The sequence below is a fragment of the Calliphora vicina genome, chromosome 2 (assembly GCF_958450345.1).
Source record: "Calliphora vicina chromosome 2, idCalVici1.1, whole genome shotgun sequence".
NCBI classification, from domain to species: domain Eukaryota; kingdom Metazoa; phylum Arthropoda; class Insecta; order Diptera; family Calliphoridae; genus Calliphora; species Calliphora vicina.
In genome coordinates this window covers 101,184,798-101,253,334 of record NC_088781.1, presented here as the reverse complement: position 1 = coordinate 101,253,334, position 68,537 = coordinate 101,184,798, and the positions used below count along the sequence as shown (strand labels likewise).

At 29.2% G+C, this 68,537-nt stretch overlaps 1 protein-coding gene across 1 annotated transcript; it reads left to right on the top strand.

Annotated features, from left to right (window-relative positions):
- The first annotated feature begins 9,051 nt into the window (after positions 1–9,051).
- Positions 9,052–59,164, top strand: drl (derailed). The gene is made up of 4 exons (XM_065501527.1): positions 9,052–9,275; positions 54,922–56,317; positions 57,229–57,525; positions 58,973–59,164. The coding sequence occupies exons 1-4, from the start codon at positions 9,164–9,166 to the stop codon at positions 59,082–59,084; spliced, it is 1,917 nt and encodes a 638-aa protein (XP_065357599.1). The 5' UTR covers positions 9,052–9,163; the 3' UTR covers positions 59,085–59,164.
- The last annotated feature ends 9,373 nt before the right edge of the window (positions 59,165–68,537 follow it).

Below are 68,537 nucleotides of genomic sequence, written 5' to 3'. Positions count from 1 at the left end.
ACAGGGCAAAATAAGTTAGTAATCATATACCTATAGCTCTCGCCGTTCACGGTGATGGTCTGGCAAACGTCGTTCTTGAAGATATATGGAGCGATGACGTCGCCAGAACAAAATCCCCAACAAACAGTGACATTTGGATCTCATGTGAATTGATAACGTCCCAAATTCGAAAATTTTTTTGTTGACATCCAGAACGCACCCATTTTTATCTTTTTCAAATGTTGTACAACGCTATATATGTACGTCCATGGTGATTTGGCAAAACAAACTGAATAAATGGCAGCCAATTCAACAGATGTAGCTTAAAAAATATGGCAGCTATCAACTGTCAAAGTTCGGAAGTCTCTATTGGAAGACACTTTATTTGCAACCAAAAATAGATTTTTCATAAGAAAATGTCATTAGAATAAAGGAAATGTGCAAACAATTCCTTTTTGTGGGTTCCAATTAGAGTTTTTCGGACATTTTCCCTTTCCGGGAAGAAATTAAAAAATCGTTTCAATCCCGGGAATTTTTTAATTCAAAAAATTCCATGTGAAATTGAGAATTTTATATAGAAATTGAGAAAATTAAGAATTTCAAATTGAAATTGAGAAATTTCTAAATAAAATTAAATTATTTTAAGTTGAGAAAATTCCAAATGATATCGAGAATTTTAATTTTAAATTGAGAAAATTCAAAATGAAATTAAGAAAATTTTAGTTATGGCGGGCCTACGGAGGGTCCAAATTTATTTTTAAAATATCAGCTATATTGGCGATAAAATTCTAAATGAAATAAGTTAAGTTTTTTTTTCCAAAAAAGGCCATATATTTTTTTTTCTTTTGTAGGATCAAATTTTCATCGGGACTATATACAATTTTCATATGACCCGTAAGAGATCTTAATGCAAAAGCGTGTAAAGTAAAATTTGGCGCACTTATGCCCATAATTTCCACAAATAGATATCTATCAGTGCTAGATATTGATTTGAAATTAATGTCAAGTTACCTTTTAGGTAAATTTATCTGCTGGATATTTAACACCGTAGTTATCTAATTGTTGAAGTTACGGGCATTAAGGGGACGAATCCAAACTTGGCCAATTTAAAAAAAAAATTTAGGTTGGAGTAAAAAATTCTAAAAAGGCAAAGCACCGATCCTCGAAAAAGTTCCATATTTGTATAACCCTATATGTTCCTTAAATACTTTCCGTTTTGTAGCTATGCTTTAAAAGATTTGAGCTAGTTGGACATGATCCTGAATTCAAGTACAATATAAGAATTTTTTAAGTCGTTCATTAATTCGGGTTTTAAAATGAGTAACTAATTCTTTAGTAAATCACTAGAAGTGTATTATTTGGATGATCGGATAACGTTAACTGGTGGCGCAACGACGTTGAAGATTTTTTAAGTTTTTGTAAAAATGTTGCCATTAAATAATTTGCAATTTAATTTAAAAGAATCAAAAAATATGCGTAATTGTCGTTTTAATGAGATATAAAAGACAAAAATTGGTTAACAAATTTTAAAGTTATTAAAAATTCCCCAGGCCAAAATTAATATACATATTTTGAGAAATATTAAATTAAAAGCTACTTTTTACTTAAAATATATCCATATTTACTTGTATTTGAGTTTTTGTCTTCGTAGGACACCGGAAACCTATTCGCAGGTATGATCAAACAAATTTTAACAAACTTCAGAATTTTTTGATTATCTTAATGGGATTTATAGAGAATATAATAGGGAATAAAAATATGAAAACATTATGTCAATATCTCCTCTATTTTTTCAGAACCCTCTAACCGGCCAATTTTATTTCGAGGTAAAATAATATACCAGGTTATTGTTTGAATAAAAGAAATACGTTGAATAAAAACAACAAAAGACAAGTGCACGTACTTGTTTATCACAATAAGTAAATTGTTTGTCTCTTTACACATATTTACCCTTATAATGGGAAAAATAACCAAATAAAGCAGCATTACCGCCTAAAGGCAGCCTTGCCGGTTAGAGTGTTAAATTTTGGGATTTTCGGGAAAAACTAATTATTTGGCCATATTTGGGCGAATGAGCCCCAATTTCCTTACTATTATGAATTTTAAATAAAACAGAATATTATAGTACAGATAATTTTAAACATACTCTGAAAGCTTTACTAAAATCGGAAAACGTTAACCCTTAAATCGTGAAGGTCAAATATTTCAATATTTGGAATTTCTAATTGAAAGATAGCGAAACGTTATATATTTATAGGACAATTTTAATGAAACTTTAGAAAAATGTAAGATAAAGTCTAGTATTTACAAAATTTGTTTTGATTTTAAAAATTAAGATGAAAAAAGATGACATATAGAGGACACAAATTTTATAGATGACAGCCAGGTCAACTTATATTAGGTTAAGTGTAAATTACATCTAATACTGTAAAATATCAAAAGTAAGTACTATAAATTTCAACTCCAATAACCAGAACGCTTTCAATTTTTGTATTTTGTTGGTCAATTTCAAAAATTATGTAAGTTTGAGAGTTATTTACGTCTATGCTTATTTGGCCGAACCATATATTTGTATGTCGAAATGTTTTCAATGGATTTTTTTATGTTCGGGTGTCATAATTTTTCTGAAGGTTTTTGCGTAAGTAAAAATAATGGCGTCCTATTTTTTGGAAAATTTTCACTCCTTGTGGTGATTCAACGCACCTAAAGACGCTGATTTTGAGCACATTTTTCTGTAGAACAAAAACGGTTGAATATATTGCAAATCTGATTTCACCAGTCGATTCTACATCAAAAATTAATACAATTTATGTTTTTTGAATCCTTAAAAATAGTTCCAAAAACCCAAAATAGGGGGCGTAAATCTCATAAAAAAATAAAAAAAAACGAATTTTAAATTTTTTAAACATGCGCGATTAAAAGGCATTTTAAGCTTATCAAAACGGTACCAGTATTTTCTGGTACCGTTTAAAAGTTATATGGCTTTAAAAATGTTTTGTTAAGGCAAACTAATAAAACAATTTCTAAACTTTTTTTACCAATTATTATTTTCTAGTTAAATAAATAATTTTGAAGCCTCATAAAGGAAATATTGGTGCCGTTTTGATAAGTTTTCATCATGCATGTTCAAAAAAACTAAAATTCTTTTTTTTATTGCAATATATTTACGTAGTCTAGGGTGCATATTTTGTTCTTAATCTAATATATTGGACTCACACCAGAAGAGGAGAAACACCCCCATTTCATGATGGATCCACCGCCTTGTTTTACTTTTCTGTTTTTTAATAAGTCGACTTTTCGAACATTCGACATTTGGTAATTTATGAAAAGTCGACTTTTCGAACTTTCGACTTTTTAGTTAATCGACTTTTTTCGACTTTCCGACTATTTTCGAATTTTAACCATTTTTTTGTAAAAAATACATGGTTTCTACATTTATTGATGCGCCTTTTGTAATGTTTAGCAATAAAAATTAAATTTATCAAGGCTATAATAGTTAGAAGAATGTTGTAAGAATTTTGTGTAGAAAAAAGCTTTATTTTATAAACATTTATTTATTACTAGCTGACTCGACAGACGTTGACCTGTCCAAGCAACAACAGCATACATGTAAATCAATGTGCATATTTTGAGTTTTTATATAAGGGGCATTTCACGTCAAGTGAACCAACTTTTGAAATCGATGTCTTCCGATCGCGATGAAATTTGCACCAATGTTAGTTCTATTGGATAGTAATTCGGACACCATTTTTCAACAAGATCGGTCAAGAACTCTCTGAGTTATAGGAGGTCAAAATTTGACATTTTGGCCAAACAGGTGTTTTTTTTATACATATAACTTATTACCTATTGTTCTTAGCAAAATGTGTCCCAAATAGTTTAGATAGCTATTTATGCAATCTTTCGAAAAAAAAAATTAAAAAAATTTAATAAAATATTTTAGATTTTTTTTTTTTAATCAAAAATATTTTTGACTTTTTTTTTTTCAAAATGGGCCCTTTTTATTTTTTTTTTATTTTTTTTAAGAAAGCTTAGGTCTTTTCCTAAGCGACCTATATGGTCGCTTAGTGGGATGCGAGTGGGATATCTATCAAAAAAAATATTTTGTAACTCAAGATTTAAAATTTTTGAATTTTTTTGCAAAATCAAAAACTTTGTTGACTTTTTTTAAAAAAATGGACCCATTTTTTAATTTTTTTTTTTGCTCAGAAGAAAGCTTATGTGTTTTCCTTTAACACCCTTTTTGTCGCTTAGTGGGATGCGAGTGGGATATCTATAAAAAAAATGTTTTGTAACTCAAGACATACAATTTTTTATCGAGCTGCTTTTCTTGATTAAACGCTGCTTTTCTTGATTAAACGCTTATTGGCCAAGTTATTAGCGATTTTAGATATTGTGAGTTTTTATATAAAACATTGATTTTTGGCCAACGCAAATAGAAACACTCATCGTTTCTCGGATAGACCTAATGTGTCGTTGGAAAATAAATGGGGGAAACCTGGAACTGAAATTCCTTGTTTCCGCCGTTGAAATTTCTTTGACGATTGATTCTAAGTATAATATTTTGGCATTTCGGTGAATAGCAGTGATCGGGCAATTTTATCATTCCGGCACATATCAAAAAATCTGGTCAATGTTGTAGATGGCAGTCGATCAACCATTATCCAGATGCCATGTCACTACCTGTGGTCACATATTTAAAGCATTTGGTAAGTGGGTGTATTAGTGAGCTTATTATTGGGTGTAAAAGCTTTTGTGGACTATTGCGAACATTTAAAAAAAATAGCCAAATCGGTCCAGGCGTTCTGCGATTTTAGATATATCGAAAAAAAGTGGTCGTGGTAAATTTTTCTTACGAATTTTACTACGAACATTTAAAAACAAATTAGCCAAATAGCAGTTTTCCGATTTTAGATTTAGTGGTCGTGGTCAATTTTTCCTTTAGTAAAAACATAAATTGGATAACTACGAACATTTAAGCAAAAAATTAGCCAAATCGGTGTAGCCGTTTTCCAATTTTAGATAAATCGAAAAAAGTGGGCGTGGTCTATTTTTCGTTCCGTAAAAACCAAAGTCGGACTATGGCCAACATTTAAAAAAAAAATTGTCTATATCGGTCCGGCCGTTCTCAACTGATTCAATTACCAACGAACGACATTTGATTTTTATTTATATACATAGATTTACATATACATATTAGCATACACTACAAGTGCAAGTGTATCAATCAAATTGCAACAGTTTTGTATAATGTTGCAATTGTTCGACCTTTTTTTTACCCTATTGCATAGAAAATGGTTGAATCCATGAGCCGCAGATGCAATGAAGTTGTGAAAAATAAAGCTAGAGCAACAAAATATTAAAATAAAATAATTTTTAAACAAAATATAAAAAGATCTGCCTCTAAAAATTGAATCCTTATACGCGTTTCTATTATTTTTTCCAGTAAAAATATTGACTCTTTACATTGTTAGTCATATAATGTATTAAAATATAAATGAAAATATGAATGATTATGTTTTTTCTTATGGTGTATGTCTGATAACACAGTGCAACAGTGAACAAAAAACACACGATCATGACTATATAGGTTCGACTCTACTACCAAAGGGTAGTAAAACCCTATACTCAGTTTGTCCATTTTGCTGACCGATTTTTTTTATGGGCCCCCAAAGTTTCTGAAAATCAGTGGGGCCTCTAAAAAAGGTGTCATCAGTTTTTGGTTAACAGCTAATTCAGACTTTGTGATACGGCTTAACTTTATATGGCAATAATATAGCTAAGAGTCCGCCAAATAAATTTTTTTAAAACTTTTTTTCCAAAAATAGTTTTTTCGTGCACTTTTGTTGAAAAAATATAGGAAGAAAATTTTTTTTTTACTTTTTTTAGAATAACTTCCAGGGTCTCCTAATTTTTCACTAACAATATTTAGCAAAGTTGTAGCTATAGCAAAGCAAAACAACTCTTGAGAACATATCAATGCATTCTGAACCTGTCTAGTCACTCTAAATAGCACATAAAGATCACTTTGTACCTTAACAATTTTCGTTTTTACTATATTTTGATGCTAAAACTAAGATTTTTTGTTAAAATAGTATGATCAAGTCCACACTTCTATTATGTGCTGTATTATTTACTAGGCTGAGGTGTTCGGAATTGGGATCAGTGAGTGGACCCTCAACCTCACACATTTAAAAAAAATCGCCAAAAAGCCATTTAAAGCCATTTAGAAATTTAAAATATAGATAGTCCTTGAGAAGGTCTACAAAAATATGCTTTTATCTGTAGGTTATCTCTTTTAGTTCAAGAGATATTTAGGTTTATTTTTTTTTTTAAAATTTTGCTCGAAATGTCGAAATTTGTTTTTTATATATGACGTATATTTGCGATAAAATTCTAAAGAAAATAAAAAAAAAATCTGATAACAATTATTTCGTCCCTATAAAAAGTTACACGCATCCAAAGTTGAAGCATCTTTTTATATATTTCAACTTTGTATGCGTGTGTTTTTTAAGTCTTTTCCCAAAAAAGTCCCCATATTTTTTCTTTTATAAAAAACTAATTTTCTTCGTGGCTATATAAATTTTTTTATGATCTGGAAAGAGAACTTAATGCAAAAACGTATAAAGTAAAATTTGACTAATTTAAGCGGACATTGTATTGAAGGTTTGAGTAAAAAATTCTAAAAACGCAAATCACCGATCCTCAAAAACTCATCATATTTGTATAACCCTATATATTGTTTATATACATACTAAACGTTTTTACTATCATACTGTAAATAACGTCAAAGTGGGATATTTTCTAAAAAAAACTCAGTTTTTGGAACACATTTTCCCCGTTTTATGAATTTCGATGTTTGAAAACAAAGAATGGCAATATTAGTGATGCCATTGACTTAAGAACATTTAGATCTATATTACTTCCAAATTGTATTGTTATGTCTGTAACTGTTCAAATTTTACATTAATACAAAGTTTTTATTTTTCTTGATGGAAAATCACCATTTTATAATATAGTTAGTTTTTAAGGTAGAATACGTCAGAAAAAACACAAAATTAATTACATAATTTCACTAAAATGTCAATCTCCAAGTCATAAGGTTTCCACCGATATCAAAAACATATATAAAAAGCTTATATTTACTCTTCAGAAGCTCCACAAACCTTGCCCACTTTCAAAAATTTTAATGTTTTTTCATATCTTGCATCAAGCCGGTCTTGCGTGATCAAGATTGGATAAAGCGACGCGCCCGGATCATACCGATAATGATTTGCCCATTCTTCGTTATTCCAGCACAATAGAGAAGTAAACACTCGAACATAAATTTTTAACAACAAATTTTAGTTTTAGAGTCAAAAAATAGTAAAAAACTAAAATTTTTAAGCTACATAGTGATTTTTGACAGCTATTTAGAATGCCTAGATATGTTCGCATTGCATTGATATGTTAAAAAGGGTTATTCAGATTTACCGTAGCTACAACTTTGCAAACTATTGTTATTGAAAAATTAGGAGTCCTATTTTAAAAAAAAGAAAAAAAAATTTTAACAAAATTTATTTGGCGGACTCTTAGCTATATTATTGCCATATAAAGTTAAGCCGTATCACAAAGTCTGAATTAGCTGTTAACCAAAAACTGATGACACCTTTTTTAGAGGCCCCACTGATTTTCAGAAACTTTGGGGGCCCATAAAAAAAAAATCGGTCACCAAAATGGACAAACTGAGTATAGGGTTTTTACCCTTTGGTAGTAGAGTCGAACCTATACTGTCATGATCTTGTGTTTTTCCTAAAGTCTTCATTTGTTGCATAGTGTAATCAAAAAAGCTTATAAATTTTTTTTAACAAAACTAAACTTGACTAATATACTTACAAAGTTTGAAAAAAAGGATTCGTTTCTATTATTTTTTTCCAACACTGTACATAAATAGTGTAATATCAAAGGTTATTTTAACTTTTATACACCAAATTTCTCCTCTTTGCAACTGTTATATGAAATTATTTTCAGTTTGAAAACTTCTCCTTAAATCGTAAAGTGGGGAAAAGGAGAAATGTTGTTATTGCTCTTAACTTCCACAAATGATTTATAAATTATGGAATTTGTTATACTGAGGTCTATAGATTCCACATTTGCCCCTTACATAAAAGGGGAATAAAATTCTCTTTGGTATAACAGTAATTTATTTACCTTTTTCATGCATAATTTTCACCATAGATGGCGGTAACAGTACTAAAATTGTGTTATTTTCCTTGTAAACACCATCAACACCACTTTGTAATACAAACGGAAACTTTACAACAGAGAATCCAATTGAGAGAGTAATATTTACATGAAAAACCATTGTAATATAGAGAGGGGAGAGTAATTGGGTTTTAGAATGCATCTCCATGGCCACAATAAGAAAAATAAAGTAAAAATCCACACATACAATGTGCTGAGTGTGTGTTTGTGATTATTTTGTGGATATTTTCCTGTAGTGGCTGGTTGGCTCTGGCGCTATAGAGTTGTAGTGTGTTATTTTTTCTCGTTTTCTTCTTTTTCGGTTTTTGGTGGCTGGTTGACTGCTCTGCCTGCCTTTGGCTCAGATGCGATTTGTTTATTTATCCAGTTGACAGTTCTTGGAAACTCGTCACGGTGTGCACATTAAAAACTCGGATGCTCGCAGAGACGACAATTGATACAAATTAGTTTTCAAAAATATCGAAAATATTTTAGTCGAAAACAAAAAAAAAATTAAAACGAGAGAAATAAAAATTTTAAGAAAAAAAGTGAACAAAAACGAACGTATATTTAATGCAGTTGCAATAAACTACTCGTAGTAATACAACGACTTCAAAGTCATCATCATCATTGTCAATACCAATCATTAATGGGATTATTGATGATTTTTAAAGGATTAAAAAATTTTTAAATTTAAAAAAAAAATTATTTGAAAAATAAGGAATTGAATGGAAAAATTTTCAAAATTTCCTGTGAATGGATAACAATTAAACAAAAACGGATTACAGTGAATTTACAAAAATATTTCAAAAAAGTGCTATAAAATATACAATTTTTATTATGTGGAAATAGATATCATTTAAGTTTCTTATAAAATTCTATAAAAAAAATATTTCTAAAGAATTTGTTTAAAAAAGTTTTAATTTGTTTTCGAAAAAAAAGAATCTGAAAAACATCAACCATGTTTACCACAGCCTGCTTTACAATTGGATTACTATTCCTGGCTTTATGCTCACTTACCCAGAGTCACCTCAATGTATATCTTAATCTGCATGAGGTTATGCGTCTTATAGGTAAGTCTTCTTGCCACTATCATCTTTACAAGGGTTTATGAAGCAAGGATAACCAACTATTTTAAACTTTATTTTTTTCGTTTGGCAAAACTTGCAAAACTAAAAGTCATTTAATGAATTTTAGTTTTCCTATTGTTGAAAAGGATTAAATTTTCTTCTCAGACTTAAGGATTTCCTGTTATTTGAGTGGGAGGGAAGGTAAAAAGTGTGCAAAATATTTAGCATACTTTTAGGTTGCAATTGTTTTGTTGTTAAATTTTATTGTCAAATGATAATAATGAATATAAAATAAGTTTCTAAAGTTAGTAAAATGTTTTTGAATAGTTTTATATGTCAATATAAAGTTAAGCAGATGAACAATAAAAACAATTCATGATTTTAATGAAATTTAATTAAAATTTTGAATACAATTGTAAAAATGTTTTGGAAATTAGTTTCTTTTATAGCTTTTTAATAAGAAATTAATAAGAATTTTTAAATTGAATTTTAATTAAATCAAATTTAAAAAAAATTGAATTCTTTTAATTGGCTTTAACAATTATTTTTTTAAGCAGGTGGCTTCCGCTTTATTTTCAAAGATTTTAGTTGTTATTAAAATAAATTAAAAATTGTTTAAGATTTACTAAAGATTGTATTGTTTTTAATAGTCATAGCTGAGCATAAAGGATAAAATGTATTTTATTCAAGTTTGCTGTGAATTTTTAGAAAACAATCAAAAATATTTAAAATAATACTTTTTTTAATGCAGAATTTTTCTAAATTTAATAATTGAATAAAATGTATTTTATTCAAGTTTGCTGTGAATTTTTAGAAAACAATCAAATATATTTAAAATAATACTTTTTTTAATGCAGAATTTTTCTAAATTTAATAATTTAAAACTCAATTTAAAAAAATGTATTAATTTGCATTATAAACACATTTGTAACAGAAACTATTATACAATATTTAAATTATTAGATTTAAAGAGGACATAAATGCCTTTCAAATGAGACTTAAATCAGTAAAATCCGTTTTCAGAATAAAGAGATATGAATGATTCAAGTTGGGAACTGTGCTACCATTTGTTTTATTTAAAAGCATACTTTTAGGAGTTTATCATTAAAATACAAGAAAAATTGTTTAAAGTTTACTAAATATTCTGTAATTTGTAACAGTAATATAATAATTCGTAATATCGAAACAAATTCTGTATAAATTTTATTCACTTTCGAAGCAAATGTCGACTTTTAGAAAACAAAAAAAATATATTTAAATAATTGTGTTATTATATGAAGAGTACTAATGAATTTGTTTAAAAAAATATTCAAATACAAATAGTTAGAGAGATCGTGTTTGTAGAAAGTTATAATTTACATTTATATCTAATAGTTATTGTTATACTATTAGATATAAATGACACTTAATCAACTTTAAAATGCCTTTTAAATCAGTAAAATCCGTTTTCAAATTAAAGAGATATGAACGCTTAAAAGTTACGAACTGTATAGAAATTTTAAATTATTGGAATAAATTGAGAAATTTTCGAATAATAAAAAAAATAATAAGCACCAAAGCCATAAAAATTCAAGCACTAGAACACTTTGTTGGATTTTGACTAGAATGCAAATATAATTATGATTTAAACTTGAAATATATTTTAATAAATATTTTTCAAACAAAAAACATATGACTTGAATTTATGTTCTTTTTACTTGAGAATGCTATTGATATAAAGTGTAACATAACTACAATTCAATTGATTGAATATAATTCAAGGTTTGCTTTCAATTTAAATTCCAGTAAAAATGCAAAAGCGTAAATATTTTAAGATAGAAAGTAGTAAATTTTGATTTCAGTTCTTAATTTTTTTAGTTTCGAAATGTATTTTAATTCGTAACTTTATGCGTTTATATCTCTTTCATTTGAAAACGGATTTTACAGATTTATATTACATTTGAAAGGTCTTTATGTACACTTTATATCTAATAATTCAAAAATAATATTTTTATAAATAAAATTAATATATAAAACTTTATACTTATTCTATATCTTATTACCATAAATATTTAAAAAAATTGTTTCTATTTTGAATATTTTTTAGATCAATTTCTTTAGATTCTTTGCACAAAGCGAGTTTAAAGAAATATGAATTGCGTTTTGGATTTCGGATTACAATTTAGGTCCATAACAATTTTTCAATTCAATGTAACTTTTCTATAGAAAATTACACTCAAATCAAACTTGATTCTATATAAAAAGAAAAGTAACTTTAAACCAAGATAACTTTTCTAAATAAAAGTATACTCAAATAAATAGAACTTTTCTTTAAAAAAGTCAATACAAAATTTTTCTGGAAAAATTAAATAACATCAAACATTTTATATAGAAAAGCAGCTGCATAACATGGCAATTTTTGTACAGTAACCTTAATCAATACAAATTTTCAGTAGAAAAATTTCGTCAAATCAAGGCATATTTTCTAAAGGTAGGGTCACACATGGCAAGTATTTGCTCAGAAAAGCGTAACCACTTTTTTTAGCACAAATTTGTTTGACGTGTTTACTCTTACAATTGTTTTGTAAGATCAAACAGCATCAAATAAAATAAAACTAAATTTTTGGTTTTGAATCATCCAAAGTTAAATAACTTTTTGATATAAAAAATGAATTCAAATATATTTTATTTAGTGGTTACGTCTTTTTCGTCAAATATTTGTCATGTGTGACCCTAACTTAAGTCATCTTAAACAAGCTACTTTTCCTAAGAGTAATAATAGTCTTAGCTTAAGTCAACTTTTGGATATTGAAGTCCTTTCAAATTAAGGCAAGTTTTCAATCGTGAAATTGGTAAATCAAGGTAAATGTTCAAGGGAAAAATTAAATAAAAAACATTTCTATAGAAAAATTCCGTTATATAGGAAGCATCAAATCAAGGCAACTTTTCTGTAGAAAAATTTGCCTCAAATCGAGAAAATTACCCTCAAATCGAGCAATTTTTCCTTAAAAGGAAAAATTGTTCTCAAATAAAGGCAAAGCTTGTTTATAGAAAAGAAGCCTCAAATCTAAATAACTTCTCTAAAGAAAAGAAGCTTTAAATCAAGACAGCTTTCCAAAAGATATTAGCCTCCAATAAAGAAAATTTAAGGTGTAAAAAACAGTCTGCAATCAAGTCAGATTTTATGTACAAAAATCTCTTCGAATTAAGGGCATTTCTATTTAGAACAGTAGCCTAAAATCAAGGCAGATTTCTAAAAAAAATCATTGCGTCAAATCAATTAAATTGTTAATGGAAAAAATGCAACTTAAAAATTACCACCTCTACCTTCAGAAATGTCCTTTCAATTCTGCTGTTATTTAATTTTAAACAGTGTTAAATCTCTGAAAAAAGTATTTAAATTATTTATTGTATATAAATATTTAAGTGTAAAAAAATGGATTTTTAGAAAAAAATCATTGCGTCAAATCAATTAAATTGTTAATGGAAAAAAGCAACTTGAAAATTACCACCTCTACCTTCAGAAATGTCCTTTCAATTCTGCTGTTACATCATTTTAAACAGTGTTAGATCAAAATCTCTGAAAAAAGTATTTAAATTCTATATAAATATTTAAGTGTAATAATGGAAAAAAAAATAATCTGAAATGAAGTATTTATTATGATTGTAATCATTATAAAACCAGATGATAATAATCATGATAATGATTACCATGTTTATAATGGTCAATAATAATATTGTATGTTATTGGTTAGATGTTGTTATTATTGTTGTTAATGTTGTTGCTGGATTTGTTGTTATTTGTGCGTGATTTGCATTTAACATCAACCGCAAATTACACAAATACACAAACTTATGCATAAAGAGAATTGTGCAAATACACCCATACAGGCATATAAATTGTATCTAAATAAATAAATAATGTGATGATTGGTTTTGGTTATTATTTATTTTGTTTATTTAATAATAATAAATACTGTTTTTTTTTTTAAATAAGACAATAAGGCTCATGTGTTAACAAATGCAATGTATTTTAAATATAAATACAGCACTCGTAAATCTCAAGAGATAATACTAAAGTTAAAAAGATAAAAAATTATGTTGAACATACAAGTATTTTTTTATTTATTTATTTATACTTTATTTAAATATAAGGCAATTTCGGTATTTTGGTATTTAAATAAATAAAATGACATGCAAACTAAACTGAATTAAAAAAAAAAAATAAAAAAGGAAAGTAATACAAAAATATTCAGACATCTGCTGGTAAATACATGTTAAGAAATAATTTGTTTTGTTTAATGTTAAAACAAACCATAAGGTTTGTTTAACAAAAAATAGTTGATAACAGCCAAAATGACCTAAGTGTCATGATTATTGATTTCTGTTTTTTGATAAACATCGATAGTTCCCGATCATTCGCATCATCTCATTTGTAAGATAAGTATGTAGTTTACACACTGACATATAAAGGAACAGACAAATTTACTAAAATGGATACAGAATTGGCCTAACTCTTTGAGGTTTAGTGGTCACTTTTCTAACCACCTTTTCTATAGTCTTTAAAACATAATTTATTTGTAATATTTTGAAGTCACCGTTTATATTTGATCATATTTGAACTGCAAAGTTTTTAGCTTCAAATATCAAAGCCACTTTTCAAGTTAAAATTAGAATCAATTCAAGCATCTTTTCAAAGAATCAACAAATTCGTACAACTTTCCATAAGAAAATTGGTCAAATGATGGCAACACTTCGAAAGAAAATTTGCCTTCAAAATTAAGAAAAAGTCAAAACAAAATTTGTATGGAAACATTGGATACCATCAAATCTAGGAAACCAAGGCGAAAAATACTACTATGCAAAAACAATAGTCATTTTGTTAAAATGTAGAAGAAATGTCAAAATCAAGGTGAATTAACATATTGTTTTTGTTACTTATAATAACAAATGTAAACATAAACAAAGTTTGAGAGAATACCTACATTAAACCACGGCGAATTAAAAATCAGCTTGTTAATACGCCTTGTAGGAAACATTTTCTATAGAAAATATGCTGCATAACAGGGCAATTTTTTTATAGAAAGGTATTATTGAATCAAGGAACTTTTCTTTAGAACAGTAGCCTTAATCAAGCCAACTTTGCGGTAGAAACATTTCGTGAAATCAAGACAACTTTTCTATAGACAATTCGCCTCAATTCATGAAACTTTTCCTTAGAGCGGTATTCTAAGCTGAAGTCAACTTTTCGATATAGAAGTCGTATCAAACAAGTTACTTTTCCCTAGAGTAAAGGTCATAACTTAAGTCAACGTTTCAATATTGAAGTTGTTTCAAATCAAAGCAAATTTTAAATAATTAAATCAAGGTAAATTTTCAAGGGAAAAATTTCCATAAATTTTATTGTAGAAAAATTGTCTTAAATCCATGCAACTCCACTATAGAAAATTAGACTGAAATCGAGCAACTTTTCCTGAGACTTTTCAAGTCATATTTTCTATATAAAAGTGGTCTCAAATAAAGACAAATCAAGGCAACTTGTCTATAGAACAGTAGCCTAAAATCTAGACAACTTCTTTAGAGAAAAGAAGCTTCAAATCAAGACAGCTTTCCAAAAGAAAAACAGTCTTCTATATAGAAAATTTTAGGTATGAAAAACAGTCTGCAATCAAAAATCACTTCGCATTAAGGAAACTTCTATTTATGTAATGGCATCACGTGAGAACGGTTGGAGCGATTGGCTGATTTTTTTTATTCGATTCGAAATTTTCAGGAGATGGTTTGTACAAAAAAAAAATTAAAAAATTCTGGGTAAAACTCGGAATTTTTTTTTTTTGAGTCCAGTCAACTTTAATAAAAAAGCTCCCTAAAGTATGAAGTACAAATTTAGATATTTTATTTGCAAATAAATAAGAACAGGATGGAGTATGCGGGTTGGAGAAACTTGAGGAACTAACATTAGTAAATGCTACCGGCCGAAGCCGGTGCGGTCAACTATATATATACAAGCCTCTGAAATTAAATGTTTTGAAAACTGTTTTAAGAATCCTTCTGCAGAACTTTATTAAAAGAGGTCAAATGTCAATATAATTTCACTATTTAAATTATAATTAATTTTATTCATGAACATAAGAAACTCAGAAACTTCAAATAAAAAGTACTTTCTTTCAGTGCATTTAGCACTAATATTTATACCACAAAACAAATAGTACATATGCTAAATAAAATCATAAATCATGTACATTGTGCTCTCCCTCCCTGTCTTTAGGAATGTTATAAAATCTAAAAACCAAAAAAAAATAGATTATATTTATTTATGAAATTAGTTGAAGAGATAAACCTACAATTGCATTAAATAAACAAAATAAGTGATTGATCGATTGATGGGGGCCTGCCAAACAGCCTGAGTTATTTGATTTACTCGATTCTTAGCTGGCAGCGATAAAAGATCTACATACATATGAAATAATATATTAAATAAATTTGCTAGTGATAGAATTTCAAAGTTAACACATTCAGTGTTTATTTAGTAACTGGTGGCGCAACCCGAACTACTTACTACAATTGAAAACATTTAAATGTTATATTACACTAATGTTATTTTATCGCTGTTGAACATATTTTTATTTATGCTCGTGTGTCATATAGGAAAACTACCTGCTGCTGCTGATGGTTGGTTGGTGGTGCTACTTAAATTTTTTTTTGTTATAATGTTATCGGCGTTAACCCAAATCGCATTCTAAACACTTACCATTTATACTGAATATTTACTTAGTAGTTGGCTTTACAATTATGTAGTGACTTGCGGTTGCATCTAGAAAGCAACTAAATGTTATCTTATATTAATAATGATGGTTGTCAACATATGTTATTTAAAATTTATTATTTATTTACTTAGAAAACATATTTATGCTTAAAACTTTTTGATTTATTTATAGTACTGTTTACTTTTTTTACATTATTTACACTTTCCATAGCAATAGAAAAAAATGGTAGATAACCGGCTAAACGGTAGTGTCAGATTTATCAAAATTAACGTTTATCACAAATCTAATAAAGGTGGTAGGTAGGTAGCAGAGACTATAAGGTACTCTTCCTAAAATAAAATAAAGAATAAATTATAGAAATGTTGACTGCTTTCCTTTTGAAAATTTTTCTGTTTGACAGCAACTTTTTTCTAGATAAGTTGTCTGTTTGACAGCAACTTTTTCTCTAGAAAAGTTTTCTGTTTGACAGCAACTTTTTCTACAAGTAGATAACTAGTTGTCGATCTGACAGCAAATTTTTGTCTAGTAGAGTTGACTGACTGAAATCAACTTTTTTCTATAGAAAAGTTGACTGTCTGAAATCAACTTTTTTCTATAGAAAAGTTGACTGTCTGAAATCAAAATTTTTCTATAGAAAAGTTGACTGTCTGAAATCAACTTTTTTTCTATAGAAAAGTTGTCTGTTTGACATCAAATTTTTCCTAGAAAAGTTGTCTGTTTGACAGCAACTTTTTTCCTAGAAAAGTTGTCTGTTTGACAGCAACTTTTTTCCTAGAAAAGTTGTCTGTTTGACAGCAAAATTTTTCTATAGAAAAGTTGTCTGTCTGACAGCAACTTTTTTCTATAGAAAAGTTGTCTGTCTGACAGCAACTTTTTTCTATAGAAAAGTTGTCTGTCTGACAGCAACTTTTTTCTATGGAAAAGTTGTCTGTCTGACAGCAACTTTTTTCTATAGAAAAGTTGTCTGTCTGACAGCAACTTTTTTCTATGGAAAAGTTGTCTGTCTGACAGCAACTTTTTTCTATAGAAAAGTTGTCTGTCTGACAGCAACTTTTTTCTATAGAAAAGTTGTCTGTCTGACAGCAACTTTTTTCTATAGAAAAGTTGTCTGTCTGACAGCAACTTTTTTCTATAGAAAAGTTGTCTGTCTGACAGCAACTTTTTTCTATAGAAAAGTTGTCTGTCTGACAGCAACTTTTTTCTATAGAAAAGTTGTCTGTCTGACAGCAACTTTTTTCTATAGAAAAGTTGTCTGTCTGACAGCAACTTTTTTCTATAGAAAAGTTGTCTGTCTGACAGCAACTTTTTTCTATAGAAAAGTTGTCTGTCTGACAGCAACTTTTTTCTATAGAAAAGTTGTCTGTCTGACAGCAACTTTTTTCTATAGAAAAGTTGTCTGTCTGACAGCAACTTTTTTCTATAGAAAAGTTGTCTGTCTGACAGCAACTTTTTTCTATAGAAAAGTTGTCTGTCTGACAGCAACTTTTTTCTATAGAAAAGTTGTCTGTCTGACAGCAACTTTTTTCTATAGAAAAGTTGTATGTCTGACAGCAACTTTTTTCTATAGAAAAGTTGTCTGTCTGACAGCAACTTTTTTCTATAGAAAAGTTGTCTGTCTGACAGCAACTTTTTTCTATAGAAAAGTTGTCTGTCTGACAGCAACTTTTTTCTATAGAAAAGTTGTCTGTCTGACAGCAACTTTTTTCTATAGAAAAGTTGTCTGTCTGACAGCAACTTTTTTCTATAGAAAAGTTGTCTGTCTGACAGCAACTTTTTTCTATAGAAAAGTTGTCTGTCTGACAGCAACTTTTTTCTATAGAAAAGTTGTCTGTCTGACAGCAACTTTTTTCTATAGAAAAGTTGTCTGTCTGACAGCAACTTTTTTCTATAGAAAAGTTGTCTGTCTGACAGCAACTTTTTTCTATAGAAAAGTTGTCTGTCTGACAGCAACTTTTTTCTATAGAAAAGTTGTCTGTCTGACAGCAACTTTTTTCTATAGAAAAGTTGTCTGTCTGACAGCAACTTTTTTCTATAGAAAAGTTGTCTGTCTGACAGCAACTTTTTTCTATAGAAAAGTTGTCTGTCTGACAGCAACTTTTTTCTATAGAATAGTTGTCTGTCTGACAGCAACTTTTTTTTATAGAAAAGTTGTCTGTCTGGCAGCAACTTTTTTCTATAGAAAAGTTGTCTGTCTGGCAGCAACTTTTTTCTATAGAAAAGTTGTCTGTCTGGCAGCAACTTTTTTCTATAGAAAAGTTGTCTGTCTGACAGCAACTTTTTTCTATAGAAAAGTTGTCTGTCTGACAGCAACTTTTTTCTATAGAAAAGTTGTCTGTCTGACAGCAACTTTTTTCTATAGAAAAGTTGTCTGTCTGACAGCAACTTTTTTCTATAGAAAAGTTGTCTGTCTGACAGCAACTTTTTTCTATAGAAAAGTTGTCTATCTTTTTTTTTAGAAAAGTTGTCTATTTAACAGTAAATTCTACTGTTACAAATTCTATTTGAAATCTCCAACATCCTACAAAATAATTATAGGGTGAATGGTGTAATAAATACTAAATAAACAAAACGTTTACACTATAACTCTACCAAGTGTTTACTCATACACGATGGCAGAGTGCAGTGGTTGTAACAAACGTTATCAGAGTGGCGTCTTGTTGGTCTACTACTTAGTGGTTTCCAAAGCAAACAAATGCAATCCAATACCTCCTAAACACTAGCTCCATTGTAACCAAAACAATGATAACTATTGTTGTAATAAGCGCCAGTGCTAATTTATCTTTTTTTCATTCTTTATTTCTTACATATTTCCTATTAAAGGAATAATGAAACAATCTAAACATTATCGTTAATATGTCATCAGTTAGTTACTAATGTCTAAACATTTATAACAGTGATGAATATAACTAGATGTGAATGTGAATGTGAATATGAATAAGAGAGAGTGTGTGTGGCTAGTTTTCATTTCTTATGATTAAATGGTGATAAAAATCAAAAAATATTAGTTGTTTGAAAATGAAAGAAGGAAAAAAAACTATATTTATATGTTTATATCACACATATCTATCTATCTAACTAACATCATCATTATCATCGTCAACATCATTGCTGTCATGTGTTTAAATATTTATGTCACTCATTCATAATTTTCCTTATTTTTTTTTTATCAACCACTCAGTCACAGTTAAACCGTCAAAACAGTGACTCTTATTTTCCTTCATAGTTTTATTCATTCAATCATTACAGTCCCCTCATCGATCAATCATTTAGTCATTATGTTTGTGTGATGTCAGTTCTGTTTTTCAGTTTTTTCTCATTTCATTTATACGGTTTTATTTATCATTTAGTATCTATTGGACGTTTTATCATCAAGCCCATAATATATTTTGATATTTTTATGAGCCTACCACACAGACTGACTAAGTGACACACATTAATTTATGATGGATTAGGAATAATGTCAGTTTTCATTAAAATGCTTTACAATACTCATTTATTTATTATTTAGATATTTCAACAATTATTAGAAAATCCCATTTAATTACAATGAAATAATACTTGTAGTAAGTAGCACAATTTGGCGTCAACAGGTGTATGTAATGTGTGTCAAAATGATTCAAATTTAAAACTGGGGAAGTCCCTCAATAAATTGCGTCATACATAGTTTAAGAACAGAATTCCCAACAAAAATATACAATTGAAACAGAAAAGTTGCCTTTTTTTAAGGCAAGTTTCCTAGAGAAAAGTTGCTTTCCTTCTTTGCACAAAAGTTGCCTTCAATTGAAACAAGTTTTGTACAGAAAAGTTGCCTTTTTGTGCAAGTTATCTGTATGAATTTTGCTGTTTTTTGTTGGAAAATTGTGTTCATTTAGAGCAAGTTAATTAAAGTAATTTTTCCTTAAGTCAAGGCAGGTTTTATTATGGAAAAGTTGCCTACAACTTTCTGTAGGAAACTTTTGTGCCTTTAAGGTAATATTTGTGCAGCAAGATTTCTATATTAAGGTTCTTTTCAGATGGAAAGATATCAAATGAGGCAAGTTTTTATAGAATAACTATAAAAGTTGCCTTTCTTAAATTCAATATTATGTAGGCAAGTTGATTTCATTCAGTAATTAAAGTTCAGTTAATTTGAGGTGAGATTATTTCAATCACTAAAGTTGCCTTTATTAATTTCAGTTTTCTGTTGAAAATTATATTCATTTAGGGCAAGCTCATAGAAAAGTTGTCTTTATTTCAGAAATGTTCTAAATAGATATGTTGCCTTCATTTCTGATATGTTTTCTATTGAAAAGTTTTCTTCATTTAGTCCAAGTTTTCTATAGAAAAGTTATCTTCATTTAGGGTAAGTTTTACATAGAAAAGTTGCCTACATTTAGGGTAAGTTTTATACAGAAAAGTTGCATTCATTTAGGCCAAGTTTTCTATAGTAAATTTGTCTTCAATTAGGAAATGTTTTCTAATGAAAAGTTGACTTCAGTTAGGGTAAGTTTTGTATATTTAGGGTAAGTTTTGTATAGAAAAGATGCCTTCAGTTAGGGTAAGGTTTGTATAGAAAAGTTGCCTTCATTTAGGGTAAGTTTGGTATAGAAAAGTTACCTTCATTTAAGACAAGTTTTCTATAGAAAAGTTACCGTCATTTAAAACAAGTTTTCTATAGAAAAGTTGACTTCATTTCAGACAAGTTTTCTATAGAAAAGTTGCCTTCATTTCAGTCAAGTTTTCCATAGAAAAGTTGCCTTCATTTAAGACAAGTTTTCTATAGAAAAGTTGCCTTCAGTTAGGTTAAGTTTTGTATATAAAAGTTGCCTTCATTTAGGGTAAGTTTTGTATAGAAAAGTTGCCTTCATTTAGGGTAAGTTTTGTATAGAAAAGTTGCCTTCATTTAGCCCAAGTTTTCTATGGAAAAATTGCCTTCATTTAGGGTAAGTTTTCTACAGAAATGTTACCTTCATTTCAGACAACTTTTCTGTAGAAAAGTTTCAAATAAGTTTTCTATAGAAAAGTTTCAAATAAGTTTTCTATAGAAAAGTTTTAAATAAGTTTTCTATAGAAAAGTTGTCTTCATTTCAAATAAGATGGATTTAGAAAAGTTGACATCAGTAACAATTACACTGTGCTATTTGAAAAGAACTTTCACGCGAGGCACTCTATGGATTCAACTAATTCTAATTCTGCAATGAAATTACCTTTAAGAAAGGCTTACAAAGTTTTTTAATCTGAGCAGTCGTTTTAAAAATATAGATATTTTTTTGGAAAAAAAAAATTTATAAAAAATTCGAAATTTTTGTTTTTTAAAACAGCATACAAAATTGGAGATATTTCTAAAACGACTGCGCAGATTGAAAAAAATCGTAAGCCTTACTTAAAGGTAATTGCGGAATTTCGGTTATTTCAATTTATTCAATAAACTAAACCGTTTTTGATAACGCGAATATATGTTGTGCAACCTCCACCATTTTCGAAATAAAAGTATACTGTATTCAGCGTAATCCAATTATTTTAACCCGCCGTGTGACCCTCTTGACAGAAAAAAGTGTCAATAACGTACACAGTGTATTGTTTCTTTGTATGTCAAACTTTGGCATTGGCTACAAAATTTGTTTCCTTAATCCAAATTTCTTAATAAAATAAAATTTTTCAGAATATTTTTTACTATATTTATATGTTAAATTCTTAATATACCAAAATTTATTTAAATTTTAACCACATTTCAAATTTAATCAATATGTAAATTAAACTTTTAACATATGGGCGTATAAGTGTGTATATATGTATGGCTATGAATTTGTGTAGATGTGTAGGTTTACACAGATACAAACATATTGTTTTTCATATTCATATAGACAAACTGTCACTTAATCAAAATCCTATTTCCTTTTATACATTTAAATTAGATTTACTTTTCTCGATAATAAACTTTTGTACGAGGTTAAACTTTTTTTGTTGAAACTTATACATTTATACGTTCACACATACACTATATGTATGTATGTAGTCATGTGTGTGTGTGTGAAAATATTAAAAGGGAAAAGATGTCACTAGAAGTTTAAAACGTGATTGTTGTAATGATTTGAAAACTTTTAATTGAGATCTATAAGATACGAATATCATCGTTTATACGCACACAGTCATATTAAGTCACTTAAACAACACACACATATTTATATATTTGAAATTTACATATAAAGTTTATAAACATTTTGATTATAGTAAATCACGTAGTTATTTAACTCACACACCGAGTAATAAAACATCGCAACATATGACAGCTTAATATTTAGAAGAAAACTAAATTAACTTGTAACAGATTTTCTTTACTCTCTCTCATACTTAGTTAGGAGTTGAAATATTTCAATATATACTTCTATATGCATTTACAGGAGAGAGTAGAATAAAAACAGTGATTTATTTTGATGTGACAACTAAACTTGTTTTTAACTGAAGGATTTAGGAAGCGGATTTTTTAATTGGTGGTACAAAAAAAGTTTCGAGCCTATCCTTTGAATAATAGTTCAGTTCAAACAAATCATTGCTATTTTTCTAACCATATCTGTGCCCAGCGTTGCCATGATATGTTTTAACGTGTGTCAGGAGATGTGCCATGCTCCTCTCCTCTCTTCTCATATCCATATACATATTTTTCACTGTGTATTTAGTTGATCACATTGTGACAATCATACATTGTTTTTATATTAGACGTGTTAAAAATTTAAACGAACTCATACAAATAATCATACATATTAAAATAACAACAAAAAAATATATAAATAAAAATATTAGAATTTTGCTAGCAGGAAGGATATTTGCATACTTGGATTAGTAACAACAAAAGCATGTGCTTGAGCTTGTGCCAGTAAAAAAGAGAGGGAAGTTTAATAATAAAGTTAAAAAGCTTGTTTAACAATATTAAAGTTTTATGGTTTTCAAAAGCAGATAATAAAAAAAGGAAAAGCAACAGTTTATGAGTAATAAATTAAATAAGGATTAAACTAGTAAATCCTTAGATAAACGGAGATTAAAATTGTAGCTCTTTTTTTAAACAATATTAAAGTTGTATGGTTTTCAAAGCTTTAAAGACAAGCAAAAATTAAACAGTTTAAAACTATTAGTTCAAATGGCATTATGATGTTTAAAAATAATAAGCTGGCTTTAAAGTTGTTAAACCAGGCCCGAATGTTAAGCTGTATTAAAGAGAAGTTTAAATTTAATGCTGTTTAATTAAATATTAATTATAAAATTTATATAAATGTTTAAGAAAATAGTTTTCTTAAATATAACTCAACTTTTTTTCAGATTCTACTTAAACTAGTTTAAATATAGAAAACATTTCTCTGCGCAACTGAGCCTTTTAGCTTCACTATACATTTCAGTTTATAATGCTAAATTTCATTCACAATTTAACAATTTTCTCTTAGGGTTTTTTTTTTGGTTCTGTTTTGCTTTAATTTTATAGTGTGGTTTAGTTTGTCTGTCTGCGGTTAAAACTAAATATGCTCATGTGAACGCATGAATTTCTGTGTGTAAATTTTTGCTGCAGGCACATTTCATATTTATTATTATTATTATTATTTTGAATAACCAAATTATATGCAACACAAAAAATATTTATATATTTATAAATACAAAAGAAAAACTGTATTAAATAAAATATTGTATATTTGCTTAATTTTATGATGGTTTATGCTAAATAAATTATTAAACAGATGTCCATATTTACTTAAAATGTGATGTGTTGAAAAAATGTAACAAACAGTTGGTGATAGAAGTTAACAAATGCTTTTGATTATTAGAAATGTGGTGGCTTAAGGACTTGAAGGTGATTTCTTCTAAAGCAACTTTAAAGAGAAAAGTTGTCTTCATCTAAAGCAAATTTAAACCATCAAAAGCAACTTTTGTAAATAAAAGTTGCCTTCTTTTAAAGCATGAAAAGTTTACTTTCTCTAAAGCAACTTTTGTTTTAGAGAAAAGTTGTCTGTTTCTAAAGCAATTTTCCTAGCTATCTTCTTCTGAAGCAACATTTCCAGAGAAAATATGTCTTTTCTAGAGTATCTTTTCTATAGAAAAGTTGTCTTTTATAAAGAAACTTTTCTAGAGAAATCTTGTCTTTCTCTGCAGAATTGTTTCTACAGAAAATTCGTCTTTTTCTAAAGCAACTTTTATAGAGAAGTAGTCTTGCTCTAAAGCAACTTTTCTGTAGATAATTTATATTTCTCTAAAGCAACTTTTCTAGAGAGTAGTATTGTTCTAAAGCAACTTTTCTATAGAAAAGTTATTTTTTCTAAAGCAACTTTTCTACAGAAAATTTGTCTTTCTCTAAAGCAACTTTTTTGCAGAAAAGTAGTCATTTCTGAACAACTTTTCTACATAAAAAAGGTGGTTTAGAGAAACTTTTCTACAGAAAAGTTTTCTTTCTCTAAAACAACTTTTCTGCAGAAAAGTTGTCTGTCTCTAAAGCAACTTTTCTGCAGAAAAGTTGTCTTTTTTTTGAATAGAGTTTACTCATGAAAAGTTTTCTTTCCAAAGCAACTTTTCTAGAATGAAGTTGTGTTCTTCAAAAGTCAACTTTTCTATAACAATATGGGGTTTTTCTGACGCAACTTTAACTTATATTTTATATAGAAAATAATTTAATTTCTAATGCCGTTTTCTATAGAAAAGTTGCATTATTCTGCAAACAATTTTCTACAGAAAATATGTGTTTTTCTAAAGCCAAATTTCTATAGAAGTCTCTTTCTAGACCCATGGTAGGCGTTCATATTGTTCAGGTTACGATGAGTTTCGTCAAACAACCCGAATGTGAACAGAGCGTAAAAATACACACAATTCATTCAGTTTCTTGATGTTGTTGTGGATATTTTATTTTTTACCCAAAAGAGCACACAAATTAAATGCCTCTTTTTGCCTACCAATGTTCTAGACCAATTTTTCTATAGAAAATTGGTGTCATTTTGTAGCAACTCTTTAATAGAAAAGTTGCCTTGTTGTGAGGTAAATTTATTATAGAAAACGTAGCCATGTTTGGAGAAAAATTTTCTATAGACAAGTTGCTTATTGTGAAGGAAATTGCCTTATTATGAGGCAAATTTCTATAAAAACCTTGCCTTCTTGTGAGGCAAATTTTGTATAGAAAAGTTGCCCTATTGTGAGGTAAATTTTCTATAGAAAAGTTGCCTTATTGTGAGGAAAATTTTCAACAGAAAAGTTGTTTAATTTTGAGGTAAATTTTCTATAGAAAAGTTGCCTTATTGTGAGGCAAATTATCTACAGAAAAGTTGCCTTACTTTGAGGCATAATTTCTATAAAAAAAGTTGCCTTATTGTGAGACATAATTTCTATAAAAAAGTTGCCTTATTGTGAGGTAAATTTTCTAAAGAAAAGTTGCCTTATTTTGAGGCATAATTTCTATAGAAGTTACCTTAATTTGAGGTAAATTTTCTATAGAAAAGTTGCCTTATTGTAAGGCAAATTTTCTACAGAAAAGTTGCCTTACTTTGAGGCATAATTTCTATAAAAAAAGTTGCCTTATTTTGAGGTAAATTTTCTATAGAAAAGTAGCCTTATTCCTCAGAAAAGTTGCCTAATATTGATGCATATTTTATATAGAAAAGTTGCCTTATTGTGAGAAAAATTTTCTATAAAAACTTGCTTTATTTTGAGGCAAATATTCCATAGAAAAGTTGCCTTATTGTGAATGAAATTTTCTATAAAAAAGATGCCTTATTGTGACCAATAAGGCAAGTTTAAGGCAGAATATATTAATTAACTTTACAACTTGTTTATATTACTTATTATTTTTTTGACCAACTGTTGCTTTATTTAATACATAAATGGCAAATGCAAATAAATACTAAAATGTTTTCTATTTTATGTTATTACTGCTATTATTTTTCGAATACAATTTGCAATAATTGTATTTAAATAGCTTGTCTAATGAAAAACTATTCTATATTGTTCATAAAATATTACACAAAAAACTAATTAAATGTGATGGCAAATTATTTGTTACTGCTGCATGTGTTAAATATTTATTTGTTTTAGGAACATACAACATGTTAAATATGTTTTTTCTTGAATTTATTTTAAATTACATATTTAAAGAGATTTTATTTAAAATTTATTTCAAATTTATTTTATTACTTTTTGTTTCTTAAATACGAGTAGTACATTTGTCTATAATATAATTCATAATGTAAAAGAAATTTAAATAGGAAAAGAATATATTTATGTATGTACTATAGAAAGTAAAGTAATAATAACAATAATGTATAATGTACATTTTAGCCTCTGGTGACCCATTGTATGTGCCATTATCTTCTTGTGTATTTTTCTACTTTCTATCTGTTTGCTTCAATTTCTTCCCATTTCACTCTGTTCTGTCCGTGAGCAATGGCCATAAATCACATTGAGTGGACACAAGCAATTGAATTTAATTAAAATGAATTTATTTATGCCCGACCTATATTAAATTATATATTTATTTTCTTACTTATTATTGTTATTTATTAGAAATATAAAAAAGCTTTTAAAATAAATTAAAAATAAGAGAAAAAAAAAACACACAGAAATAAATAGAAATAATGATAATGTAATCATAGCATTTAGTTAAATATTAAGTGTGTAGAATAATATAATTATAATAAAATGATTGCATGTTAATTGATTGGTTTTGAAATAAATAGATTAATGTGGGAAATAATTGCCTAAATATAGTATTGATTAGTTTTATACATATTAGTAAGAAACTGGATATTGAAAATCAGTTCAAAATTATTTCTTGAATTAATATTTTCTCCAAACAATTTTGCATCAGTCTATTGTTTTAACTTATAAAGTCACCACCTCCACTTACTACCTACATATGTACAGATGTATCTGAAATCTTTCCAATTTAATTAGTATCTCACATCCATAACAACTAAATTTGCCTAAAAGCTCTAAACAAGAACAAAATGACTACAATTGCGAACAACTGTCATTTAAAAGTGACAAATAAAATGTGACAAGTTGTCACAAGATTTTAACTAGAATAGATTTTTTTTATTTCATTTAAACTCAATATTAGATTTACTCTCTATAAGCCATAAAACAAATATGTATAACATACAAGTTTGGTATGAAAAGAAATCTTGCATTATGTGTTTTTAAGTAAATTTGAGTAAGTATTTCTTATAATAAAATCCCCTTTTTAAAGTACTCTTTATGTACTTACTCGTATGTACATATGTATGTATGTAGTGTATATACATTATTTCTTTTTTTCTAACAATAAAGTGAGAAAAGTTGTCTACGGTCTGACAACTTTGACAACATTTTTGCCAATCTTACTCTGCTTAATCGAGCAGAATACCCAGTGTAAACACAAACAGAGAAATAACAGAGAATGTCAGTCAGTCACACATATGAATACAATACATATATGTATCTAAAGGGTGATTCAATTATAGTTTTTTTTTAAATTTTAAATAATTTTTATTATGACCCAAATGAACAATCCCTGGAAATAACCATAATTCTATTCAAATGCTGGCCGTAACTATGCTGCAGATGGTCTATTCGGATTTCGATTACTCTTTCTAGTATTGCTACCAGTATCTCGGAAATTACGCGAGTCATGTGGGCTTTCAAATCTTCAATCGTAGCTGGTTTGTCGGAGAAAACGTTTAGGTTCACATAACCCTAAAGAAACATAATACAGAGGTGTGTTATCACACGACAGAGGTGTGTGATAACACAAATCGATGATGTTCAAAGTGTACAAACAAGAATTCTCACAGAACGCTGATTTTCATAATACAGAATAATTTGGAGACGTGGAAACAATACTGAATAAAAATAAGTTGACACCAGTCACGCGTTAACTGTGAAAATAAACTCTAAATTAATCACCCTTTCTCTACACACATACATACATATGTATGTGAGTATGAGTACAAGTATACTGGCAGACTTAAAACGAGCACTAGATAAAATGAATATTGATACAAAAGTACGTAAATAAACAAATATATATAGGCGAAGTTAGACGTAAAAGTCCTTTCCAAATAAAATAGTTTGCTTTAGTAGTTTCAAAATACTAGTTTCTGGCGTGAGACAACTGTCAATTTACATGGACTCAACACACTCACAAGATCTACACTAGAACTTCTCATTTGAATGAGACTTTTTTTAACTCAAAAATATAGTAAAGGAACTGAAAGAAACAATATTTTCAAGGACACCATTTATGAATTCATCATAAACTGATGTATAATTGCAGTAAAAATCATTAAAATTGAACTAATACAAATTATTTAAAATGAAGTTTCTGTAAAATGTTTAAAAACCTACTTCAAGATTTATTTTCTCGTCTGCCCAACTTCTAGATGCAAAGGTTGCGACATCTTCATCATATATGTATAATTATAAATAATTACACTATGGCAAACATGTACAACTATATTTTTTCTCTGTGAATATTATTAGATGATTGTAATTGAGTTTTGGAAAAAAAAATTAAAAAAAAATTATGAAAACCTAATTTTCTAGGGTCCTACTCAAGGATCAAAAATCAGAAATATCGCTTTCCATTATTGACAACTTTGCTGAACATCGCTTTGCGATATTCGGACATTTAGATGGTCAAAATGCATGAAAATACAATTTTCTTTAACGATTCCTAGACCTGACCCTGCGAAACGCCTGGACTATACAACTTTTTTTTGACCGATATACCTTTTTCCGGTAAGTAGAACAGCCGCCGATTTGGGCTTTCTCGCAATGTGTTTTTAATTTTTTTTTAAATAACTTTTCATTCTGCCCTCTCAACTATGTATGTGTACAAATATCACAAAAATGTCTGCATTACACACACTCTTTAGAAAATACATACTTATTTGCACACAAATACTTACTAGAATGGTACAAAATGTATGCCCAGGTATCATTCAGGTTTGATTTGAAATCAAATCCTATCGCTTCTTCTCAGTACCTTACACAACGCACCGACCCTATGATGTCTATGTTGAGTTCAATTAGCTCTATAATGTCCTCAAGATATCTATTGTGGTATAAATTGTATACTTTTATATGTGACTAGTGACTAGTCCACTTCCAGTTCCAAAATCAATGGGATTTTGAACTATGTAAATTGACTACATAGGACTAGAGAAATGACTGTCCCTATGTAATCAAAGTACGGGTCAACTTAGCCAGTTATTTAGCTAATTGAAGTATCTAATTGTGGCCTATTTTGGCTAGTCCAAAGACTGGTCCATTACAAGACCCACATTATCCAACACGTTTGAAAAAGCTTCCCAAAAGCTTAAACAAAACCAGGAGCCTAATTAACGCATTCCTAAATTCCAAAATTTATAATAACAGCATTCTATAACGAGCGAGTATTTATTCGAAAGCTTAGAAGCATTCGAAATTTCTTTAAAGGATTTAAGGTTTCATAACCTCAAATACATTTGTGTTTGCTGGGTTATGTTTGTCAAAGAGTGTGTGTGATTGTATTTGTATAAATATACCTTTGTAGCAGTGACATTAAAGAGGAAAAATAAACATTTATTTAAAACAACAATTGCAAGCAGGAATGCAAACAAAATCCGGAAATGAACTCACACTGCTACTTGCTACTGGCCTGCGGTTGGTGGTGGGTGACTATGAGTTTCAGTGCTTTTATTTGAAACCTACCCAACATCAATGAACTTACGCACGTTTCCTTTTTATTATTTTTTTGTTGCAGTTTTTCTTTGAAAATTGTCAGGAAGAGATGACATTGTAAACATTATCCAGCATAGTTAACCTTTAAAAACTGCATTTCAATGTTTTTTTTAAGGGGTGGTTTTGTACTATATGATACCCCTGGCTTTATAGGAAAAATGCAACAGTATCTCTTTGGTTGGTTTCAGGCACAGGGATTAATAAATTTTTAATTACCCCCTGGTTTATACAAATTTTTTCCCAGGCATTTTTGTATGTAATGTATTTGTATTTAAGTGGCTGCTTTAAAAGATTTTTTTTTTTCATTTATTTTTTTAATGTTTTAATAAAAATGATTTATTATAATTTAAAAATAATTAATCAAATTTAATCTTCAATTTGTTTCAAAAAGTTTCCATTTAAAATTCCTATAAACCTCTTGACTTACATTAGAGCGTAACTGATTTTTGTTGTTGTCTGTGTTGCTGACATCAAGGCAAACTACAAAAAAAAGTTTTAAATTTAATAATTAAAATGCAATTACAAACATATTCGCATAAACTTCGTTTAAAGTGCAAAACTACTGCTGCTGCTACAACAAAATTTTCGTTTCCGCTTTTTTCACGCACACATTTCCACTTTTATGCCATAACACTCAAGTGGGTAAATTGAGCAGTAAATAAAGGAAATCAGTAGTGGAAAAGTTGATACGATCGGAATTCTTTTTGATAATATATCATACGCATTTGATACTTTGATTAAATTAACTGCAATTTTCTTTAGAAAATCTTGTGTTTAACAGTATTTTCTTTATAAAATCTTATGTATATCAGAACTTTCCATTGCAAATATTTTTTTTTATATTAACCGCAATTTTTTATAGAAAATCTTGTGTATAACACAATTTTCGATAAAAAATCTTGTGTATAACAGCATTTTCTATATAAAAATCGTATGTTTAACAGAATATTCCATAGAAAGTCATGTGTTTAACAGTATTTTCTATAGAAAATCTTGTGTATAACAGAATTTTCGATAGAAAATCTTGTGTAAACAGAATCTTCTATAGAAAATCTTGTGTATAACAGAATTTTCGATAGAAAATCTTGTGTATAACAGAATTTTCTGTAGAAAATCTGGCGTATAAAGAATTTTCTATAGAAAATCTTCTGTATAACAGAATGTTTGATAGAAAGTCTTGTGTATAACAGAATTTTCTATAGAAAATCTTCTGTATAACAGAATGTTTGATAGAAAGTCTTGTGTATAACAGAATTTTCTATAGAAAATCTTGTGCATAACAGTATTTTCTAGAGAAAATCTTGTGTATAACTGAATTTTCGATAGAAAATCTTGTGTATAACATCTTCTGTATAACAGAATGTTTGATAGAAAGTCTTGTGTATAACAGAATTTTCTATAGAAAATCTTGTGCATAACAGTATTTTCTAGAGAAAATCTTGTGTATAACTGAATTTTCGATAGAAAATCTTGTGTATAACAGAATTTTCTATAGAAAATCTGACGTATAAAGAATTTTCTATAGAAAATCTTGTGTATAACATAATCTTCTATAGAAAATCTTGTGTATAACAGAATCTTCTATAGAATACGTTGTGTATAACAGAATTTTCTATAGAAAATCTTGTGTATAACAGAATTATCTATAGAAAATCTTCTGTATAACAGAATGTTTGATAGAAAGTCTTGTGTATAACAGAATTTTCTATAGAAAATCGTGTGCATAACACAATCTTCTGTATAAAAGAATCTTTTATAGAATACGTTGTATATAACAGAATCTTCTATAGAAAATCTTGTGTATAACAGAATTTTCGATAGAAAATCTTGCGTATAACAGAATTTTCTATAGAAAATCTGGCGTATAAAGAATTTTCTATAGAAAATCTTGTATATAACATAATCTTCTATAGAAAATCATATGTATAACAGAATTTTCTATAGAAAATCTTGTGCATAACAGAATTTTCTATAGAAAATCGTGTGTATAACAGAATCTTCTATAGAAAACCTTGTGTATAACAGTATTTTCTAGAGAAAATCTTGTGTGTCACAGAATTTTCTAGACAAAATATTGTGTGTAACAGTAGATTTGCAGTACAGAACTACGCTATTATGAAAATAAGTACAAAATGTTAATTTTAGTACCCTAGGGGTGAAAAAAATGTACTTTTTGAATATTATTTTGATACCGAACAAAAATTTAAAATTGAAAAAAAAATTAAAAATTTTGTTGGAAAAAATTAACAAATTTATGAAAAATAAAAATATTTAAAAAAAAATTTAAAACTAAATTAAAAGTAAATGCTAAAAATTTTCTCTAAATTAAAAATTTCCAAATCTTGCCTGCAATAATTGTTATTTTATTAACATTTCAATTAACCTACACATTTAATTTTGAACAAACATTCACATTTATTGCCATGCAAATAAAAATATACAACTATGGCAACCAGAAACAAACTAGCAACATCCTTGTCGATTTTTTTTTTATTTATATACATACAACATATAAATAAATGTGCAACATGGGATACTTTACACATAAATACATGCATCATGAACACTAACACTCAAACTCAAACACACACTCAAAGTTATGGAGTTAAATTAAAAACAAAATAAAATAAAAACAGAAAAACTGTTACAAACAGCAGCAACAACATACAACAAAAACATGATGATGATGGCAGCAGCAATAGTGTTTTTAACAGCACAATAAAGCACATTTTTATGAAATTTAACTTGTAGTAGAGCATTAAAAACAACAACAAAAATAACTCCCCTCTTTTAAAATTGCACTGGGAGAATGAAAAAAAAACGACGAACTTAATTACAGCCATTAAACGTACACTAACCGAGAGACACACATACTACACACAAATTCAAATAAACTAAGAGCTTAAATGTAAACAAGTTACAAACATACGTACAAACAAACAAATAACTGAGTGCGAAACTTGTTGGTACATGAATCAATTTTTGGTGTGAAGATTCTCTTTCTCTACACCCCCTGCCAACCAACCACCCACACCAAAACGTTTATAAACTTTTACATGTACTCGCATATATACAGATTTTTAACACTCATGAGTGCATACACAGATGTGAGTGTTATTGCCATTGTTGCTGTTGCTGCTGCTGTTGTTTTTGTTGCATTATAAAACACTTTAACCAACTGATGATGCATTTTGTTTGTGATTAATTTAGAAGGCGGATGGTGGGTGTAACCATTAAATAAACACAGTATAAAATGCAGCAACAATACATACAGACATACTTACATACAGCCATACATACTGCAATAATAAAATTTAACAACATCATATATCGTTAAGTGACGCATATGTGTTTAAATGCATTTCCGTTTTTTTTTGCACCCCATACTAAAACACTTGAATATGGCAGGCAATACATATACAAACTTATATGTATGCACTCGTATGTATTAATGAGGAAACTCTCAAACACTTGAAATAAATTAACAAAGTTTTGTAGAGATTTTGTTTAAAGAATTAATTCATGTTTTTTTTCATTTTAATAAGTTTAGAATCAAATTTTTTTTAAGACCTGTTTCACGATGTCAAAAGAAAAATGATAACAATTAAGGCTATCAGCACAAAAGTGGTGTAAATTCAAACTATTTACTTAATGGTATATTAAACTTACACCACTTTTGCTATATTACTTTGTGCAAAAACGATTTTTTCAGTTCCATCTGCTTTTGAATACTAAAACGTAGTTTAACCAACTTTTGTGTTGATAGTTGGTAATGTAATGACTGTATGTCTCAATTTTGAATGGACATTTCTGGAATACGTTTTTTCTCTATAAACAAATTTGTGTAAAACATGACGACTTCAGCTTTCAGAATATTGTGGCTTATGTTGTCAAGTTCAAATATAGATGGCGAGGGTTTGGTTTGTGTTATCCAAAGTTGACCTCCTTTTTAATAGAATAAAATTTTAAATATTTCTTGACATGTATACAAACATTGATAATATAAAAATATAATCGTAATTTGTACATAATGTCTATTCATTTTACTATAGGATAGGAACTTTTCGTATAGAAATCAACTCTGAATTAGAGACAATTTTCCTATAGAAAAAAGCTCAGATTTGTTTTCTTATTCCTAGATTTTATATAAAAATTTCATAATCGAAATATAGGAAGTTAATGAATACTTTGAAATCTCTGTTCATATTTCCACTGAATACTCTGTAAATTACACTTTATATTTTTTAGTACCTATGTTTCAATTACATTAATGTTGATGATCACTGATTACAGATTTGTTTGTAATTGTTAAAATTATGCATGTATCATGTATGTAGATGTGGCGATATGGGAGTAAAATTGATCCCCTCATAAACGTTCAAGTATTAGTATTTTACGCCACACTAAGTGGTATGTGTGGCAATATTATCAATGGTAATAATTATACGTTTATGTTGCCACTAGAAAACAATTATTTGTACTTACGTTTAACACATGACACAACTACATACACCTACAATTTCATTTACCTAATAAATGAGTTTGTTCCACAACATACGTTGTATGTTGCATGCTGCAAAATATTCATTTCATATGTTCTTGATTAAACATTCATGGACAATATGTCGTCGTATGCTTTATAATAAACGACTTGCACGTGTCACATTCTACATATATTTTTTGTATGTGAGTTGTCCTCTATCTGTCTTTAATTTTACGTGTTGCAGAAGCCATTAGACTAAATAACCCCTGCACAACCCCCCAACTTCCCCACGTCTTCACAACTTTGTCTTTATGTTGTTGCACATTTGCTAGACTGGACTGGACTGGTTTGTCTGTCTTACTTTGTTTGGTTTTTTTTTCTCTCTTTCAGCTTTATTTGTGAGGCCTTCTATTCGATAGAATTTTCATTTATTTGTTTGTTAATATTCCGTAACGTTGTTGCAACATTCCACTTTAATAAGTGTCAATTTGATTTAAATTGCAATATTGTCTATCTTCATTTGATGCTGCTGCTGTTCTAGTAGTTGTTGTGAATTTATTTATGCAGATGTTAATTTGATTAGACATTTCAGTTGACAATACAGTTTTCGTTTTAGCAAATTGATATTGTAATGACATGTTGTGTTGTGTGTGCTGTCTTGGAGGCAAGTAAATTAAGGAATTTATATGTGCGGTCTTTTAGCAAAAAGTCTTTAAAAGGAAAGTTTATTAAACAAGTGAAATTGTGAACAGATTTGTTTAAAACTTGAGAATAAACGTAGAATAAACACATACAGCAAAAGGATAGAATGTAAATACAATGGTGACACTTTTCTTATAGAAAAGAACTCTGAATCAGAGACACTTTTCTTATAGAAAAAAACTCTGAATCAGAGGCACTTTTCTTATAGAAAAGAACTCTGAATCAGAGACAATTTTCTTATAGAAAAGATCTATCAATCAGAGACACTTTTCATATAGAAAAAACCTCTGAATCAGAGACACTTTCCTTATAGAAAAGAGCTCTGAATCAGCTTTGAATCAGAGACACTTTTCTTTTAGAAAAGAGAGAGAGAAGAGTTCTAATTAGGAAACTTTTCCATATTAAAGGGATCTCTGAATCAAAAACACTTTTGAAAAGAGCTCTGTATCTTAGAGTACAGAATTCTACAAACAAGATTACAGATCCATCGGTTTGAATTTATGATTTAGAAAATGTTTGACTAAAAAAATATTATAAAAACTGTTTTTAATAAATGGTTTTTGATGTTATTTTCCCTCTTCATCTCATTTTAACTGCGATTATGACTTAAACTAAAAAAATCTATAATAAATGTGTGGTCCATAACCAAAGTTCTTTGTTGCTAAAAATATGTACATACATAAAGAATAAATTCAATTGAAAATAGAAATTTTTATGAGCAGCACGTTCCAAAAAAAAATAAAAAAACACATTATTTTCTGTTTATTTAATAACAATGGGCAGTAAATAAAGAACAAACAAAAAAATGATAACTAAAAACCATAATGTCACCCGCATTATTAATAAACAAACATCATTTAACTACTAAAATGTTACAGCTTGAACTAAATTGCACTCAAGCCAACTTAGGGACACACACACCCATAGCTAGTACCTCTGACAGCTCAAAAAGTAAATAAATATGGGTTGCATTTAACACACACGCTTCAAACCCAAAAACCAGGAACCAAAGATTCCAAAAAACAGTTACAATTTACAGGAAATGAAATCCAGTAGAAATCAGGGGCATAAGCAGAAAATAAACAAATAGAAAAACCAACAAATGCAGTAAATAAAATAAAAATAAACAAACATTTTTAGGTAGAAAAACAAATAGAAAATAAACACAGTGCAATATGCAGCAGCAATATGAAACCATCTTCAATTGCATGTGTTCATCATCATCATCATTATGATGGAGTTCGCAAAGAATCATTTATATGACCCAAACAAACGACCACACTTTATACTTATAAATGTATGAATCTATGTAATATGCTTTTGTGCAACATACAATTGCATGTAGCAAGTTATTTGTACTAAGTACACTAGTGTAAATAATATGTAGTTATGTATGTGTATTCACACATTTATGCAACCCATGGTGACACATCTGCTATTATTTATCTAATTTCTTGTTATTGTATTTTGTCATTTGTTTGTTTTTTAGTACTATTTTCTACAAAAGAGTCTACACCATTTCAAAAAGTAATTTGAACCACAATTGATTTACATTGGTTTATTCTAGCGACCTCTGTCATTAAATTTAGCACGTGTATAAACAAAATTCTAAAAGCTACACTCATCCTGCATCAAATTCAGGAGTTTTGAATAGATCAGTAAGTTGTCTTGTTTGACCTGTATTCAAAAAATATTAAAATTGTTTCCAAATAAAAAATATTTTAATGTTTGACCCACCATAGCGACGCCTGTATTTACTTTTTCCATTATTAATATTCCAATAATATTCTGAATCAAAGCCACTTTTCCTATTCAAAAGAACACTGAATCCTAGCATATTTTCCTCTTAAGAAATTGTGATGAGTGGTTGTCTGAACTTACAAGTCTATGATAAAACCTGCAATCAACCGATGCCCTCAAAGTCTACATAACCCAGTACAAGGCAAGTTTTGTTTTCTAAAGACTTCTAAAAAATAAGTCAACAATTGTCATCATAGCATTTTCATACTACTTCTATAAGGTATTGTACTTTTGACATCTCGAAAATGATGGCTTACTGACATTTGTATAAATTAATGAGAATGTCAGGTTTTTTTAAAGAGGCAAGAGTAAATGTTAAGAAAACAAAGGTCAAATTTCCCAATAAAAAAACTCCTTCTGGTAATCTTGGAAATAGTGTAGTTTAAAATAGAAATACAATTTTACAAAAAACTATTGTAACTGTAAATATACTCTTTAGTTTCGATAGTGACAATGTATTCCTTTTAGATGGTATTTTTAACAAATTTCTAGTTACCTTGTTGGCTCTCTTTTATATAGATTTCCTTTTGAGTCCCTAAGTATCTAAAGAGTAGTCAGTTTAAGCTTTTGATTGTATTGCTCTTTTTAAAGTAGTCATTTATTTCATTCGCCTGGAGCTATCTATTGCAAAGACAGTTTGACTTTGGTTCCTTTTGTGTACAGGAATGTCGTCATATATAGGAAATACACAAGAGCTTTATTAGAAATTTGTTACAGAGCCACTTTTCTGGAAGAAAAGAGCTTCATTTTAGAGGAATTTTTCCTATAAAAAAGAGCTCTGTTTTAGAGTTACTTTTTCTATAAAAAAGAGTATTTCGAGAGCGAATTATAGCTATGAATCAGAGACACTTTTCCTATAGAAAAGAGCTCTGAGTCAGAGACAGTTTTCGTATAGAAAAGAACTCTGAGTCGGAGCTACTTTTCCTATAGAGACACTTTTCCTATAGAAAAGTGCTCTGACTCAGAGACACTTTTCCTATAGAAAAGTGCTCTGACTCAGAGACACTTTTCCTATAGAAAAGTGCTCTGACTCAGAGACACTTTTCCTATAGAAAAGAGCTCTGACTCAGAGACACTTTTCCTATAGAAAAGAGCTCTAACTCAGAGACACTTTTCCTATAGAAAAGAGCTCTCACTTTAATGTCTCCTCTTATACCACCTGTCTCCGAGTAATCGATTGTGTTGAATAGCATGAACCGTATCTAAGACTGATTATTAGATTACAATTAAAAATTCAAGCACTTGAAAAATTTATTTTAATTTTACATGAATACGAAAAATCATATTTTAAACTTGAAAAGTATTTAATAAATCAAGATTTTCAAACAAAAAAGAGATTTTGTTTGAAGTTATATTTTATTTTAACTGGAGAATTACTTTTGATATAACTGTAATTCAATAGCTTGATACTGAACTCGAGGCTTGAATTACACTTGATTTCAACTTGAATTCCAGCAAAAATACTTTATTGGGTTGAAAAAATTAATAATTTTCAAACTAAAAAAATTATATCGATACGAGGACACGAGCATACAGAATTAAATAATGGGTAATTGCTGGATACTCCACCAGAACAGTTGGGTACTCTTATATGTTGTAATCCATTCATACATGCATAAGAATATTTATATTCTATGACCAAAAAAAATACGAATAAAACTCAGAGAAAAACAGAAAAAAACGAAAACATTATGAATAACTGTCATTTTAATGTTGTTGTTTAGATTGCATGTTGTTGATTTTCCTTCTTCCAGTCTCACTACAATGTTGTAGTTGTTGTTATTGTATATTATTTATACTTTGTTTATGTCACACAAATACCATCATAATAAATTACTTTTACTGTTACACAGAAAAAAAACATCCTGTGGCTCTCTCTTTCTCTTCATTTCCCTTTACCCATCAAAACAAACAATTGAATTTGCTATTTATTTATGTATTTGTTTGTTTGTTTGAGTTAAGTTGCATAAGTATTGGTTTCTTACATTGTATTTTAAATTTATTTGGAATTTCTTTGGAAAATTTGTTATAAATTCAATTGTTTTCTATTTAATAATCATAAATAGAATTTGTTTTGGCAATTTAATGCTTGTTGTACTCCTACCCACTCCAGCAGGATCCTGCTGTTAACAACCATCCGTGTGTTTTTTGTTTTTATTGTTTGAAAATTGTTTGTGGTCGTTTTCAAGTGTTGTATATGAATTTTTATGTTTTCCTTAACAATAAACTAAATAAAAACAATTTAAATTTTATACATATTTTAAAAATTTATTGTCAATTGTTTTTTTTTTTTGTGCTATGGGTATGGTAAAATGTGAAGTAGTATTTAGCAATATAAAAAGAATTTTGAACAGAAAGTTGTAGGAAAATCAATATTGTTTGAGTACCAAGTTGTTGACAAATATGTTTAAGAAATCTTAAGATTTTATTGTAGAATTTTGTTTTAATAGGAAAAAATTTAAATTTTATCATATTTAGCATATATTTTTAAATACTTATGTAAATAAATCAATATTGCTATGCAATAAGTTTTTATTGGTCAAAGGTTTTAGATATGATTTTAAGGTTAAACAATTGAAAAGATTTCTAAGAACATTTTTCTTTACATTTTATAAATACGCAGCGGGAAATTTCAAATTCATGCTGCCTTTTAATAAAACCTGCAGACATTCACATTTTGAAGATTTTAAGGGTTGAAGATTTCTGATTAGATTACAACAGAGAAAGAAAGTGCATAACTTTGTATTATAATCCAAGTTACAGTTACTAGTTCATACCTAATTGAGAACAATAAAACATATTTGTAATTCCCACTTGACAAATATCCTGAACTTGTTAAAAACATCATATTAATTAAATAATATTTAATTAATTTAGCATTTTAGCAACATTTTTTATTTATCTAAAACCCTTTTCAAACTTGAATGTCCTTAGAAATTTGTTGATGACATTTAAATATTATTTTCATAAAATTATCCTTGAAAGTGTGGAAAATCACACAATCATGCTTAAATTATACAAACATATTCTCTTCTATTCTATATTAAATATTGAAACATAAAATAATCCCCTTATTAATCACTACCGAATTAAATTCAATTTTTTAAGGTCTCTTAACATTAATTATTAAACAATGTTAAAGTTTAAATGTAGCATTTTACAGTTATAAAAGGAAAGAGAGAGAGAGAGAGAGAGAGAGTGTATGATAAGAAGAGAGGTGTTTAAAAACAGGAAGTAATCATGCTTATGGAAGTGTGTATTGTGTGTCTAAATGAATGAAGTGAAAATACCATATAATCCGATTAAAAATTAAACTAATTATTATTATGGTACGTCCTTTTATTATTTACAGTGTCATTGTTGTTATTGTCCCCAGCAGCAGCAAAATTTCACACTTTTAATTTGATTATCTTCACATGTCAAATTAAGAGAAAATAAGAAGGGCTCTTTTTCAAACAAAAAATATTTCAAAACATCACACACTCACTCTCTTGCACACTTTTATATGTAGGTACTTGAAATTGTTTATGTAAAAAAACACATACCCTGCGATTTAAAAGGTAGAAATATTGATACAAGGAAAATCCTTTAAGTCGAATTTCTATTTCTAATTAACCTTATATAGATTACAAGTAATCAGTCTGGTAGCACATACTCTTTAAATTATAATAAAACTGACTATAAATTATTTTTAAACATATTTCTAAGGAAATTTTATATTTAAATTAAATTGATCAGATATTAATTGTGACTAGTAAAATGTCTAGTCCCTAAACATAGATATTTTGAAATAAACTGCATTATTTTTTGAAATTTTTAAATCTATTTAAAGACTTAAAACATTTTAGTACCATAAACTGCAGGGCACATTCCACATCCCTTCAAACACATACTCAACTAATTAAGGTCAGTTTTGTGTTTTAAAATAGTTTCAAAATAGCTTAAGATCCTTTTTTTGGGTGTTGTGTATTTTTTTAGAATTCTATTGTTATTTTTAAAACTACTGTTTCCGTTTTTGATGAAGTTTTCAAATCTATTAAAAGACATGGCACATTTTAGGGGTGTGAATATTAGGGATTTAAAATGTTGCCTTTTTTTAGGCAGTTTTGTTTAATAGGGTGTTTAAAAACTAATTTCTGATGGTTAAACAAAACCAGGAAAATTTTTATTGGCTTAAGCCAGAAATTGCTTTACGAGGATTGAAAAATCTTTGACTGAAGGTTTTTGTTAAGGGATTTAAACATAAATTAAGTGATATATTTATGAATTTACTACTGTGATAATCCGCCATATTTAAAAAAAATAAGTTTCTAAATTGACAAATTAAATTAAAATTGATTTTTTCTAATAGTGATATTTAGTTTAAAAAATATGGAAAATATATCTGTTTTCAGTTTGGGTCAAATTCGACCCGAAGATTGCTCACGTTAGAAAATTTTAAGATCGTATCAAATACATTTCATCAGATTGTTCCAGCAAAAGCAAGAACAATCATGTTTACATACTTTAAGAACCTAGATAAATACTTATTTAAACATTTTGATTAAACTGCCATCATTGTTTTGCTTTAATAAACCTTCACTTTATAACAAAAAAATGTATTTAAAGTTGATATTCTTGTCCTCATAAAAGTCCTGGGAAAATGTTGTAGTTTCCTTCATTCTACCTTTTCCTTTCTTTTTTTTAACTTTATTCATTAACAAAACATCTTTTATATAAAATGTTTAACTTAATTGTTCCCACAAGATATTTCTACTCCATGTTATACTAAAAAAACCACCCAAACTCATAAATACTAAACATTTTTTTATGAGGGTAATCATTTAAAAAAACATTTTATCACATTTTCTAACAATTTTCCGTTTATTTCATGGCAACGACGGACAATGTGTTGGGAAATCTAATTAAATCAATTTGATGATGATGATGTTGTTAAAATAAATTTAATACAACTACCATAAAATTGAAATTGATAAAAAAATCTACTAATCAACGAAATAAAATGGAGAGAAACGAATAAAAAAAATAAACTCTAACGAAATTAACAGACATCCAGCGGATAAATGTTAGAAGCAGATACAAAAAAAATATGAATCATTACGAGTATATTTCATAATTTCATTTCTTTCTTGTTGAAAATGGACAAAACTTAATTACAACAATAAAATAGCATTAAATAAATGAACAGAAACTAAAAAAAAAAGTTGTTGGGATAAAAATGCTTAATTAATAAAGAGTGGCAAGTGGGGTAATAAATGTAAAAAATTATTAAGAGTGTAAATTTAATTATGGAAAATAACATAAAAAAAGTTGAGGAAATTTAAAATTCTCAGCAACAAAAGTAAATTATTAAAGAAATAATTTAAAAAAAATCATAAAATTACTAATTTAAACGTTTTAAGCCTTAATATATGCAATGGTTTTAGTCTTATGCATGTAAACACTCAACCCCCGTTAGCAACTCTGCTTAATCCCTAATAAGTATGCATTTATTTTAGTAAGCTCGCCTAAATGTATGCAGTTATTTCCAATTTACCTTCAATAAACATGTTGTTACATTCAAAACCTTATAACTTTAATGAATTTATTAGCTTTTTGCTAAATTAATTGTTAAACAATAAATAAGAGCCTTTATTTGGCAACAAAACAAGGCAGCAGTATTATTTTGCTCTTGTTAAACAAATACTTGGCAATTATATTTATGCAACCTTACCTCAATGAAAACTAAACTGATATTTCTTAATACGGTAAAAGTAATTTCCATAATAAGAAAATACATACTTCTATGGCTCGCATAAAGATAATAAAGCCTTGTGTGTAATGTTACAAAACTGTTTTCAGTAGCTGGTTGTTTTCTTGTCTTCTTAATGTTGCATATAAAATATTTAATATTAGAATTCTATATTTTTTTTGCTCTTGTGTTTGGCAACGACAACTGCAGACTAGCTAAAGTTATTTGTAGCTGAAAATGCAGTCATGCCAGCCACAGTATAAAACAAACACTGATATGAAGTGAAAAATGTTGAAATGAACCAAAAAACAAATTCATGTGTTTGTTGAAAACGTACGCATTGTGAATGTTGTAATGACATAAAGCACCTGCAACAAGAACTTATTAGGAGTGCAGCATATTTTGTGATATTTGTTAGAAAGGTGACCATTTCAAAAAATCTTTTAGATTTGCTTCTTAAAATTTGGAAAAAGGGGTTGATTTTAAAAATGTATTCCAAGTCTGGACCACTCCATAGAGTATAGTTAGAGTGTTGCAGACGAATAACTTATCATTTATTTTAAAGATGCCTGGCATTTACGGACTATATTGAACGTGGTGTAGATTGACAAGTGAAATGTCATGGTCTTGATTAATGCTAACAAACCTGAGCCAATTTGTAGCTTATAATATCACTGATATCTTAGCTTGAAGAAAACTACACTGATCCGACAGTCTATTCATTCAAAGCTTCACGAAAAATTCCTTAAGATCTTCCCAAAGTGTATGGACTTAAACAACCATCTGGTATTCTACTCCGTGTGCATCCACAAGTCCTTTAAAGTGTGTAAAACCGGGTGTTAAAAAGTTCACAGCGTACAAAAGACATTTTGATAAATATTTTCAATTGTTTTACATCTCTATTTGATTCAATGCAAATTCTATATAAATTGAAAAGTACCCTGTAAAAATCTTTGGATTTTGCACCACAATTGCTTGAAAAAACAAGTAAGAGAGCTATATTCGGCTGTGCCGAATCTTATATACCCTTCACCAAATTATAGTTCAAAATACAAATTTTAAATATGTTTACTTAAACAAAATTTATTTATTTTTCCAATGTTTTTTTTTTTTCATTACATATTAGGAAAAAAAAATTTTTTTCGAGTTATTTTAAAATTTTTAATTTTTTTAAATTTTTTTTTTTTTTAATTTTGTTCTGGTTAAAACATATTTTTTGCGATTTTGACCCATTGAAGGTCCAACTCAGTCTTATATACGTCTAACTTGGTCTTATATACGTCTTTGCAAAGGTCTTTGAAATATCTATCATTAGATATTCATATTGTCTATATTAATGACTTAGTAATCCAGATATAGATCAAAAATAGGTCAAAAATCGAGGCTGTCCTGGGTTTTTCCTCATATCTCAGCCATTTGTGGACCGATTTTGCTGATTTTAAATAGCAAACTTCTCGAAAGCATGTCTAACAGAATGCTGTTTTCTCATCTAACTCATGCTAATTCTTCCGATTTTCTATTATCGTGAATATTCTTGAGCCCTTGAGGTCCCTGATATTTTACAATCTAAAATGATTAGAAAAATTCTTAATTTTCGACTCCATTTTTATAGAAATTGGACAAAATACTCCTTTTAAAAATGTAATAAAAATGGAAGCATTTACAAATGATACAAACTAAACTTAATAATAAACCCGATACAATTTCGAGAAAAAAGAGTATGACTCTGCATATATTTAATCGTGGTAACATTTTTCAAACTTGGAAAGAGTGGGCTTCGCTCCCTAATGCCAAGACTGACTGATTAAGGGATATACCGCTCATCGTGCAAATATGGGGTCTGTTTTTGGTATCAATGATAGTCAATTTGTGTTCGGAGTTTAAGCTAAGATTTTAAGTCTATCATAGAGAAACTTCTATAGAAGCATTCATAATTGGTTAGAAGATAGTGAGAAATTGTTGCTGAAAATACGAGACGTTAGTTTCCTTCATTTTCCACGACCTAATGGATCTATCAGGTCTGGATGTCAAGAACAAGAAGGTAAATGCCTTTATACGTTCCTCTGAATCTTTTGACACATTTTTTTTAAGTAGTTTGGTAGCGATGATTAGTAGTCTCTTCATGTTATCAGTCTACGCTATTAAGTCTAATATATTAAGCAACTTTTTCTGCCACTTTTCCCCACCTGGCTCTATCGAGGATGAATGTTTAGAAGTTAAATTTAAGCGAAGCCTAAATCCAAGTTACTCTAGATTTAAAAACAATTCAATCCGACCGAAGAGACAGTTTACAGCTGGAAATCTTATCATGGACAGGCTCGGATCCAGGGGGGATGTAAAAAAAATTCCCACCTTCCAAAACCGAAAAGTTTTAATAAAGTAAAGGAAAAGAGAAAAAATTAGTTTTGCTTTATTGCCCCCAAAGGGTTGACCTGGTTTTTGGTAATATGATCTGAGTTGAAAATACTTCTGCATAAAATATTGGTTAATTTGAAATTATTGTATAAAATCTGGTCACCTTTTGCTTTCTATTTCCACATTATTGTGTATGTGTTATAAGGAGTTTATATTAAGTAAAAAGAGGTGAAAATACTCATATCTGCACTGAAACAAAATATATTTACTATATAAAAGGAAAACAATTAGTTGGCTTAAACATATTTCAAAGTTTACTATTTTCGTAAATATACATGATATGTTTCTGGGGGTTATATATAACTAGGAAACACTTTAAAAATTTATAAATTTAGAATTTTCCTCAGTGTACTCTTTAGCATTTTACCGGTGAGCTTTAGACTCGTTTGTATTCTGCTTTAAACTGAACACATATTTATTCATTTAAGCCTGGATTTAGTCTAACAAACATTTGCCTCTTGGCTGTGGTCTTGTTGTTACTTCTATTGTTTTCTTAACAGCTACGATTTTATAGAACTATGTATTCTATACAAGTATTTTTTTTCTTTTGCCACTTAACTAACAAGCTACCATGTTTTACTTATCGACCTACAAACATGGTCATAGGTGTTTCTATAAACTTACTAATGCACAAAACTCTAAACAGATATGTTTCAAATACATTGAAGCATCATCATAATTATTATGCATCAGGCATCATGATGTTGCTTATACTTAGTTACCATTTATGTTGTGATGTTACTAAGGATTTTCTTTTGAGTTTCTCTTGTACTGCAACATCTTAAATATGATGTGGCATAGAATTCAATATGTAGCCATGTTCAACAAACTACATATTTTGCAATTTACCATGTTAAGCTTTTGTGGGCTTTTTGGAGTCTCTGCCGCCTGCCTCTACTTCACCGGAAGATGACGTTGATGCTGTTGCTGGCATTGCAGTGCAGCCTTTTAGGCCTTCAGGTTAAGGCAACTACTGCTTGCAACAATCATCACAAATACAAATTTGGTTCGTTGGTTGGTTGTTAGACACTTGTGTTGTATTGTGTTTGTTAGTTGTCTTATTTGTGCATATGAAATCAGTTGGCTTGCTGTTATTTTTAATTTCAAAATCTGTATTATTACAAGTTTTTGATGTTTGCTTGTTTGCAAAGAAGTCTTCTTTTACAGATTTTTTGTTTTATTTTAAACGAAATAAGCCAATAAAATGCAGCAACTTGCTGGAAAAGTATAAACGAGAGAGGAAAGGAATGTAATCACTAAATGGTTTTTCACGCCCACTTAAAAAGGCATGGTCTTAGTTATATTTCTTGTAGTAACTGATTGGACTATTAACAAAAAGGAACCCGAGCCAGATTCTTACAAAAATTGAGACAATTTTTTTTAATTTTTCTCAATTACAGTTTAATTTTTCGAATGAACTCTATTAACGTATGAGTAATATTAATCAATTTTATATTACTTATACGTTATCTTAATAAGGAAAATGTACATTTCATTTCCAAACTTTTGGAACAATAAAATTGCTACGAATACAAACACAGCAAAATCCAGGAAAATTGGATTTGAACCTTCTAGAATAAAGTCCTATTAAACATTTCAGTCTTTGAAAACTCTGCCTGGATATTGCCATTTTCATGTGTGTATGTTTCTATTTTATGCTGGGTATATGTATATCATGAAATTCTCCTCTATATATTGTATTAAAACCATTTTTATTGTTGTAATATTTGGTTAACTTTTAGTTCAAAACTATGTACTCGTTCTATAGATGTATGGGATGGATTGATGATTTTTAGACAGACACAAAACCTAAAACAAAACAGCATAGAACCGAAAGAAAAAAAAACTTTCTTCCATCACATGAGCACATCATTGGTTTTGCCCATAAAAAGGAATATGGTTGCAAAAGTTAATGTCAATGTGTAAAGGAATTTTAGTCTTTTGGTAGAGCTTTTTGTTGGCAGACTCCTTTTTTTTACAAACACACATCCATCCATATGTACACATTTGGCCTAAAGTTTTACCATACATATATTTGATGGACTGGTGTTTGTGGGTCTGTCTGTCTGGTGTTGCTTTTGCTGGTGTTTTAGGTTTTTTTTTTTTGTTTTACTTGCAGCCATAATGACCATTGAAGTGTAAATTTTCTTTGGCACCAATGTTTGCTGTAAAAGCACAAAGATAGCAGTAGCTAGATAGAAAGAAGCCTTATGGCATTATCATCATCTAGATTCAGCTGCAGCATCCACAACATACACTCTGATGAAGCCTCATCATCATTCATATGGCATTTTCATATGTTGGCTACATATGGATGAACTTGTATGGTTGTTTTGGCCATTCAATGTGGTAGAATAATTTAAGTGTTGGCTTAAAGCATCAATGTCGTCTTTTTCCTCATCTCTAGCAGCTTTCATGTCTGTCCCTATTTGGTTCGTCTGTTTGTTAGTTTGTCTCCCTGTTTATATGGAATTTTTGTGTCATTTAAGGTGATGCGTTTTTAATTGGAAAAATAAACTTTGTCTACTATAAATCTATTAGATTCTTATTGTTTGTTTGTTTTTGTTGTTAGGTACAATTTTTTTTGTTAAGGCTTGAAAGTATATAACAAATTCTTAGAATAAAATATCAATAAAAAGCAACATGTTTGTTGTTTTATCTTTGAATTTATTTAAAATAAATTATACTTGTTGTTAACTTGTTAGTAAATATAATTGTAGGTAGGTTTTATGTTAAAGTTTTTAGTAAATAAATAAATTTGAAAAAACAATTTTCTTTTTAAATTTAAAAATCAAATGTTAGAAACATAGAGAATATACATAAAGCGGAAACTCTCTTGTCAAAGACCTAACTCAGTTGTCAGAAACCTAAATGGTGAGAATTTATTAGTAGAAAGAACTACGTGAAAATAAAAAACACTCGTATGTGTGATTATTTTGAGTAATATTTTTCTTTGAATTTTTTTTCTAGTTTCTGGTCTGTGTTACTCTATAGTTAGAAATTGATATATTTCATTAAATTTGTCAAATAAAAGATTTATGAGGATTAAATTTCAGAATTTTTAAATTTTAAATGAATAAAGTTTATTAAATAAAGCCCATAAAATTACATAAATTACAAATAGATATAGGGTGTGTAAAAAGAACATATCTAGGCTGAAAAAGGCTTTACAGTTCTTTCAAAAATTACTAATTACTAATCATAAGGTCAAAAAATATCTTTAATGAAGATTCTCAAATTTCCTTTCTTTTAGTATATAATATAATAAATTGATACTAACTTAACGTCCTACAAAATGAAAAAAAAAATTGTAAGTTAACCCTCTAACCGGCCAATTTTATTTTGAGGTAAAAGAATATACCAGGTTATTGTTTGAATAAAAAGAAAATACGTGAGAATAAAAAAAACAAAAGTCAAGTGCATGTTCATATTTATCACAATAAGTAAATTGTTTGTCTCTTTACACATATTTACCGTTATAACGGAAGAAATATGCAAATAAAGCAGCATTACATACATTTAACATACCCCGCCTAAAGGCAGCCTTGCCGGTTAGAGGGTTAATGTCTGAAAGAATTCTTATTGTTAGAGTTACATTGTGGAATTTTATGGGGATAATTTTTGTGGAAGATCTTAATCCAGTAGCTCCTCTCTTTATGCGTCAGTTTGACCATTTTTCCGAGAAAATCAAAAAAAGTAAATAACGCTTTTTAACTCATTTTTTCAAAAAATCGCCAAAAATCCATTTATGATCCGAATGAGCTGAAATTTAAAATATAAATAGTCCCTAAGAAGATCTACAAAAAACATGCATAAATTTGTATTTTATCTCTTATAGTTCAAGAGATATTTATTTTTTCGTTTTTTAGACATGGCGGACCTAAGGAGGGTCGAAATTTTTTTTAGAATATCAGCTATATTTAATGTTATCATATAATAATATAAAAGCAATTTGCTAATAGTTATCTCGTCCATATAAAAAGTTAAACGCATCCAAAATTGGAACATGTAAAGACGACCAAAAAGGAACAATTTAAAGTATTAAATTTGAGAATTCTTATGTAAAAAACTTCTACTAAATACCAATAAAAAAGCTATTCATTGCAATCAAAACACACTTGATAATACTAGGTTTGATACAAGTATTTATTCAGGTGATAAAAACATTTTTCCAAACATAAATAAAAGAAAATTTTGGTGGCTTAACTAAAATCTCCCCTTCTAACTTTTACCCCTTGACAGAACTTTTTATCATATAAATATAGTAGTAACTTTTATTGAAATTTTTGTTACATTGAATTATATTGATTATACTTAAGCATATATAATAAATCTTATATTTATTTCTAAAAAAAAATATTAAAATTTTCATATAAAATTAGTATACTGAGAGCCCGAGTATGGGACTATGTATCATATTAATTTATAATTACTATTTGTTTGCGCAGCGGCAAATTAGGGAAGAGAAATGAAATAAAAAACAAGAGAAATAAAAACACAATAGTTTTCTTCAATTTGTAAAGTTGAGAAAAGATCTCAATTTATTTATTACCTTTAGCTATATATGGTAGCGAGACGAAGTTATAATTATAACTAACTAGAAATCTATTATGTTGGTGGCCAATACTATTTAAGTACTGTTAACGGTTATACTAGTTAGTTTTTGGTGTAGAAACTCCTCACAAAGATGTATAAAAACAGGAGTAGACCAAACTACTAACTAGTATTAACCCAACAAACCAAACAATGTTAAACTGGGTAAAAAATTAGAAATTTATTAATTTGTACTTAAACATTACCGGCCACCTTGCAATATAATGATATGTTGCAACAATAATTTAGAAATATACTTAAAATTAAAGGTATAGTTCAGTATTAAGTATATTAAACAAAAAAAGTGAGCTTTAAATTCATTAGTATTTTTTATTTGTTTTCAAAAAATATATTATTAAGAGCGGGCCATGAAGGACCCCGTCGATTTCAGGTTTTCATAGCTAAATAAATGGGCCAGTAAGGACCCCGTCGATCTATGAATCTGATGTAGTACTTAGGCCATTAGGGACCTCGACGTGATCATGATAAAAAAAATTAAAAGGGAGATGACCCAGAAATTACCCAACCAAAGATGGTGTATTGGGCCATCGGAAGTCCCATTTATTTATAGTTTTATTTTATATTTTATTTATAGTTTTAAGTACACGAATTACATTTAAATAAACAATTTAAAAAAAAAAAACTTCTACTAAATAATTTCTGAAGAAGATTTCCTGCAGCTATTGGTATCTATTTCGTTTTGACCCATGTTCTGATCCATCATTGGTTACCTCCCAACCTACTTGCAAGGATTTCAACTACCGAATCTAACATGTCTGTGCCTTAGTAAAGGCTCACTCAGGTGGCACTCAACTTAACCTACATTCTGGGCTTTTAACTGGCAAATTAAACATGTGAGTGTTATTACGAGGAGATCGATTGACACCATCTGAACAACCATTTGACCCGCAAAATTTAAAAGTCTAAAAAAAAATTGTCGAATAATTTTTTTAGGGTAATTATGACCCAATAAACTCAGAACAGCTATTATAAACTAATTTGCAAATTAAGTTTAGGAACCAGGTGCCTCAGGGCATTGTTGCCGGTTTAGGTCTAAAAACAATAATTATGATACGATTTTATTGAAAAACTAATGAAAAATAACTGATAAAAAATATTTCGAAAAGATACTAAAAGTTGACCTACACAAAACTTCACGTGCTAAAATTATGACATCACTCACAAAACAGCTGACAGAACAAAAACTAAAAGTCAGAATAGAATGTGTTTCGATCTTCGAGGGAAATGATAATAAATCTGTAACTAAAATCACAGTTAAATTAAAAAGAAAAAATATTATAATTACTTTTTGAGATAATTGGTGTTTTTTAATGCATGCCTTGAGGCACTCTTGCGGGTTAGAGGGTTAATAGTGAAAGGTGATAGCTTGACAAACATGTAAAATTAACCAATTTTAAAAAGATTTTATATGTTAACTTCGAAATATTGTAAACCATCGGTATTGTAATATCCAAAACATAACAAGTTCATTTGGTTTAGTTCCCTGACATGTCACTTAACCTCTCCTCTCCTTCATATAACGAATTGGATCTAAAACCAGTAGCTATCCCCAAAGTAACAATGACTCCCTTACAAAACCCGACTTTGATCCATTTCTTTCACATTTAATATAAATCGATTTTATTTATTTTATTAAAAAAATAAATCTTTTATACAATGTCCATTATTATTATCAATAAATTAATTTAATTTAATAACAGTTTAATATTTTATGTTTTTATTGTTATTGCTTTACAATAAAACACCTCCATTTTTATTAATGGCCACAGAGTTGTATTTATTACACTGAAACAAACAATCATTTTAATAATTTATTTACCGTTAAACAAAAACAAAACAATAAAAACTCAGTTTAAAAGTTTTTCAATTTATAAAAGCAAACATTTCCGGTAACAAAAAAAAATAAACTGTAAAATTGTGTGGCATTGTGTTGCCATAATAAACACACAATAAAATGTTAGAAAAATAAAGTAATAAATCCCTAAAATGCAAACATTTGTCCATCATTCAAGCGTGCCCAATAGGAGTATGAAAAAAAGAAACATAACCAGCCAAAATCCTGACTATAAGGATTTCGCCACTAAACCAACAAAAGAAACCATCAACGTTTTTATAACAAAAATTACAAAAAATCTACACATACAAACCCATACAGTGGAAGTGTAATCAAATTTATCAAGAGCCGGCTTGTCAAAAAATTTAAACCCCCGGCCCACCTCCTCAGCCCACAAGTAAAGGAGTCTTTCCAATGGTTAAACATTTACAATAAGAGCAACAAAACCAAACAATAACAACAAACACCTAAAATTTTATTTTTTTTGGTTTGGTTTTTTGGAGTTGTGGGTAAATTTGCCTTTAGGGGGAGATTTGCTGGGAAAATATGCTTTGCTTTGCTACTATTTTATTATCCATTTTAGAGATACATTGTGTCCTTTTACTTCTCTTTTACAGCCAAAAAATGATGGATGCTTAAACGTTTTCTATCAAAAAAAAAAAAAAACGTTTTTACAGTTTTTGTTTTGTTTCCTTTTGCTTGTTTATATTTCAAAATTTGTTTGTTGTTGTTTGCTGATAATAATACCAACAACAAAAACAATAACTGCTTCAACACCACTAACGTTTTTTTTCTTCAATTTTTTATTTTGTTTACAATTTCGATTTAATTGAATTTGGAAGGGGAGATTTTTTTATAAAAAAAAAAACTTAAAGTCAACGATTAATGAATGACAATGATTAAAGAATTTTTAGAGAGATTTATCATTAAAAATGTAGCTAACAAACTGTTATACTAGTCTCAGGTAGTTTTGAAGTATTAACAAAACTTTTTAAATTATTACAACAGCTTGCAAATGTCCAAAGTTTTATTTTGTAGCTGGTAGTTAGTTAATCTGAAAAGCCCATTAAAAGTAAAAGCAATTTAAACTTTAATTTATGTAAACAAATGTTTAAAATAATGGATATATGACTTTTTCGGGAAAAAAAACTGAATTTAAACAAGGAAACAGACAGTCTTACCACAAGTTTTGTTATGTTTAAGGGTTTGCTCAATACTTAACGTTAATTTTAAAAATTAGGACTTTATATTGAGTAGACGCGTCTTAGTGATTTCAAAACTGACAGATTATCGATAAAAATCTGTATTTTATCCTGGTAGATCCTTAAAAATAAACTCGATTAGAACCCCATTTCATAACTAAAATCTAGGTTTGAAGAATGCTACACTGATCCGGCAGACCGTACTGCCGATGACTTTGAGCCATCAGTAATGATATAAAAATGATTAATGATATTGATTGCATTCCCTCAGTTGATACATTTGAAAATGATACAGAGAACCCCCAGCCTAAAAAAGGTTTGAATGAGCAATAGCAGGGATTTTTTTTTAAGATTTTTTAGAATTTTAAAGAAAATTTTACTATTTTCAGATTTTGCATAAAAATTTTTATTAAATTTTAACTTTTTCATTTAAATATAATGGAACGTAATCTATACAGAATTAACTTTCTAAAAAGATATGCAAGTCAAAAATCGGTTGGAAAATGTTCAAACTCCAAGCATTTTGTGTTTTAGTTTAGTTTTACCTTTATATGACTCATTAAAGCTTTGATATGAATTTTAGTCTAGATAGGCTAACGTTTTTTATACCAGTTTTAAAATGTTGTTAAACAAATTTGAAAAATGTAAAAATAGCTTTTTAGGATTTTATTATGCAAACGTGAGTCAAAAAACCAAAAAGAATTAGGCCAATACTTGTGATGTAGTTTTTGTTTGCCTCCGGGATATGCTTAGTCTGTCCAGATTCTTCAAAGATTTGTTAACAAACATATTCCAAAGACACAATACAGCTCTGTGGTAAAGAAGATTTCAAAGGAAGCAGATCTTTGAAGGATCTGGACAGACTCTTATAATAGAGGATTCGACGAGATAAATGCAACGGAAGCAATCCAAGGAGATGAATTCGTTGGCTTTATAAGCTAGGACTATCTACTGAGTATAATACGGCGAGATAAATGTTTCGGCTAACGACTAACTATAAGTAATTGATGTAATCCGAGGGGATAAATTCTTCAGCTCTCATCGGCTATCTACATCTCATTGGCTATGACTAGCTAATGAGTACAATCCGACGAGATAATTGTTTCGGCTCTCGGTCGGATAACGACTAATTGTAATGGATGGAATCCGAGGAGATAAATATTTCAGCTCTCATCGGCTAACAGCGACTTATTGGCTAATGTTAGCTAATGAGTACAATCCGATGAGATAAATGCTTCGGTTCTAGTTCGGCTAACGACTAATCAAACAATTATTTCCTCGGATTATGGAAATAAATTCTTCAGCTCTCATCGGCTAACTACAACTTATTGACTATGACTAGCTAATGAATACAATCCGACGAGATAAACGGATGTATCCGAGGATATAAATTCTTGAAGTTGTAAGTTGAACTCCATTCATCCAGCCAGTGAAAAGAAGAGATCTTGTATCTCCTCGAAAATAGAATAATTTACGGCAAAAGCCATTTGGTATTCTTGGATGTAAAACTCCATATTTTCCCTAGGGCTCTTCGGCATGAGAAATGGCTGCTGCAATCTTAGAACCTCTTGTCATAGTGTTGAGATTCCAAGGCAGCTTCAAATACAGAATAATTCCCAGATATTAGCGCTATCGGAAAGAGTGTTAGTGGATGTTGTGGGAAATAAGAGAACTTGTATCGTTTAGTCACAAATATGTAGAAAGGGTAAGAGAAATGTTCATACATAGATCTAGACATTGTAAGGAGTTTGAATGAATATGGGCCAGTATCGAATTTACCCCTTTATTCTCTAAATCTGTAGAAGATTTGTAATTCAAGCTGTTAAATCTTTTAATTTAAAATACCTTTTTTTTAATAAATTCTCTTAAACACAATCTGCTTTTCATTATTTTTTTTTGTGGGGAAGGGGCCAATTTCCTTTAACAATATTTTTACAGCATTTCTTACAACTTCCGTTTTAAATTCAATTTCACTTTCAACAAAATCAAATTGAATTTTCTGCCATTACGTGTAACAAAATTTTAGTTTTTCTTTGTTTTTCTAATTTATTTATGTTTTGCCATGCAAATAAAAAAGGATCCCATGTAAATCCTTGTCTGAAAATCCCTTCTTTTTTTATGTTGTGAAATAAAAGTTTTAGTTCAACTAATACTACAATTTCTTTGTTGCTGCTGGTATTTGGAAGAAAAAAAAAGAAACATCAGCAGCAGCAGAGGATTTATCCACTGTCTACTAAATACTGTAGACAGTTATTTGCTTCCCTTTCATCTTCAGTTTTATTTGGGAATTTTGTAACCCAGCCTCTGATACTGAGTGGCTGACTGACATTTTATTAATACTCAACATTTTTTATGCGTCTCCTCATGTTTCTCATTTTGTTTAACGTTTTTTTTCTGTGTTTTTATTTTATTTTGCAGGTGTTTCGGCGGAATTATACTATGTACGCGAAGGACAAGTCAATGATTATGCTTTAAATTTTGCGGTGCCGGTGCCGGCAAACATTAACGAAATATCATTTACCTGGCAAAGCCTGGCACATAATCCCCTGCCATACAGTCTCAACATAATCACTTCGGATCCGTCTGTGCTGCCGCGTCCAACGGTAAACATATCACGTATTGGCGAGATACCATTGGAACCGCAGACATTTGCCATTGGCATGAAGTGTTCGGGGGTGCGTGATGCTGAAGTTGAGGTGACCATTGCCGTTGAAATCATACTCGACCAGCAGACCAACAACATTACGGATTTGGTATTTAGACGTAAGAAAATTTGTTTAGCCGACTTACACGAGGACAACACCAACAGCAATCATCAGGTTAACAATGAGCCCTACAGTACGGGAGAACATGAGCAGAAATTCGCTGGCATCGGTGGTGGTGGAGTTGGCAATAATGGTTTTATGCATGACACATCATCTGTGGTTGACACAGCACACGAACAAAATCGCATTGAAGAGCACTCGGCTGAGGAAAATAATCATAATCATCCACGTAACCGGAATAGCATCATAAACCAAAATAACAACAACAGACATAATAAAGAAGAAATGCCGGTGGGTATTATGAATGAATTCGATCCCATGCTAAAGGAGACAATAGCACCACCCACTGGTGGCCTGATAACATTAATAATTGGTGTCATTTTGGCTTTAATCTTGGTCACCACTCTCATATTGATTGCTTACTGTGCCAAGGGACCCACCAAACGGCCCAATCATGGTGTCCATCTTATAAAAACTGCCAGTTTCCAGCGTCTGCCCACCATATCTTCCACCGCTCACAATTCCATTTACGCCTGTCCCTCCACCATCACACCCACCTATGCCACCCTGACAAGACCCTTCCGTGAATACGAACACGAACCAGAAGAGTTTAATCGCCGTCTCAATGAATTGAACGTGCAAAAGTGTCGTGTCCGTTTATCGTGTTTGGTACAGGAAGGCACTTATGGTCGCATCTATCGTGGCACCTACAATGACTGTCAAGATGTTTTGGTTAAAACGGTTGCCCAACATGCCAATCAAATGCAAGTTACCCTACTGCTGCAGGAGGGTATGATGCTGTACGAGGCTTCCCATCCAAATGTTCTCTCCATATTGGGTGTTTCGATTGAGGATTATACCACACCATTCGTTCTCTATTCTGCTGGCAAGAATACACGGAATTTGAAGTTGTTTTTGCAGGAGCCAACGTATGCGCGCAGTGTTACCACAATACAGACGGTTTTAATGTCCTCCCAGTTGGCCATGGCAATGGAGCATTTGCATAATCATGGTGTGATACATAAAGATATTGCTGCTAGGAATTGTGTGTAAGTATTTATGAGAATTCTTTTAAATATTTGTATTATTATATCCTTAAATAGGGTGATATGTTTGTCATTTCGTTTCAACAATATTAATTTCTGACTCCAGAAATCCTCCGGGACATAAACAGTAATCGAACAGAACACTAACGCCAAGAAAACTCTAAACAAAGAGTTGAAAACAAATTAGTTTTCAACAAAACTTGTTCGTGTAGTTTTATGAAAAAGAGACCAATAAATTCTCAGTTAAATTTTAAAGCATTTCAATTTTGTAATTTAATCTACAATAAAGTATATTTATTCCGGATCCTTATATGTATGAAAGGCTTTATAATGCTGCCCGCCTATTCGTTGGCTGAAGTTCATTTTCCGCAAAATCTGCAAAAATCGTTTATGTAAGGATACCTATTTATCTATTTTAGACATTTATGATCGATAATGTTCTGATTGGAGAGAACATTTCAATGGGAACTAAGTAAGGAATGGGTAGATTTTTACCAGTTTCAATATGGATAGTTCTTTGACCAACATAAGGTCTCTTACAAGACATGGACGGACCTACTTTAAGGTAGATGTTTTGACCTTGAAAACATCAGAACAAACGTATTATAGCCTCCCAAATATGATGGTGTAGGGTATAAAAGGTGGAGCAAAATAACAACTAAAATTTCGATTCAAAATAATCTTAACGAAGCCTTAACTCATACTATGGGTGAAAATATCTTGAAAACTGACCGTACGATTTTAAAATCTTGGGAGATATTTTCAAGTAGTGTAATCTTTCAATATTTAAGCAAGCCTCTGAAAAATATAAAAAACAGTTTTTTAAATACTTAAATTTAAATTCCCTGTTTTTACTTCCTTTATTTGGCCAGCTTTCCTAATCAATATTTGTTTCTTTATTCTCTCCTTTACAGCATTGATGATCAACTACGCGTTAAACTGTGTGACAGTTCCTTGAGCCGTGATCTATTCCCCGTTGACTATCATTGTCTGGGCGATGGTGAAAATCGTCCGATCAAATGGATGTCGCTGGAGGCGATACAAAAGAAACATTTCAACGAGGGCAGCGATGTTTGGTCGTTTGGTGTTCTCATGTGGGAGATGTGTACGTTAGCAAAAATGCCTTATGCTGAAATTGATCCATATGAAATGGAACACTATCTAAAGGATGGCTATCGATTGGCACAACCCATCAATTGTCCCGATGAATTGTAAGTAGATGAATTAATTAATAATAGATGAAGAAGTTTTGGTAGAGAACTTGCAACAATAATACTTACAAAGTTTGAGGGAAATGTCAAACTTAAATGTCAGATAAAATCAGGGACCGTAAATAACGGTTATTTAAAAATTTAAACTCTAAAGCTCTCCATGTTAGAGTCAACGGAGACCTATACTGTCATATACCAATAGATTCGTATTGAAGATATTAAAAAACGATCTAACTCCAGTTATTTTTCAACGAAAATCTAAAAGTTTGTTTAGATCTCTTAAAAAGAGAGTTTTAATTAGCCGGAATAAAAAAAAACTCATTTAAGGAGTTTTATTTTTCCCGTCAGAAAATAAAACTCATTTCGTTTATTTTCTTCTTTTTTCAGTATCTTTCCTTATTGAGTCTATCTGGTATAATGTGTGTAGTAATTCGGTTTCAGCCGAACTTTTATTTTTACGTTGAAAATTAACTGTTTTAGATTGATTTTTATTTTCAAAGTCACACGATTTATTCAGTTTCAATGCAAGATGCCGGGAAAAACGGAAAAATAAAACTCCTCAAATGAGTTTTATTTTATGACTTTTATTATTACGCTGTTTTAGATTGATTTTTATTTTCAAAGTCACAAAATAACTGTTATAAAATAACATTTATAGCCGCCGTTACGGTCCCTGTAAAAAATAAATTTTTAGGAAGTGAAATGAAAGTGTATGGAAATGGCTGAAAGAAGTTATTATTTGGAATTGAATTATAAGCCCTCTGAAAGGTACTTTTTAGGCAGATTCGTTTGTTATCAAGACTAAAGTTTATCTGAGCTGAAGCTATGAAGCATATATCTTACTTTTAAACTTAGTTTAACCAATGGTGTAAAATAATCTCTCGTTTTTGTTGTGATTGGCTTAATATTTATCAAGATAACAAATAGAAATATTTCAAAAAACTAGTCTGCCGAATTAAACTTAAGTTTAATTAACTGCAGATTATCTGTCATAGTTATTTCAAGTTTATTATAATTATTAAGCACGATGGCCACGTATCAAACTGATTTGACAAATAATATGTTTGTATTGGTAATATTTAGTTTTGCTTAACACAGCAACGTATCAAACTCAAACCATCAAATTTCATTTCAAAGCTGTTTTATAAAGTTAAGATTTTTTTTTATTAATTCGCAGCAACACATCAAATTCGCTTCAAATCATAGTAGCGGCGGCACTGAAAATCTAAATTGTTTTGATTTTCGTCAAACTCACATCAACATATACGTGTGAGATTTTGTTCACTAACACAATCAAAAAAAACTGAGTTTGTCAAATCAGTTTGATACGTGGCCATCGTGCTTTACTCTATCATAACATTGTTTAAACTTAGCTTAAACTTTAATTAAATTAATTTCCTTTTTAACTAAATCTTTACTTTTTGTTTCTTCTTCTATTTCTTTGCAGATTCAATATAATGGCTTATTGTTGGGCCTCTTTACCCACAGAACGACCCTCATTCAGTCAGCTGCAAGTTTGTCTCTCGGAATTCCACACACAAATTACACGCTATGTGTAAACCACCAGTTTTGCCCTTTACTGTTAAACTATTTTATTTTTAATTTAATTAAATTTCTTTTTTTAGTGTATACAAAGTTTATATTTATATATATAAATACTAATTAATGTTTAAGTTGATTTCATTAATTAAGATAATTTCATATCTTTTCAGTTAATTAATCTTAAACTCATAAATAATAATAATAATAATAACTTGTGTAAATAATTATTAAAAAAAAGTTAAAATTTAAATAATTAAAGACAAATGAAACAAAAATTATAAGAAATTCTGTGGAAAAAGTATAATTGAAGCAAATAAATAAATAATTTATTTTTGTAGTTTGTAGATAGCATTCAAACAAACCCCTTAATCCCAACCCCTCCTCTCTCCACATCCCTGATATAAATTTATGTTTCTGTTGTCTTAAGAAAAAAAAAAAAACGAAATAAATTATTAAATCCTTAAGATAAATAAGAGAAAGAGTAACTGAGCAAAAAGTATATTTAAACTGCCATACGTACATACACTAAACCTTTAAACTTAAATTTCTACTAATGAATTTTAAACTTTAATTTATATTGTATTAAAATTGCATTTAACTATATAAATTTAATTTAAATTTAACATTTTTAATAATTCTGTTTAATTTAAATAAGTTGTACATATAAAAATCTTAAAAAACTTTATCTATTCTATCAAAATTTTATTTGTAAGTCTAAATAAAGCCTCATAAATCATTAACTCAAGTGCATCATCTAACAGAATGAAAGTTTAAGGGAATAAAATTATGTTTAATGTTTGAGATAGAGCTGGGCCTACGTTTTATGTTTTCCCGCTCCTCCCCCCCTACTCAGGTGTAGCCAACTGTCCTCTGTAGTAAATATTTGTAATAATGTATGAATACACTTTAAGTCCTATATTATTTCTTTACTTATTTTGATTTGTTTCTGTTTTATTTTATTTTCTTCTTAATTTATGTATAATTTCAATTCTCTAAATATTTAAGTTCCCACTGAATGTGTATCCTTCTTGTAAAAAATAGAATTTAATGATGAAAGAATGACTTCTTCAAATACACACTCACATAAATACATATGAAAAGTAATAAGAATAATTAAAATGAACAAAATAAAATTTAAAAAAATAAAACATTTTAACGTCCGACAAATATATTGTTTGAGTTTTCTTTATACGCAAGTCAACGTCTTAAAAATTTAAGGGGTAAGTATTCGACTACATCTTTGAATTTACACTGCACAGTGGTTTAGAAACTTTTTTTTTTGGAAATAATTCGGTATCTCGGGAACTATTGGAGATATTATTACAAAATTTCACATGGTTAGAGCTGAGGTGTTTTTGAGTTGATTTAAATAATTTTATAAAATTTTATAAAAAAAACCTAAATATCTCTTCAACTGAAGGAGATAACCTACACATGTAAGCGTATTTTTGTAGATCTTCTCAAGGACTATATATATTTTAAATTTCAGCTCATTCGGATCATAAATGAATTTTTGGGGATTTTTTTAAAAATTTTGAGACCCAAGGTGACCAACTTTGAGGGGGCACAAACTGGCCCGTATTACCCCTAGGAAGCTGAACAAATGTAATTCAACTCAAAAACACCTCAGCTCTAACCATGTGAAATTTTGTAATAATATCTCCAATAGTTCCCGAGATACCGAATTATTTCCAAAAAAAAAGTTTCTAAACCACTGTGCAGTGTAAATTCAAAGATGTAGTCGAACTGTGTACTGTGCACTGCAGTACTGATTTAAAATCAAATTTAAATCATTGTTTTGTGTTAATAAAATGGTAACTTTACAAATCTAAATAATAAGAAACATTCACAATAGAGCTATCAAATTCTGAAAGTTTGTTTTGTTGGACGGATTTGCTGATTTTAAATAGGAAGCTTCTCGAAAGCATGTCTGAGAGAATTATTAAAGATATGGATCCCGAAGATATCTGGGGTCTTCAGAAAATTGATTTCAACAGACAGACAGACGGACATGGCTTAGTCGACTCCGCTATCTATAAGGATCCAGAATATATATACTTCATAGGGTCGGAAAGTTATATTGTGGAAATTACCAAAGGAATGACAAACTTATATACACACCGTTACAAAAGTATACATACGATCGACTTATTGGGCTTTTTTGTAAACATCTATTAAAAATACAAGCCCTGACTCAATCATTCACCCACTCACTGATGAGTGAATGAGTGAGTGAATAAAAGAGTCAGGCCTTGTATTTTTAAATATATAGATGTTTAAGAAAAACCCAATACTACTCACGAAGGTGAAGGGTATAATAATCAGCTGTGCTATCAACACCACTTTTTAATAAAAACCCCTTGTTCAAGACAATTCACACTTTAATAAGTGGCAATGATGGGCCGCAGAACAAAAGGTACTTTTTCGAATTTTTTTTACAAATTGATTTTTTGTTATTTTTATAATATTTGTGTTGAAATCTTCTAGAAAAAAATCAATTTCTCAAAATTTTTAAATTTTCAAAAAGTACCTTTTGTTCTGCGGCTCCTCAAATAAATATGTACTGTAGTTCCAAAGTAGTAGGGACCAGTTCAAATGCTTTATATGAAGGTTAGCTGTCACTTTAACATGTAATTGTTCTTGAAGGGGTTAAATCGACAGCTATTAGGCACTCTGTAATAGGTCACGAAACTATTAGTTAGTCGCAATTATTTTCAATCGAGACTAGTCGCAATGTATCAAATTGATATCAATAAAAAAAGGCGCGTTTGAAAATAATCTTCTCACTTTTTATTTCGAAAACATAAAAACAATATTAAATGCAATGTATTTAAAAGAGTAATACAAAAAAAATTGCAGTAAAAATATTATTTTATCAAAAAATAGCTTAAAATTTAAGGTGATTAAAAAAATTTACAATAAAAAGTGTTTGCTGTATCAGCCAGATCAGTTGCGAGCAGTGATGTTATACGTAGGGAAAAATCCCTATTCGTAGGGATTTTCTGCTAAAAAAAATGGCCGTAGGGAAAAAATGACAGATTTGTTGAAATCATTAAAATGTAGGGACTTTTCAATAATGTGGGAAAAATATATTAATTTCGCATCCCTTTTGTTACTAATAAAATTCTTGATTCGGCAATATTACAAAATATCAAATGTCTTTGAATGATCGCTTGCCGCCATTTCAGCTTTGATTTTATAGTAGATTTGTAAAATATTGTTTTTTTTATATTTATATGTATATAATATAATACATATATTCAGCAGAATGAACTCTTCGTATTCTTCAGACTCCTCGACACGCTTTGAGGAAACCCAAAAGTACCAAAAACAAAAAGACCAGTGAATTTTTTTAAGATCATAAAAATCATTATATTCCGACTTAAATCTTCTTTTTTCAGGACTGAATCTATTATTCAACTCAATCTGCATCAAACCGAAACTTTTAAAATTTAATCGATGGATAGATTTTAGGATTTTCATTATCTTAAAAAAAATCAAATAATTTTTGGTGTTTAATCACTTTTGAGGCTCACTGTATGTACGTTTGTATGTTTTGAGTTACAAAACATTTATTTTGATAGATATCCAACTCGCATCCCACTAAGCGACCAAAAAGCTATTCGAGGAAAATACCAAGGCTTTCTTTTGAGAAAAAAAGTCAAAAATGTTTTTGATTTTGCAAAAAAAAAAAATCAAAAATATTTAGTTCTAAATTATTTAGGACAAATTTTGCTATGAACAATAGGTAATAAGTTACAGGGATGAGAAATAACACCTGTATGGCCAAAATGTCAAATTTTCAGAGAGTTCTTGACCGATATTGTTGAAAAATTGTGTCTAAACTACTATCCTATAGGACTAACCTTGGTTTCAAAAGTTGGTTCACCTGACGTGAAATCCCCCATATATATATAAAATACATCAAACACAAAGGGTATTATTTGCATTGATATACGAATTATCATTTAAAAGTTGTAGGGATTTTTGTAGAGACAATCTTTTGAGCGCGTAGGGAAAAATATGGATTTTTTTCGGGCTACGTAAAGACTTCTTAAGAAAGTATATAATATCACTGGTTGCGAGTAAAGTACTGGTCGTACAATTTTATTAAGATTTTTTTTTTACCAGATTTCTTTAAAATTCATTGATAATTCATTGGTTTTTTTTCCACAATTGTACAAGTCATGTGATATGTCCTCTTTGCACATGTTATGAGAGTAGTTCATTTAAAACAATTGACACAAATTTGTCAAAGGGAAAGTATAATTGTACTGAATTTACCATCGCTGATCTCTATTGTGAAATGTTTTGGGGGTAAAACGGGTAAAGTTAGTAAACTTATATATTTTAAAGAAATACAGATATCATAAACTTTTAAAAGGAACATTATACGGCTGACCTAAATTTTCAAACAATAAAGCGATCAATCTTACCGACAAAGCCAAATAGGTAATATGATATCACTCAGAATAGCATATTCAACTTCAAACTGAATGTCATGGACTGGATTAAGCAGGAGGCATAGCAAAAATGAGTATAGATCCAGATGAGATCGTTCATTGGGTCTCTACAGCAATTGTACGTGCGAAAATTTATGTTGTCAATAGTGCAACGAAAATAATATTTTACAGGACTTTTTGACTTTTTTTAAAAGGGCTAGGGAACGAGAATTTATCATTAGATCCAGCAAAAGGGTACTATTAATCTATGGGAGAATTATCTCGTTGCATATTTCTTAAGCTTGAAACTGAAATATATTACACGTTTTGCAGCGAGGGTCAAAGTATAGTGGAATGCAAATAATCGCTTCTTGCCTCTGAAAACATTGTAAAAGCCTACAATTAACAAACAATAATTTAATGGCGTTTTCTTTTCTGGCATAAATGATGCCTTTATTCTGCCTTTTACCCTTTTCTGTGTTATTTTCTAAAACAAATGTAGTTTGGTAAGGGTATAACGTGTTCTTTTCAAATAATGTTGCCCTAAAACCCCGAAGATATGCTACACGTTTCACCCTCAATTTTATCAATGGGTTAGAAATGCAAAATGTATAGTTTTACAACATTTAGAAGGTACATAAATGAAAATTGCATAAATGGTAATGGTTTTTTTTCTATTGTGATCGTTAAAAATGTAAAACATTTTTAATAAATGGTACAAAATATGTTGGCATTATTTGATGTCAAAAAAGAAAACGCCATAAGTCTTTATATGTTTAGAGATACTGCCCCATACTTGGTCAAAGTTTTTAGCTACAAACACTTCTGAGGTCGGTTCAGATTAAAGCAATGCCACATCTTTAAATGGCAAGAATTCCGAAATATTTCTCATGAACTTTTCAACTTTGTCTAAAAGACTCAAATTAAGGAGGGTATTTTTTTCACGAAAAATCGTATAGCAGAAATGCAATCTACTGTAAATTCTGAGAAACTTACCCCAATAAAATATAGGTCTAAAATCAAATCCTATCTTGCGCATTTCGTATTTTTTACGATGAAGATTTTCTGATTTTTTTGGAATATCTTATTTATGTATTCGAAACCAGCTTCTTTTACAAACTATAGGGTGTGTGAATTAAAAATTCCGATGGGTATCTTTTGAACGCGGTTTTTGTTTTTAATAACTTATATGTCATTTTGAAGGGTACATATCTGTCATTTATTCTCACTTAGTGTAAACAACAAAGAAAATGTCGAATTTTGTACCAACGAATCGTCATATGCGGGAAGTTTTGCTTTACTTCTTACTTCAAATTTACTACTTTAATTTGAAAAAAGTTTACGGAGATTGTGTTCCATAGGTTTGTGCGGTTTAGAAGTGGTTATTTTGACATGGAAGACAAAAATCGCCCAGGCCAGCCAAAAAAGTTTGAGGACCAAGAATTGCTGGCATTACTGCATGAAGATTGTTGTAAAACACAACAAGAGCTTGCAAAATTATTGGGAGCTAGTCCAGCAGCAATTTGAAAACTTTTGCGTGGGGCAAGATTCATCCGAAAGCTGAGAAATTTGGTACTATACGAATTCAAACTGAGAGACCTTTAAAGACGATTTCGCATGTCCGAAATGATACTTAAACGCTGTAAAAGATAACATTACTTAAGTCATGGGTATTCTGGTACGGATTTCTATAGTCGCTGCCATAACATCATCACTATTCTTTGGTATAAAGCGTCGTGAAACACTGCTTAACAACTGTACACATCGCTCAATTCCTTGAGTGTGAGATGGAATTTCTGGAATAGGCCATGGTGGATCATCAAATCCTATATAATCCAACAAGTGTTCGTATGAAATGCTTGCAGTAAATGGAGGTTCGTATAATATTCTATCATCTAAATATATCCCTTTCCGAATTGGAAGAATCGACGGACTTTGCTGATGTTTCCATAATAATATTTTATAAACCTGAAAATAAGTAGATTCTACATACTTTCAAGTTTATAAGAATATTTTTGGTCGTCTTGGGGATTTAGGAAGTATTGAGCACCTTTATTAGCTGTTTCTGACTTATTATTATTTTAAGATACTTATTAATTTAGAAGAACTAATTGAGAATTGTGAATTACAATCAATATTTTTCTGATCTAATATCTTCAATATTGTAAACAATAATATTTCAAAAAATGTTACAAAATAACCACTTAATTAACAAATATGTACTAAATTATACGAATATTTGTTGAATTCTACCAAACATATTTAAAAATATTTCAAAAATATACTCTAAAATAAACATTCATAAAATACTCCAGATTCCATTGCGTGGAAGGTGGTGTAATGACATCAATCCTCTTTCCATTATTATCCTGTGGCATTTGAACAAGTGAATTATTTATTGAAATATATTTTACATAAATAAACATATTTAAATCGTATTTACAAACAAATTCAAACAAACCGACAGGGAGACAGACAGACAGCAATACAAATATATTTTCAAATACCACAATATACAATAAAAATATAGATAAATAAATATGTAAAAACTCTCTAAATACTTACACTATGCCAAGAAAGTCTTTGGACAAAAACCATTCAGTTACTTAGATTTGGTGAAATATTTATTCGTTTAAAGCTAATAAATTGCATGTCAGGTTTCAGAACTTCGATTTCCGTTCATTTCTATCGTCATTTAAAGTGCAAAAATTGCATAGAAATGTACTTTCTTTTTGACTTCTGCACTTTTTTGTAAAGAAAAATGTTAACATTTTGATATCATCTTTATAAGCTTTTTTTGCATTTTTTCTTGAAGAAGTTGTGGTAACATTTCCCCGAAGAGTCCAGCACTAAAGTTTTGGACAAGTTTTGCACATTTTTAATTGCCAAAAGACTTTTATGTCCCACTGTATGCATATAATAAAATGATATTTAAGTGTGTTTGGTTTGTCCTTCAACTTAAAATGCTGTCATAAACAATATTCTTATGGCTGATGTCATAGTATGTGTGTAAATATTTATATATCAACACAAACAAACATATGTGTGTAAATTATCCTTAGACAAAAACATACAAACATATGTATAGATATGAATATTTGTATGAATGTATATGATTGTATTTAAATATGTATGTAAAAAATATGTATTTACATTTTCATGTTTAGATTTAGTTTTTCAAAATAACTTTAATACACCCGGATTTATTATTAATCCCATCAGAAGAACATTTAAGTCAACTTATTACACATCCCACGTAAACTTTGTACAATTTAGTTTTTTCTTTTTCTTTATTACATTTTATTTATTAGTTGGCCTTGTATTTGAAGGAGTCTGTCCAGTCTCACACACTCCAACAAACATAAACATTCGGAACAATAGAAGCAGCTTGTAAACAAAAGTATGGCGGCACACCAATGGCACGTGAGGTCAAAATGTAACGTACGTGATTTATTTCTCTAATTCCGGAGATTTTTTTTTAATACACGCGGATATTTAAAAAAAAAAGAAAGGGAAACGGATGTTGAGTAAGAACGAAATTTAATATTTAACTGTCAAGAAATTAAATTCAGTTTGAATTCAGTGTGGAATAAAAACAATGGTAATTTTTTTTCGATTTGGAAAAATTAGTTTAATGTTTGATTAGGTGGAATTTCGTAAACAACTCGTATGTGGGTAGTGTATAGAGTATCCAATACACTTTTTTCATCTTTGTAAACTCCACCGGTTTTTGTAAGACGTTTAACCGGTTTCAATGAAATATATTTTCTAAAGCTCATTCAAACATATTTATAAAAAACTTTGATATCCTTTATAAAAATATTAATTTCTTTTATAGAAAATTATAGCATTTGACAATATTTCGTAAAAGATATAAAATAATTACATAAAGATAGAGTCTTAAGAATTCAAAAATGCTAAATTTCCGAAGATTTAGTACACAATTCTTAAAACATTTCCTATTTGCGTCCACAAATAAAAATAAATTTAAGACACCTTTTTCATATTAAATAAAATTTAATATTAACCGGTTAACCGGTTTTTTTGAAGTGAAAAACGGAAACCGTTTAACCGTTTTTTTAAAAAAACAATAATCAAAACCGGTTTTTTCAAAAACACACTTTTTCGGTTAAACCGGAAACAGGTTTTTCAAATTTGCCGGTTTTTTGGACACTCTAGTAGTGTATTAGTGGCATACACAAAATATTAAACCATATTAAAATTTCATAAATTTAACATCAAAAGTTATTTTTTGCAAATACACAAATTATTTTCAGTAAGATTTAGATTTAATATGCTTAGCTTCATTTTCCAATTTTTCATTCCATTTTAAAAAAGAAAAATTTCGAATTTTTGCAACCTCTTCCATTTTCGAAATAACGGTATATTTCGAAAATACCTAAAAAAACGAAAATATATGAAAAAAAGTGTTAATTTCGTGCACAGTGTTATTGATAAATTCACTGAAATTTTATTTTTTTTTAATATAATTGGTTAGTTTTTTGAATTTAACTCAAATAGAAAATATTTATTTTTTTTGCCAATTTTTTTTTTAGAAAAAACCTAACGTTGTCGACATTTGAAATTAAATAAAATTCATAAAATATCGAAAATATCAACCACTGACTTTGAGAAAAATTCAATTTAAATTTAAAAATGGGTCAAATTTGACTCCAAGACCTTGTGAACGTTAAAAGCAGTAATCAAAATCAGAATTAAAAAGTAACTAAGCGTTTTAAAAAGGCTTATTTTTATACCCTTCACCTTCGTGAGAAGGGTATATATAAGTTTGTCATTCCGTTTGTAATTTCAACATTTTTCATTTCCGACCCTATAAAGTATATATATTCTGGATCCTTATAGATAGCGGAGTCGATTAAGCCATCTGTCTGTCTGTCTGTCTGTCTGTCTGTCTGTCTGTCTGTCTGTCTGTCTGTCTGTCTGTCTGTCTGTCTGTCTGTCTGTCTGTCTGTCTGTCTGTCTGTCTGTCTGTCTGTCTGTCTGTCTGTCTGTCTGTCTGTCTGTCTG

What these genes read in the sequence shown, in the direction of transcription:
- drl (XM_065501527.1), top strand. Translation starts at nt 9,164, where the DNA reads ATGTTTACCACAGCCTGCTTTACAATTGGATTACTATTCCTGGCTTTA. An exon ending in TGAGGTTATGCGTCTTATAG is followed by an intron (nt 9,276 to 54,921) that starts GTAAGTCTTCTT and finishes TTTATTTTGCAG; the next exon opens with GTGTTTCGGCGGAATTATAC. An exon ending in ATCAATTGTCCCGATGAATT is followed by an intron (nt 57,526 to 58,972) that starts GTAAGTAGATGA and finishes ATTTCTTTGCAG; the next exon opens with ATTCAATATAATGGCTTATT.